This window comes from Struthio camelus, chromosome 1 (genome assembly GCF_040807025.1).
Source record: "Struthio camelus isolate bStrCam1 chromosome 1, bStrCam1.hap1, whole genome shotgun sequence".
Taxonomy (NCBI): domain Eukaryota; kingdom Metazoa; phylum Chordata; class Aves; order Struthioniformes; family Struthionidae; genus Struthio; species Struthio camelus.
In genome coordinates this window covers 125,335,594-125,405,880 of record NC_090942.1, presented here as the reverse complement: position 1 = coordinate 125,405,880, position 70,287 = coordinate 125,335,594, and the positions used below count along the sequence as shown (strand labels likewise).

The 70,287-nt window shown below is 44.6% G+C and overlaps 2 protein-coding genes and 1 long non-coding RNA gene across 7 annotated transcripts; 1 reads left to right on the top strand and 2 right to left on the bottom strand.

Moving 5' to 3' along the window:
• Positions 1-22,015: 22,015 nt before the first annotated feature.
• CRYAA (crystallin alpha A) lies at positions 22,016-44,862 on the bottom strand. 2 transcript variants are annotated; one of them, XM_068915384.1, is made up of 4 exons: positions 44,761-44,862; positions 36,608-36,688; positions 24,154-24,276; positions 22,016-23,065 (listed from the first exon to the last, which is right to left on the bottom strand). In XM_068915384.1, exons 2-4 carry the CDS (start codon positions 36,611-36,613, stop codon positions 22,856-22,858), a joined length of 339 nt encoding a protein of 112 aa, XP_068771485.1. In that variant the 5' UTR covers positions 36,614-36,688; positions 44,761-44,862; the 3' UTR covers positions 22,016-22,855. The 2 variants fall into 2 exon arrangements, with proteins under 2 accessions (XP_068771485.1, XP_009677829.1); XM_009679534.2 differs by lacking the exons at positions 36,608-36,688; positions 44,761-44,862 and adding an exon at positions 24,917-25,171.
• Positions 44,863-49,978: 5,116 nt separating this feature from the next.
• LOC138061757 (uncharacterized) lies at positions 49,979-54,302 on the bottom strand. 3 transcript variants are annotated; one of them, XR_011135667.1, is made up of 3 exons: positions 54,117-54,302; positions 50,938-52,683; positions 49,979-50,835 (listed from the first exon to the last, which is right to left on the bottom strand). It is a non-coding gene; the product is annotated as an uncharacterized lncRNA (long non-coding RNA). The 3 variants fall into 3 exon arrangements; XR_011135666.1 differs by lacking the exon at positions 54,117-54,302 and adding an exon at positions 53,720-53,804; XR_011135668.1 differs by lacking the exon at positions 54,117-54,302 and adding an exon at positions 53,040-53,148.
• Positions 53,172-69,084, top strand: U2AF1 (U2 small nuclear RNA auxiliary factor 1). 2 transcript variants are annotated; one of them, XM_068915345.1, is made up of 8 exons: positions 53,172-53,390; positions 56,518-56,605; positions 60,076-60,142; positions 63,481-63,530; positions 64,159-64,257; positions 65,433-65,566; positions 65,898-65,990; positions 68,395-69,084. In XM_068915345.1, the coding sequence occupies exons 1-8, from the start codon at positions 53,347-53,349 to the stop codon at positions 68,531-68,533; spliced, it is 714 nt and encodes a 237-aa protein (XP_068771446.1). In that variant the 5' UTR covers positions 53,172-53,346; the 3' UTR covers positions 68,534-69,084. The 2 variants fall into 2 exon arrangements, with proteins under 2 accessions (XP_068771446.1, XP_068771454.1); XM_068915353.1 differs by lacking the exon at positions 60,076-60,142 and adding an exon at positions 59,193-59,259 and having other exon boundaries at positions 53,233-53,390.
• The last annotated feature ends 1,203 nt before the right edge of the window (positions 69,085-70,287 follow it).

Here is a 70,287-nt window from a genome sequence, read left to right as displayed (position 1 = left end):
ATTCTGTTCAGGTTTTGCTGAGATGGGAGCTGCTCAAAATTTGGTATTTCTTTTCTCCCTCTTGGGCTCCTGCTAACAAACTGTAACTTCACCTTAAGAAAAAAAATAGAAACCTTGGAAATTTTTAGTCAAATAATGATGAAAACCTGTTGTTTAGATTGCAAAGACAAACACTCTGAAGTTAAGCAGGATGAAGGCTGCCTGCACAGCCTCCTTGTATGTACACATTATGATACAGGCTTACTTGTATGAGTACCTACAGTTTTTCCCACAGTACTTCACATCATTAAATGTTTAGGATACACACTCAAAGGCCTGAAGTATGCAATCACTCAGGCAAACATAGATCTGGCATTTCTCACTTTTAGCATTACTGATGTTATCATCTTTCTCTTAACATCATCTTTGTTCATATCCCTAGAGTTAAGTAGAAGAAAACACTTCTTTACTGTGAGGGTGGCTAAACACTGAAATAGATTACCCAAAGAGGCTGTGGAGTCCCTGTCCTCGGAGATATTCAAAACCGAACTTGACATGCTCCTGGGAAACTTGCTCTAGCTGACGCTGCTTGACCAGGAGGGTTGGACCAGTAGCTCTCCAGAGGTGCCTTCCAACCTCAAGTATTCTGTGGATTGCCTGGTTTCATGCCTCTATTTGCATCACAAATAGCAAATTCCTATCTTTTGTTTATTAAAGTAGAAAGCTAGACTTGTCTTCTAAGCAAACTGGGGGGTAAGGAGCCTCTTCACTGATACCAGTCACTATACAGAAGAGCTGCAGACAGACAGTCTTTGTGCTATCCAGTGAGCCTTATGGCAATTTGACTATAGGATTGGAATGATACTTATGCATTTTTTCAGTCACCCTAATTTTCTTGCTTCAATAATTAGCCAAATGATGTTAGTACTTCTTCCCCTCCAACTAATCTTCACCTTTGTGCAGTAAGCATGCTAATGTGCTACATGGTATTTGCATGTTTTTCCATCTAATTTGGCAGCATCACAGCTTAAAGCAGGTGCAATGCTAATAAGGCAACTTGAGCAATCAGCCCAGGTAGAGATTTGTGGGTTGTATAAGAATTTGTTTGGAGTGTCTTTCCACTTCAGTGCTCAGTGCTAATTTTAGTTGGGAGTGGGGGCAGGAAGAGAAGCTCAGCAGATAAACAGAAACCTTGGTCTTGCTAGAGTGGCCATGGAACTATCAGGAAATTATTTTTCTGATAGCCTTTGAACACAGCGTACCTGCACACCAGCTTGGCCTGAACATCCTCTTCAAGGCCCTGCTCTCGAGCGGAGGCAATCTCAGGGGAATGGAGGTTGTGCAGGTCCTCGCCGCCTCCTGCCTTCGGTACTGAGCAGAGCACACAGATAAATATGCTGGTGAGCAGGAAAAGCTACCACTGGGAGTTTTGTCATCTGCAATCCTGCTCCTGGCAGGGGGCTCAACCTTGCAACATGCTGACTGCCCTCAGCCTCCACTGCATTACATTGCAAGGCGAGCTTCTGCAAGTTTGAAGGATAATGTTTTTAGACTCCCGGTGCCTTTTGGATGAGTCCATTTAGCTGTGGCAATTCCTTGGCAGTGGTAGTGGTACACCCTGCGGCTCCTTCAACTTTCATGGGTAACTTGGGCACAGCACTATTCCTCAGCTTGTCCAAGTCTGAGAACACTTGGTCCCTCCTTGTCCCCCTCCTTCTCTTTCCTTCCCCACTGAATTATTCAGCCTTGCAGACATGTGACAGGGAGGCCCTGTGCTCTGTGTGTAGATGCGGAGGTTTCTTCCAGTAAAGGGGAGCACACTGCTCTCACAGGCAAAGTGCCCCGGGTTCGTGACCTGTTGTGATGTGCTGCTCAATCCATTAGTAACACCATCCTTTGGGCATGCAGTGATGTCAGAGCTGTCTAGATAAATTAAAACCTGTTCAATCTTTCCTGTCACATCAGCTTCTGCTTTGCCTTGCCAGCTTTTCTTGCTTAGTTCCTGTTAGAGCTGGAGCATTTCAACAAACAGACACGTTGCAGAACTTTCCGCTAAGCAAGGCTTTAGATTGCTCTAGGCAGAAGCTGAGTTTCTCAGGTTGCAGAGATTGATCTTCCCCCTCACATCTAATATTATTATTATTATTATTGATATTATTTTATTTTTCCATTTATGTTGGGCTTTACAGTGAGAAAGCATTTGTGGACAAATCATATCTACTTTGTTCTTTGCCACCACAGTCTTTACAGACCAAGGACTCTGGACTTTATGAGGGAGGGATTGGACTGAGGACATGTAGATGAATTTTAAAGGTGGTCTTGTCATGTGGACCTGCATATTCCTAAATGTTGATGATGGTGGTGGCTTCTTATCCAGCCCTGTGATACCCAAATGACCTCTATCTTTTAACAATGATTAGGTGAATCAAAACTCCAGACTTTGATCCTACTCTGCACTACAGCATTTGCAGTCTACTGGTGCCGTATACCAGCCATTGGCACAGAAAATCTGAGAAATCAGTTGCTTCCTGGCACCCAGTAAGGAAATAGTGCTCATATGAAAACCCTTTTGCACACCAGAACATCTTCCCATATTGTACAGAGGTCTGGAGAAGGGAGACACTTTCACTCATGTCTCCCTGTTCTCTTTTGGGTTCCTTTTGGACCAGAGCAATTAGATGAAACCAGCCAGAAAGATGATTTCTAGCATGATAGCAAGCAATACTAACTACCTATTTTATGGAAAACTCCTTCCCCTCCTGCCATCTCTCCAGGTGTGCTGGAGGTGGGCTCTGAATCAGCAGGGGTGCAGAATGGAAGGGTCCCGATCCTTGGCACTGTGCTGCGCTCAGGGAAGTGCTAATTCATCTGCAAGGCACGGCACTCAAGTCATTGTGTCTTGCACTGCAAGCTCTGCAGACACTCAGACTGCTCCTAGCACTATTCCAAGATTAAATCTTATTTGACTTAAGTTTCCTTCCACTGCAAACATTTCCTTGAATTAATAGTTTCTCAACAATAGGTAATCAAAATGCTTGCCTGTATTTTATTTTTAAATAAATCAGGTGAGGGTCAAAAGCAGATAGAAAACAGACTAATTGACAAAAGAGGTTACTTTTTTTTTTAACTTTCAAAGATGGAAAAGTAATTAATTTTTGGTCTGGTGATGTTTTAATTCTTCATGGGGATCCTTATAAAGACTTCAAGCAGGCCCATTTAAAAGCATGAATGGAAAGAAGGCCACAGCACAGTTCGCTACGATGGCTCCCTAGGGAGGATGAGAGAGGATGAGATGTGTCGGCTAGTTGAAGTAAAGCAGGAACCCTTATTTATTTCATATACTTTTTTTTAAACGAGTAAGAGGATCCTGTGTAGAAGCACAATTAAAAGGAATCTTTTCAGTGAGCCAAAACCTGAGGATCTTATCCTTTTACCTCTATTCAGGCAAAACTTCTTCCCTGGTTTCCTTTAAAGGTTTGCCTTAGCAAAGGGCAGAGAGAAGTAATAGAAGAGTCTTGGGATTTGGGTCTATGTCCAGCATACATAATAAATTCCTCACTACTGCAAACCCTACAGAGGTGTGCAGTACATGCCTCACAGCAGAGCATGAGTCAGACTCGGGTTTATGCCGGGAGCCTGGGGCTGGCTTTTGTCACAGACTTTGTGGCTTTGAGCCACCAGCTTAGTTCAGCTGCACCTCCTTTTTCCAACGATAAATGTATTTAAGTTCACAGTATTTCACTTGGGAAGCCCTAAACACATATATTTTGCCTAGTTTGATTTCACTGAGGAGTAAGGAGCCTGAATATTTTGTTGCATCTGAACACAGGTGTTTTTAAATTGAAAATAAGCTTTCCTGTTGCTTCAGCCACACGTGTCAACCTTTCAATGGGAAAGTGAGAGTACAATAAGCCAGGGGTTGCCTCAGTTCTGGGAAGGCTGTTTCACCATAACTTCTGCCTTTCTTTGAAGAAAAGACAAAAAGACAAGCCCTGCTGTTTGTGTAGTTAAACACATCAACCTTGACTGAGCTAACCTTGCCCATGACCTTGAACCACAGGAATCTCTGGCCTCTCCCATGTGATATTTGTGTGCATAAACACCTAGATTAAGTGACTCGTGTCAAACATAAAATGACAGAGATGTGGTTTGCTTAGCATTCACCCATGGCCAAATATTATAGCCTTTTTCAAGCAAGAAGTATGCGGTATTAAATGCGTGTCCCCACAGGGCTGTGCTGGCAGATCTGAGTAACACTACGGCTGGATAATTTGAACTAGAGACAGCTCCTTGCAGGGGTCCCTACCCCAAGATAGAGGCACCTTTTCTTGGGATGAGATGCATTTCACCCTCTGCTCAGTCAGCGAGGGAGTCTAGCTCTGGTGGTCACAGTGCTAGGCTACTCACACTGAGGACACGGGCCCATTTTGGACAGGTGGCTCAAGAAGCATTAGCTGCTGTCAGTGTTTGATTGCTGGTGACATGAGTTGGGTTGGTACTTCTGAGCCAGGGTTAGTGCTGCTTTACTTCTCAAAAGAGCAGTTACGCTTTGATGAGTCGTCATAGCTTTGCGGTTGCCATGAGTTAGGGACATTTTTTAATGTGAACACAATGTTATCTCATTATATATGCTCTCAGGGCACCACAGCGGGAGGAAAGCAATGAGAATGTCTCTCCCTTTAGGGCAGGACAGTTTTCTAACTGGGACAAGAAAAGAATTGTCCTGGGCTAAAGCCAGGCAGATTCGATTGCTGGCCAAGGAAGTTATAGTCTTCTAAACTCTCTCCAAAATCCCATTGGCAAAGCTGAGTTACACTAGTGAGAAATAAACATCCTCATTTTAAGATGAACTGCAGTGACCAAAGCTGTACAAAACACAGGCAATGGGCACTGGGATCTGGCACACATCCTTTACGTTTTACTTTGTCTCAGTCAGTAACATTTACAAATCTTTTGCCTGGCTTGACCTAGAGTAATAATACTTTCCTAAGAACTTGGGATTTTTCTTAAACTTGGCTCAGACTCATGCGATTCTCATCTGTGGCTTACTTAACCTTTAGGACCCAACCCTTTGGTAAAGCAAAGCAAGTGCATGGTTTGCAACTAGACTTGGAACTATAGGAATCTGGCAGACCATAGCCCAAAATCAAGAAGAAAGCTGCAGCCGGTGCAGCAGAAGACTCACATCAAGACCTAAGGCTGCACTGTGGAAACATACTGACTAAAATCTTGCTTGTGACAAAGCCACAATGCAGATAAATGACCTGGACTGCTTTGAAAAATGAATATATTTTACCCCTTTAGACTATGACACAGGAATATGTCTTTTCCTATCAGTGTAAAGCATCCTACAGTTTATTTTAGCAGGCTGAATTGCTGCCAGAAAGGAAATGAGAATATTATCTCTGAACTAAACAAGTCCTCTCATAATGGCAATGTTCTAAAAGAGGTACCAATTCTAGGTTTGTGTCAATAATCCCTCATCTGCACATGCAGCCTCACTTCTTCAAAGCCAGTGGGATAATATCTCTATAGAGCAGCAATTCCTGCTTTAACAGAGATATAGATTTTTCCTATGTGTGTACAAACACAGTTAGACCCAGATTGCACCTGTGGTTTCCTCTAAACCAGTGTGTCTAACCCACATTTACCTTTCCTGTTCTTGAGTTGAATCTTTGTCACATTCTGATTGCACAACATTCAAAATACTGTGCTGTAGGGATGGCATCATTTCTCATTTCTTTGGTGGCTCCTCATTGTAAGTCATTTGACCCATGTCTGCCAAAGCCATTCAAGAGAATTAAGGCAATGTGTCTGGGGGTCTCACCCACGGCCATGGGAGGCAACTAAGTCCCAATGTTCCTCACCATGTCTACAAGTGAGCCAAAAGACTGCCTTCTTTTGGATCTTGGCAGTGTTTGGGTGAGTGAGCCCTAATTAAACAACCCTCTGGTTTTCTGAGGGTTGTTCCAGAACAAAAATTCGTCTCCCTTTAAGCCTATTTCCATGTGCAACTAAGATGTGTCAAAAGTCTTTGATCCAATGCATAACTTGCAACATGTGAACAGATAGGGTGATTAAGTGAAAACAGCATCTACAAAACTAGCCCCACTGCTTTGAGTTCGAGTTTAGTAAGATTTTCCAAAACCATCTTTGCGACTTGCCGTTATACAAGAAGGTTGCGTTGAACTGAGTACCTAAGTACTTTGGTTTGTCCAGGTTTGGTTTCTCTGGGCCATATTTCTCTATTTCTAGGGTGTATGTGTTAAAAAATAAAGATACATTGGGGAGGTAGTTGGAAACTTGGAGGTCGATCGTACCTCTGTATGGAGAATACTGCTTAAAATGTGACAACCGTGTTAGCAATGATAAAGGTGGGCGGCTGAATAGGGTGGGATTTTAACAGACCACTGAAACAGAAACTTCAGCTATAGAGTGCATACCGACCATGCATTATGCTGGCTTGTTTATCCCAGTGTGTAAAGATCCTAGCAATCTATCAAGAAGCCAAAAGCATCTGAAACCTTTGCAGGATGCCCTTCAACAAGACTTTGAAAGTGAGCATTCCTGGTCAAAGACATGACCAGGTTAAGTATAACCATTCTGGTTAAGTATACCAGAAGGGAGTAATTAACTCCGGTTCCCTGGTCATTGACTGCAAACCCAGGAGATACTTTGAGTTGTCCTTTGGTGGCAGGTTCCAGAGCTTACTCCAAGTGCATAAATGTTCTGGAAAAAACTCTCCATGGACAGAGGATCTCACTTATATGTTCAGCTGTATCAGCCTTATGTTCAGATCTGCTGTATGTTTCCTTGAAACTTACTGCGGTCAGTCTAATACAATTTCCCACAGTTCCTCCCCCCCACACCCTTGTGAACCTGGGGGTTTGTGTCCAGGTTGTCACTCAGAAAATGTTGAGCCAGCCTCAGATTAAAGAAGGTAGGTGCCTTTCCTACAAAAATTTGTACTTCAAATGTTCGAGGGGAAGGAGTAAAAGCTGAAAACTTGAGGTCAGACTCTCTGTAACAATGGGAATAATTACAAACAAAAGGAGTGCAAGATACTTCCATATCAGCATGAATTTTAATATACATTTGCAAACTTTGCATTGGCATAAATGACTATGTACATCAAAACGCAGCAGTGAATTTCTTGTACTTTATCATAAGCCTATATAACAAGTGAGCCAAAAACCAAAGGTTTGTGGAAGTTCACAGATCTTTCAGGCAAATGGAGGCCAAGTCTCAAAGCAAATCTAAGCGAATGCCTCTCACTTGGAAAGCACAAGGTAACCTTAGACTCTGATTAAAGCTAACAACTCAGTAGGGTTATAAGTCCAAAACCACCAGTTTGCTCTGACACCCTTTCAAGCCCAGAACCCTATGTCCAAACTCATTTCCAAATCCAGACTTGCTTCCCCATTGTAGGAACTAATGTTGTGAGAGGAATAAAAATGCAGAAAAGTTCAATGCAAGACCTGATAAGAGGGGAAGGGTGATTCATTTTAAAATAAAAAGTATTTCACTCACTCATACTGTTATATACACGTATTCCTGAGGCTTGAGTATCCACATAATCTGGTCAGGATTGCTTGTGATGACACAGTACTAGGGACACTAGCTGTCCAGTGACAATATCTGAGTTTGGATATGCTCTCTTACATTCTTCAGAAGTTGGCTGCGATGAGTTTCTCCATCCTGTCACACCTCTCTTTGAGTCATTAGACTGTCTGTTGTCTCCCAGAACAGGTGTCCTGAGACAGTGCATGTAGATGTGAGTTGGGGGTCTCGATGGTCCTTAATGCTGTGCTCACTCAAGAGGATCAGAAGAGAAACGAAGTTTGCTGCAGCCCAACCCATCAGCAGGTCTTCCAAACTCATTTCTTCCTGAGCACCAGGTGGGTGCTTTGGGTGAGATTCATCTGGTCAGATGAAGACGTCTAAAATGCAGATATCTTTTTCTGAGCTTGTCCTCTAGAATCCCTGTATAATCAATGGACATAGGGCACTCTGGGAACAGTACCTCTCTTTCTAATGTAAATGTCTAGGACAGGTCAGATGGAGCGTGCCCCTGGAGTGGCTATTTCTCTCCCCTGTCTACCCAGGGAGCCAAGGATAGTGAGCTCAGATTGAGATGTCTGCTCCGTAGACCTCTGATATTAGATGAACTGAATCCCATCCCTACATCGCAGAGAATAGCAAGCAGCATAGATGGAAAACGCTCAGGTAATGGGGCTCATGACCTTGCGTCAAGCACTTTCTTAACTGCTCATTGCACGTGCAGTTTGAGCTTGCCAATGCTTCTTACAAACTTCCTAAAAGCATGAGCAACCCAAGAGCAAGTTTCCCAGGATTCCTCCTCTGCAGATTTCTCCCTGCACTTTCAGCTAACAAGCGTCCTTCTCCTGCCAAACTGCTGGGATGCTGGCAAGGCCCTTGAGCTTGCCTGCCATCATCCTGTGGTGTAGCAGAGTTTGTGGCTTTTGATCTTTTGCCCTATCAATCTAAGTTGGCTCACGGTTGGTCAGGAAGTGCTTTGTGGTCTAGGGTGCACTGAGGCATGGGGAGCAAATGTTCTGTGAATCCTGCTGGGCCGTATAGAGCCTTTTATGTGGTCGCTTGTAACAACAGGAAATTGGATGGGGTGACCGAAGTGGTCACCTCCATGCAGATGTTTCGAAGTGCACCAGTAGGACAGGTCTCCAGCTTTGCAGCCTCCAGTCTATATGCTCTGTCAACAAGCAAATATCTTCTGATTTGCCTATGCTTTGATTCTTAAAGGACAAGTGCTGGAAATCTCATGTTACTGCTGACCTCCTCTAAGCATAGGGGAATATCATTGCCAAGTAAGAGCAAACTACACACATAGTAAATGTGCAGCTAGGGTCCAACAGAAGTACTGAGCACTAGCCAGTGTGTCAGTGGCAGCCAGTAAGTTTGCAGGCTCAGGAAGCACATTGCTTGGAAGCATTACAGAAGACCTTGATGACTCCATACAACCCTGGAGCATGTGTGTGCAATGGTTACCTCAGTAACAGGTGTTAAAAAGTCTCAGCCTGTTCAGGAATAGCTTTGCTGCCCTCCCTCTCCCCATAAAATTCTATTCTTGGCATGCTGACAATAACTAACTCCACTTGTCATGCATTGTGGGCACACAAAGTCCTCAAACAGGGCCATCCATTGGAAGGGAGAGTTATTTTCAGCAGCAGATCTTAGCTGAAAAAGGGAAGCACTGAAAAGAGGCCCTGGCATTTTGGAAAGCTTAGCTGAATTGTTTGTGCCTGCTGGTTCCCACAATCCTCCCGGCATGGTGGTATCACTGTATCCACACAAACTAGAGTAAAGTGATAGTTTGATTAATGTCAGCAGTTCAGCACTAGTGAAGGTGCACTCTTTGCTCTTTCTTCAGCTGAAAAATGATACAGCTTTGTCGCTTTCCAGCAGTCAGCAGGGACACATTCTGAGAACCGGCTACACCCTGCAACTCAGCGAAGGGAAAGAAAGGGAGGGGAAAAAAGCTGCTTGTTGTTTTGACAGAGATGTCTTGTATGGTTAATGGTCAATGACAAGCACAGCTTCATTCTGACAGGCATATCAAAATGGTCTTCTAGAAGATCACCAGATAAGTCTGTTCTTCCCAGAAAGGAAAAGATTCTTGGTTTCCAGTTGTAATCTGAACATATTTGCCCTAGATTAGAAGCTTTAAGAAACAATAAACACACTGTCTGCAAGGGTAATTTTTTTCTTGATTTAGTTACTTTTAACATGAGACCAGTTGCTGTTCACTCCCTTCTACTTCCAGGGCTCCCATACACCTCCATCCCATACACCTTCTGGACAGAAGGCAGCACATGTTGTCCAGACCGGTGTCTGGTCGGCATTGCTGTGCATCCAGCCTGACAGGCAGCCTCCCCTCACGGATATGACGTTAACCTTCGGGCACACGCAGGCAGCTGGAAACCGGGCAGATATATGGCTAATGCTAGCCTTGCCTCCTGGAGCTCTGAGCATTTTATGCATACGCACAAAGCTATCGTATCTGGGGAGAATCTGAGCACTTTACAGGCAACAGGGCAGCCAAGGCTGTGGATTTCCCCTAGAGATGCAACACTTGTTGCTGCAAATGTAGTGGAATGGAAATACATCATGTACACACATAGACACGTCCATGCTATCTTTATTACTTATTTGGCATTCAAAATGCACTTAGCATCGTACAACATACACATCAGTGTCTTCCATTATGCACACCAGATGTGTGCTTGGGAACGCACAGCTTACTTTGTTGCAACATAAAGGACTTCTGGTTCATTGCTTGATATCCTTCCTTCCCAGCTCAGAGAAAAATAATCTAGCAGTGCCATCATTTGGAAGGCACTGCTACCAAATTCATACTGGTGACGATGAAGGGTTCTCTCACCCCAGGAGTGCAGGAGTGCAACACCAGGAGCGCAACACCAGGAAACAATATCACAAGCAGAGCAGGCACGAGCTGATAGAAGGGTAGCTGGGAGCAAGCCACAGAATGGAGTTCGTGCAGAGGCAGAGTGAGGGCTGTGTCAATTTGGATGCAAGATGGTACTGTAACCTGTCTACAGGGACCTGCTATGGACTGGAGCCTGCACCCGAGGGACAACAATCGCTTCAGTCCGGCATCCAACACTGAGCAGACTGATGCTCAGGGCTGCATGAGCACACCCAGCCACCGAGCCCACTTCAACGCTTGTTGACATTGGTACTTCTCCCTCCTATTTTTGAGATAGTTCTCTGAAGTCATTAAATAATAATAGTAATAGTTGTTGGGTTTTTTTGTTGTTCACTAGGGCACACTGTTAAAAAGCTGATGTCCCCTCTGTCTCTGCAGGAGCCCCGACTAACATCAGCAGCAACCTCACCTACAAACCTGGGCCTTTTCCTTGAGGTTAAGTAGGGAGGGGTTTCCTCTTGCACACAACTTTGTCTTCTCCCTTGAGGCCTTTTCTTCACCTCCTCATGCTGGGAGTAGTTTGGGGGTTTCCCAGGGAGCCTCTGAATTGCTAGGTAGAGGGATTTTCCCAGAGAGCTTTTTTTCCCCACCACAACGTTTCAGAAGTCTTGGCCACCCCGTATGAGCACCAGCTATAAAGAGGGGAACAAAACCCACCCTTTCCTCAGGGAGCCAATCTACCAGGTCCCAAATACCGTGAAAGCCATCCTCCAGGCAAACTTTCACCAGTCCACCTGAGGTTGCAGTTTAATAAAAAGAGAGGTGTGGGCTGCTTGCCACTTTCATGAAGGAGGTCCCCACTGCACAGTGTGGGGGACCTGCCCCTGGCCCAGCTCGGTGCCCTGCTGGGCACTTCTGCACCCAGCCCTGCAGTGCTGCACATGAGGTGACAGAGAGTAATCCCGATAACAGCATTGCCTGGACCAGGGGTCCCAGCCTTGCTGCAACAACACTTCCACAAGGCAGAAAGCCTGTCCCCAGCCCAGCTGCATGTACCTCGCTTATGTGGGCACAGCAAACCCCAGCAAGCATCTCCAGGCTGGCGGTGGCTCTGGTGCTCTGTCGGCACTAATGAAGCCAATGAGGTTAAGCGCCCTGGGAAACCCCCACGTCTGGAAAGGAGAGAGCCAGGAAATCCTCAAGGCTGAGGGCTTCCTCGCCATGTCTGGGAAAACTCAGTGCAGCCACTCTTTTCTTAATATCCTCCTGAAGGCTGGTAACCAAACAGCTGTTCCTAATCTCTGATATACTCCCAATCACCGGGTGCCCTTGGCAAGCACTAACTCACATATTGGCCCTACAATAGAAAAGGCAGCTGCCAGCGGCCTCCTTTTTGCCCGTGTATTTGCTCACGTAACTCATCTTCTGCCTCTTCTTAAACCTTCTCACATTTAGACTTTGTTCTCTGCTGTCAAGGGGTTCAATAATTCCCCCTCTCCTGTTTGACTCCCCTGTGCCAGGGCTCATGTAGCCACCTGAGCTCTTGTAATCTCTGCACAGAGGCATCTGAGCAGAAATGCTTCATGCGTTTTTTTTTTTTTGTCCCCAGTGCTTCTGAGCTTAAAGCAATCCAGCATGTAAGAAGAGTTTTCTCCCCAGCACTTATATTTTCTTCATCTACAGGGCACTGTTTGTCAAAAGCTTTTATGCTTTATTTTCTTGCTAGTCTTATTATAAGAAGTAATGCCATTTAACTGTGCCATACTGATCTTTTTTCCCCTCCATATTCTCTGGACTTTCATCTTCCCTTTCCTCAAGATCTACCAGAGAAGAGAGCTGGAGATTAAACCAGATTTTTCCTTCTGTTGCACGATCTCCTAATTCTGCCTCTATTTACTAGCAGATATTTTCTGTTACTTGAGTGCTGACAATGTCTGTGAACCTGTGGAAGTATTACAGTGTAGGTATGGAGCAGGAATTTTTTGGTAGATCTATTCTGGCACATCTTACCGCTGCTGGTCTCCTAGTGCTCCATCCTGCCCTCTTAGCAGCAGCCAGCCTTGGAGGAGAGAGGTTACAGCCCCAGGATGGAGCTGGCAGAAGGGAAAATGCACCTCTGCCCCGTCCTCTCGCAGGCCAGCATCTCACTTTAGGCCTCCTGAGAGGCCAGTTCGTACTAAAACATTGGGTTTGGCACTGAACCAGCCAAGGCCCTGCCAGGTGGTTGCGTTTGCCAGCTCTGAGAGAGGGATGCCTTTGGTGAAAGGGTCGAGGCAAGCAAGGGAAGGGGGCAATGTCTAACCTGCCGTAACAACTGCGGTCAAGGCTTGCCTCTCAGAGCCCTCCATGACTTGCAGAATGGCTTCAGTGCCCAAAAGCTCGTCTCATTTTTCCATCTATGGAGCTAGTGTAACGAAAGATAATATCTCTGGCTGCAAACCTCTGACCTGGCTACGTCCTGAGACATTGCAGCTACAGCAATACCTGCTGGAGCTCTCGGCGCCTGGTTCTTTTCCAAGGTAAAGAAAGCACTTAACCTCAGATGCTTCAGAAACGTGAGTTTTCATGTGATTTATTGGGGGACTTCATTCAGCAGTGCAAACACGCGCTGAGCGGCTTCTCTGTCTCCTGAACGCTGCCAGGGTCACCTGGAGGTACACAGGGAGAACGTTTTCGGCTAGTAACTAATGACACCAAATTGACTCTCTCTTCATAGAGTATCTGTGCATACAAAACCCTTCCTGCAACAGCTGGCAATGAGGGCCTTGTGCAAATGAAACCACAGATCCTACGGAAACACTTTTTCCTTCCATTTATGCTCCTTGTCTTGCTCCAAAATTACTGGTAAAGTGTTGTCAGTCCGAGGCTGCTGTCTTGTTGTTTGTTTTTTTTTTAATTGCTTGGATTAATGAATGCATTTTCAGCTGCTTAGTTAACAGCTTAAATGTGCAAGTCACAGAGTCAGGCTACCTTCTGCAATTTGCTAGGCATGAATTTGAATGTGAAGCTTAAATTACTGTTAAACCCCTGTCACCAGTATACTCAGCATCAGCTCCAGAGAGGAAGGGCAGTTCGGTCCAGCTGCAAAATGATCACACGCTGATTTCTGCTGATTTCTTCTGCTGGAGAGCGTTTACAAGTATTTCAAATGCTAGGGTAATTCTGCATTTTATTGTGTCAAGGGGGGAACGAGATGAAAATGTACATAACCTCTGGGTTTGTTTTTTGTTTTGTTTTTTTTTTAAGTTTGTATTACTGAACCATAAAGGAGTTGATCTGTGCTTATTACTTTAGCTGGAGAAATTGTATCAAAATTATCTTTCTGCTCCCTAGTGGAAGAGATAGAGTGTGGGTGTGCTGCTTTTCCTAGGAAGGCAGAAATCAATGCTGTAGCTAAATTCATTGGTTCACCCATTTGTACCATTTCTTATTGGGGTTTTCAGTGTTAACCTGCATTCCAGTCTATGCCTCTCTTACTCTTTGCTCCCTTTCTTAGCAAGTTAAAGTAATAGGATGTTGCCTGTGCCTCATGGAGAAAAGCCAGTCAAGGATGCTTACAGGTCACCTCTGGGATGTACTGCTAGAGAAACTACTGCCCATCAAAAAATCTTAAATGACTGCTTTTCTTTACAAAATCTTTTCATTGACTCCACTGCATTACTCTGCTATTGACAATTAAATTCATTTTATTCCATTTTCTCTATGTTTAATCATGGCCCAAGATGTGAAAAGGTATTTGTTTTGCATTAAATTCAGGTGAGACTTTCAACTGCTATGCTGAAAATCAATGAGAAATCATTATGTTAAACCAAAATGCTATAGAGCTCAATGAACTTGTTGCGGTTCCTGGTTTCAGTCACAGAGGTAGACTAATATATTCTGGAGTCTTGAATCTCACAAGTGAAATAACGACATATCTAGACATTGCAAGAAAGCTATATATAGCTTTTCTTACTCTTATGGCCCACTGATGCACATGAACAAGTCAAGCATTCTACATTACTGTTTTGTGGACCGTTTGGAAGCTTTTCATAAATTATCAGAGAAGAAAGGTCGGGCTCTTAATGAATGCTTTGGAAAATCAGCATCTTCGAGAAGGATTTGACATGCTGTGTTTAGGGCGCGAGAGAGCTCAACGCACGCATCCTCTGAAATGCCCAAGGAGCCTCCCAACAACACTGACGGGGACAAGGCTTGGCATCCCAAACACTTCTCCTTAAGAGCAAATAAGCAGGAAATTACAATCCAAACCTTTCTTAGTCAGCACTGAAAACTATTAAGCAGGCTTCTTGAGAGGGCCTTGATAGCTCACCTCCAAGCTCTGCCGACAGACACCTGATGAGTTATCTTCATATAAACGTTTGCAGAGCCAAATGCTGCTCGGCTGTAGGCAGGTGGAGCCCCTGCAGACCTTGGCCGGGCCTCCCAAGCAGCTGCAGGCTCAGGCAGGGGACGAGTAAGGACCGAAAGCGGCCCCTTCGGCCAGAGCCCCCTGCATGGACATGGCTGTGTGCAGGGACAATGAAACCTCCCTTTTCTTGGCTGAGGAGGAAGCAGCAGTTTGGTGCGGATTTCCCCCGTCAGCTCCCCGCGCCGCTGGCTGGGTGGCAGGGTGACCTGCTCTCCCCATCCTCTAGGTGCTGGGTGTCACGCTGGCATGGCTTGGCATGGCATGGCACAGCATGGCATGGCTCAACTCGGCTCAGTTTGGCACAGCACGGCATGGTACAGCACTGCATGGCTCGGCTCAGCACAGCTCAGCACGGTCTGGTGCAGCTCGGCTTCGCTCAGCTCGGCTCGGCTCAGCTCAGCTCAGCCCAGCACAGCTCAGCACGGCAGGCCCATGCTGGGCCCAGCGTGCACATCGCGGGTCACAGTGCTTGGCGCAGCGGGGAGGAAAAGGGCTTTCAAAGGTGGGAGCGAGGCTTCGGCTTTAAGAGACTTTTCCAGTGAAAAAGCAGAGTTGTAATTAGCAATTTGGAGGGCAGACAGCAGTGCATTAAGTCCTGTGGTGAGGGGCTGACATCACTCTGAGTGGGTGGAAAAACGAGACAGCGCGGACAATGCTGCTCCTCAGCTTCCTTTTGAACACATTGTCAAAGAAGAAAAGGCAAAAGAAAAAACTGAAATAATTACTGCTGGGGGAAAAAAACCTCTCTGGAGGAACATACAGAAAAATAACAAGTGACCTTTCAGTTTGGTGTTTCCTTCAAAGCAGGGAAGGTCCATTAAATCCCAAAGACATGGGGCTGCTGCCACCTCTTGGCAAACCTCGGGCTCCTGGGCACAACGGCACCCGGAGCTGCGAAAGCGGCCCTGGGGTGAGGTGCTGGCACCCTTCTCTTCTCTGAGCTTGCCGAACAGCGGCCCTGCTCTCACAAGACAACAGGGAAAGGAAAGCATCAGTTCGGTGAGAAATGGCTGAGATACAAAGTCAGCGCAGTTTGTTGAAAGAGCACAGGAATGGTTTTGTTCTGCTTACCTGTATTTTGTTTGCCTCCAGGTCAAACTGGGGACAGACAGCCAAAAAAAAAAGCCACAAGTTCTCACGACCGATTTTGCAGATTTAGAACATAGCCGTTGGTTTGTTTCATTTGCCTTTTTCTTTTCGACAGGAGATATGTGAATATATAAAAGTCCTGTGAGCCATCATCTCTGAGCGTAGCTGGACTTAAGGCGTCAAGGAAATAAAATTGTACGTGTGCGTGTATTATTTCAGCTATGTACATTTTTGTGTATACTGGAATACGTGTGTGTTTGGACAGCTATAACTTTGCTTCAGTGATGTCCTTAAAGACAGATCGGAGACTCATGTATGCTGCATGCCATTTCCCTTGATAGAAGGCTAATGAAAAGATTGGCCGACTATAAAACGTTCACACCGCAAACAAAGCATGGAAATGCCCTTTGCCACCAGGGACCCAGCTGCCCGTCGGGTGGGCCCTTCCCCCAGGACGTGCCAGCCTGCCCCCATGCTATGGCACGTGTCCTACGCACGAGCCCCTCCAGAGGTCACACACTGCACCCAGACCGCACAGGGTCTCCCCAGCTCTGCACTATTGCGTGGACCTAGTGATCATCCTAAAATAGCACCAGTGAGACATGGCAGCGCTCTCTGGGAGTAATGAGTACTTAAGGGCAGAGTTGCTGTGCCGGTACTCAAGGACTCGCCGAACAGTTGCTGTCTGCACCACAGGGGCAGCTATTTCTCTCTCCCAGCCCCAGAAAAGCCCATTGCCACGTACTGGTCTGTAGCCCTTTGGCCTCCTGCTCACTGCCACTGCGGTTTGGCTAGATCAGCTCTTTGCACTGCTGGGATGTGAGAGCTGGGAATGAGCACAGCAGGGAGCGCTGCCGGCTGGTGTCAGTCTCTCAGAGAGCTCCTGTGCTAAAAGCCCCCATCGTCTGCTGTGTCTGCCTGGCCAAGTAAGTGAATCTCATGTAGCTATGTGCTCCGCAGTACATTAGAGGTGGCCAAGTCACTGCCAGGTCCCCTTCAGGTGTGACAGTTGTCAGCAGACGGTGGCACTTGGCTGTTCCCACAGCCCGGAGCTGGTGGGTTGTGCATCCTGCCCACCTTGTCCTCTCGGCAGTATAGTGCTCTGGGGCATGCCAGAGGCCTCTGTCACCCACCTGCTTTACAGGGCTCCCCCTGACACAGCAGCTGTGTAAGACCCTGGTGGCAGTGCTTGCTGACACCCCTGTCCCCACACCAGTCTGGACAGATGTGGGCTTTGAAAGGCCAAACCAGGCCGAACAACATAAACAGCCACAGGGCAATGTGCAGCACCAGCCCGGGGTTTCTCGGGCTGGGCTAGGCATCCCAACACCATGCCCATCTACTGGCACCTCTTTGAGATGCAGCAGTGCCTCTACATCATGGTGAATCAACACTTCCCTAGAAGAAAGACCATTTTCTGAAGAGTTTAGGATGCTTCAGGCTGGTGGTAGGCCTCTGCAGTACAGCCAGAGGGTAGCCTTCGAGGTGGAGCTGCCTGGACTGATCTCTCGAGCTTTGGTCAAGTTACATCATGCTATTATCTTGCCTCAACCTCTCCAGGCGAAGTTTCATTTTTACCCCACTTACGCTACTCTCTAAGATAAGCCACAAACAGTTGTGTGATGGCCCAGCCTCACATTTTTCCACTACAGTGTCGGTTAATTGCAAGCCAGCTGCCAGGTCACTTGGCCTGAGCTATGATAGGATTGCCTCCCTGCTCTAGCTGGGCTGTGTGTGGCTATGTACAGACTAACACTGAATTTCCACTGGGAAAAGACTCAGAGCTAGAGCAGGAGCTGGGAATGCAGAGACTCGGGAGCTATCCCCTCTTCTCATGGGGGCTGGTAATTTTCCAAACCAGTCCTGACAAGAGATGGCCTGGAGGGGACAAAGTCAGGGGTCGGGGGCAGAGCTCACATCATCGCCGTCTCTCTGACTCTGTCTGCCGAATCTATGTGATTGCTGTAGCAATAAAATGGGACAGGTATGCGAGGTGTCACTGTATTACACACTTCTGAGAGGCTACCAGGCTTTTCGGCTGTTTCTGGAGCCCTTTGCTGCTGCCAGTGAAGGTAACAACTGCTTCTTTAAGCTCAAAAAGTAGAGATCTGTGCTGCAGGGATCAAATCTTGATGACAGTGCCGAGGAGATGAGGTTGATGATGATTTCATGTACCAGAGTTTGCTTTCTCTTTAAGGAAAAAGGAGGAAAAAAAATCGGATTATTCCCTACTGATCTTCAGGCAACGTTATCTAATTTGCAACTCAATCAGAAATCAAGACCTGCCAGAGTTACAGTTTTTCATGCAACTCTCATTGCATCCATTCGTCGTCTAGCCTTGCGCCCTAATTTTCAAGCTCCCTGTGGGAGAGCAGGGACCCTGGGGGTGAAGGAAGGCTTTCCAGCCACTGCGTTTAGTCTGCCAGAGCGCAGGAAAGGCTGCCACCCTGTGGGAGATGCGGCCTCGCCAGCAAGCTGCTCGCCTTTTCCTGGGCTGTCCTTCTGCCAGGAGCAGCAGGACAAAAGTCCAAACTGCCAGGGTACGTACGCAGACAGCTGTGCAAATTCTGCTCACCATCTCCCAGGAAGGATATGGAGGAGGTAAAAGGGTCATTACCTGCGTAATCAGGGCCACTGCAAATGCAAATGGACGTTCAGGAGCACTTTGTGCAGCCAGTCCCCAGCCTGGCTCCTAGGAAGGAGGAAGCAGCGTCTGCAACAGCAGGGGAGCAGATGCAGAAGCCAAGGGGTTGCCCTAATCCCCCCTGCCAAAAGGGGAGGTGAGGGGAGAGCCCTGAGGTCCTGTGTGCTGGGTGCTCAACGAGAACTTCCCAGCTGGTGGGCTGCAGGTCAGGCCCTGCCTATGCATTGCTCCCACATGGCCCACCAGCTTTTTCCCAGAGAAAATGGGATCTTGGCTGAGGCAACATACCTGGCCCAAGTAGTTTTATGCATGAAGGGCCAGGCATAGCACCAGGAGCTGCCTCTGGTCCCAGCATTGCTACCACCACTGCCACTACGTCATCGAGACCTGCAGGAAAAGGAGAAATTGCCTGGATGGGGATGTACCCTCTACCAGGTTGGATGCCTGGACCCTGTGTCCCCCTCAGGACCCTTGGGTTAACGCTTTAGCGATTTCCCTGGAAAGGAAGCCAAAGCCATGTCTGCTTTAGTTAAGATTCTGAGTGGAAACAGTTAGCAGGTGTTAAAAATGCAGTGCAATAAGAATAAGAAGCTACCCTGAGTTACCAGGGGTACCCTGAGTTCCCCTTTTTAAAAGAGCTTTAACACCAATGAAGGGAAGCAATAATCTTCACAGCATCAAGTGCACAGAACAGGAGGCAGGAATATCCCATAGTGGCATGACTAGAAGAGAGACCTCATGTCTGAAGCATTGGCTTGAGATTTAGGAAAAGAGAGAGCATTTCTTTGCTCTGCCGCAGTTTGCCGTGTGTGACCCCGGGCATATTAATAAACCTGTTTGCCCTGCAGCTCCCCATTTATAAATAATGGGTGGGGATGGGGATGACAGACAGCTGATGAAAAACTCTGCCTCCATGTAGCTGAGGTTGAATTACATTTGTTTGAGTGAAAAATCTGAAACATTTTGAGTGATTCACTGTCACTAGTAAGCATGGGGACATTACTTTTAACACTCAAGCACCGGAGAACCTGGGCTGACCTCACAAGGAAAGGGGGTCGTGGCTAAGCGTGGGAGGAAGCAGTGGGCAGGAGCAAGGCGTTTGCCACCCCACACTGCGATGTGGCCTTGCTGCTCTTGCATATGTCCCAGCCTGGACCAAGGACAGGGACGGAGACAGCCTGGCAGCCTTCGGCAATGCTTCCTCCTGCCCTGCAGCTGGGCCTAACAAAACACCACCTCTACCAGCTGCCTGTCCGGTCCTCAGAGAGAGGCTTGGAGCAGCCGGTGATGTTTTTATTTAGCTAATGGATTGCAAAGGGCTTTAGAATAAGCCATTATCAGAGCAGTGAAACGGTTCAAGGCTGGTTTCTCCACGGTTTGCCTCAAGAGCGAGTGCCTGCGTGGGTCTGCTATAGGACCCACTTGCACTGCAGCACGGGAGTCACTGCTCCCCCTTCCGCAAGGCTGCAGGTTTGACCCAAACCTCCAGTCACTTCTTGTCTTTGAGACTTGGACCTTCTGCCTGCCAGACAGAAAAATGGGCTCAAGCAGTTCAGATGTCATTTCACAGGACATTGCACACTGCTCAGACACCTGCAGGTAACGTGTTCACACAAACGCTATTTCTGCAGCGCCTCAAGCTTAAAATGTGTTTCCCTCTTTTTACATTATTGAGAGATTTGAGTGGGGGCTTACTCCTTGGAAGTTTTTTTCTCTTGGCTTTGCTGCGCTCATGTGTGGAAGGAGATATCTGTCAGTGCACAGAGGGGAGGCCCTGGGGCACTGACACGGGAACGCCTCAGAGGGGGAAAGGCTGGAGGCCACAAGCGCTTTATGGCCAGGCAAAGCAGAAAGAAGCAGCCTTTGTTACAATGACCTTTCCCTGCCTGCGCAGCTCCCAGCACTGTAGTAACGGCTCCCTCCTGGCGCAAAATTGTTCTTTTCCCAAACACACTCATTCATGTGTTTCCCCTGGAGATGCAAATTCAAGAGATGGTACATTTTTGGTAGAAAGCTTTAGAATTGCCTAGTAATTAATCATAGTGAAAATAGGTTTAAAATAGTATTAGAAGTGATGGAGATTCCTTGCTTTCTAATTACCAGACAATAGTATCTCTGCTCACACACGTACTCCTTTCTCATTTACCCCTGCTCCTGCAGCTCTTCCTTCCTGTTTTCACTTTGCCCCTTCTCCTTTACTTCCCCTCCCTCCATCCCTCCCCGTCCCAGTGGGCCATCTGTAGCGGGCTCTGGACATTGCACAGTCCTGGTTGCCTGGCCAACATTGGTGCAGGAGTGGCACCTACCCCAAAAGCACTCTGAATCAGGCCTCAAGCACCCCAGGCATGAGGTGTGCTGCCAAGCACGAAGCCATTAGTCCTATAATGCTCCTTTGGTCTCAGGGGAAGTTCAGGCACCAGATGGGGCTGAGCTCTGGGGTAAGCTCACTGTCCACCCCGGTAAGAGCTGATGTTCTTTCTCCCGAGTCTCAGCCCTCCTTGGGTTTTGGCCTGGATATGACTGAAGAAAGCAACATTTTAAATAGGGCCAGAACGTGTGTGTTTATGGCTCATATTAATATTTAAACATAGTCAACATGTCATGACAAAGGTGGGGGAAAAAGAGAGAATGGTTGCTCTTTTTCACAAGTAATCAGCAGCAAAGGGGCGGAGGGTGGTGGGCCGGTCTTCCTGGCAGAGCAAACACTTTCTACAGATGTACCCTACTTCCTCCAAGGGTGTGGAAGTGTCCTCTTTCCAGGTGTGCTTGTTTTGTGGTTACTCTGCCTTATTTTGTAGGCATGACCCAGCAGTGCTGAGGAAACGTTAGCTGAGATGAACTGTCTGGGCTCCAGCTTGTGTCTGTGCCTGTGGAAGCAGTGACTTCCCTCGCTTAGGAGCCAGGTGATTCTGCTCTGTCCCTCTGAAGCTCCACCTCATGCTGCAGATCTCAAATGCAAAAATCTCCACCAGGAAGAAAAGCACTGTGTCCATGCTGATTTTATCTATGGGGTTATCAAGACACTGATTCTGTGCTTTCCCAGAATATTCCTGATCACCATCTGTTCGAAAAGCCATGTGAGTCAAATATGAGTGCTGAAACCTTAAGTATTGAGCATACACATATATGCAGGCTTGAAAGCCATGGATTTCATGCACTGCAGCTATAGGAAGAGTTATAACCTATGCTCTACCATCAAACAGCTTTAATCATTCACTTGGAACGAAATCCTTCACACTGTATTATAGAAATGAGGTCTGCATTGCCATCTTTACTGACGCGATGAAAGTAAAAAATGGCAGAGGCTGGGTTGTTGATTTTTTTTGTTTGCATGAGGAAGAGCAGGAACATAAAGGAAATGGCATATCGTCATTGCAAAATGTACTTCCAGTGGTAGAAAGTGCATGCTAACCTTTCAACTTTGGAAACCTTGGAAAGGAATAAATAAAACCCAAGAAAGCCAATTGCATGTTTCCTATACCTCTTTATTGACTGCCGCTGACTGAGTTCTCAAATTGAGTGCCAGATACCAGTAGAACAGATGGAGCTACATTAGAATTACAGCAAGAGTAAGAAAGATGGTGTGTTATGCACAAGCTGGGGAAGGCTTGGTAGGGATTTGAAGCCTCTGCACAGTGATGAGCCCCCCTCTCTCCCTGAAGGGCCTGCTGAGACATTGGAAAGACATGCTTGTCCTTGCATCAGTTGTCCCGAAGGGAAATGACAAGGTAATGGTGTGAACAGATACACTCAAACACTTCGCTGAAAAAAAAAGATATGTTGCAACCCCTGAACATAACACGTTGTTATTTGTCCTGTGGTTGTAAGGAACTCGTGGTACATTCATTGCACATACACAGTATCTCAGGTGGGGGACTTGCTTTGGCTGTGTTGTTTTTTTACAGTAATCAGTTTAACTCTAACTGTGTGGGATAGAGTAAGTCTGCAAGGCTTTTCCCCTGCTCAAACCTCACATCAAGAATTGGTGCATCGGGAGTCAGTATTACTTTTGCACCGCCTCCTATGTGATGGTGGCTATGGACTACAGCACCAGACGAAGACCCTTTCAGCAAGTATGTCAGTGTGGCAGCACACGTGATCCATGCCATCCCGACAGCACAGCTTGCAGGTTTAAGCTTCAAAGTCCACCAGCTGATCACCCAGCCCCTCATTCCGTTCAAGAAAAGAAAAACTGAACCAGAAAAGAAAATAAACCCCTCTAGATATTCACTGATATCTACACAACGGCTCTGGGAATGAGGCCTGCAGATCATGACAGCCTGCATATTTCAGCAACAGGTTCAGCCTAAGAGGAAGGCGCAGAGGTGGGCTTCTCCTCCCGGGACACAGGGATGGGTCTCTCACTGTGGCTTGGGTCCATGTTGGCTTGGACCTTGGGGCCAGAGAAGGTCAGCATGCCGTCGCTGGACAGGGAGCAGGTGATGGCAGACTGGTCCACGTTGGAGGGCAGGCGGTACCGGCGGTGGAATTCACGGGAGATGTAGCCGTGGTCATCCTGAGAGGTGAGGGCGGAAACAGAAGGTAATTTGGTCAGATACCCCCATGGCATCATTTCATGCCTGCCCATCCGCTTGTCCTAACTCGCAGGATCAGTAGCATGGAGCCCCGTATTTACAGTGGCTTATCATGAGATTTTACTGCAGATATCATCAGGCAAATATTTGCATTTTACTCTATTTTACAGTTTAGCAGGGCCAGATCCTGTCTTGAGTGGTGTCCCCTGTGACACCCCTGAAGCCAAGAGAGATGAACAGACCGGCAGGATAGAATTTTGGCCTCATTATACTGCACGGTCTGATTCACACGGTCCCTGCCACAGCCTCCAATTTGAAAGGATGTCTGAAGACAAAGTTTGAAATTCAGAGAAGTGATAAGCAGTGCGTGTGTTTGTGTGTATTTCCTTAATAGGCAGCAACACTGTGTCGGCCAAAGGATACAATCTCGGCCTCCTTTTTTTTCAGCTAAAAGAATGAGAAATACTTTTTATTTTTTAATTCAGCCTCTGTAGTAACAGCCACAGAAAAAATAGCTATATTAAAAAACATATATACTGTTTTGGAGCTAGAGTTTCATTTGGTCAAAAAGTGTATGAAAAGAATTAAACCCCTGCTGGCATAATTCACTTTTCAACCCCCACAAATATTTCCATGACATATGTGTTAAAGTTTCCAAGCCCGAGGCACTTGGCTGTTTTTATTTTGTTTTGTTTGGTTTTGCTTTTCTCTTCCAGATCAGCATGTGAAAACTCTTGTTTTCACTAATGATCTGGCTTATGAAAACTCAGCCATGCTTTGGCAGTGCCAGATAATGCTCTTTTCCAGTCAGACGTTATTAGTGAACAATACAGATCGTCCTCTGACAGTTACGGAAGATGAAGATTTAAAATAAACAAGAGAACTGGGTTAGCTCATTATTGTCAGATATCAGGTTTGGGCTCTATCAGGACTGAGCACACCAGTAATGACAATCAGTGATGACAATTCCTTCCTCTGATTTTTTTTTCCTTCCCGGAGGAACATCAGAATGACAGAAAATAGAGCTTGATTCCCCAGTTGCTTCACCTTCATTGTTATTTCCACTTACCTGTCTTTCATTGTGCTTGCCATGGATTTCCACAAAGTCATCAATAATCTTCACACTTAGGTCTTCAGGAGAGAAGTGTTTTACATCCAGCATGATTGTAAATTTTTCCCGGTCAGATCTCACCTGAAATGAGCATTGTTAAAAAATATGACCCAAGTTTTAAAAGTGGAGGCAGTGGCAGCGTTGTGTCAGCTTAAAAGACAAGGAGCTGTAGTTTCACAGTGTTATGATTTTCCCTTCTGCGACTACAGACCAAGTCGATTCACAGCCCACTGGCATCAGCAGGAGTCTTCCTTCACATCACAGTGGGCGAGGCCCCAGAGATCCTGGGAAGCCATGGTAAGCATCTACACCCTTCCTATCGCTCTGGGATACACATCACTTCTTGTTGCTACTCTTTTGTGGTGTATCAGTTCGACTGCACTTAGTAATCTGTCATTAAAGGTATACTGCGTATTTGCACTCAGCAGCGAAAGGAGATCAAAAGTCTTAAGTCTTTTAAGTCATAGGCAACTCTTAGGAGCCGAATCATTTTCCGTTTCTTGATGGGAAGCCTTCTCCTGAGCTAAGATTTCCTTCTGTGTCCAGAAGGGTCAGGCAGGCTGAGTTTTTGGCAGCAGGCTGGCAGTCTTCCTCACCCATTCGCATCAGAGTGCTAGGTTACAGGGTCTGATTGCACTCTGGAAAGTAGCAGGGGGAGAGAAGAGGATGGAAATGTAAGGAAGGAAAGTAAGGAAAAGAAGAGGAAATCGAGAACCCTTACCTCTGAAATGCCTGACTCCAGCACGCTGCGGAAGAGAGACTGCCTGTAGTAAGGGCTGATAGTGGAAGAGAACAAAGGCAGAAGATCATACTCGAGAAGACCCTCTCCGAAAAACTGGTCGAACAAACGGCTTGGAATCAGGGGTCCCAGAGCACGTTTGAACCAGGGGTGCTGGATGGTAATGTCCATGATTGCTGCTGCTGTGTTTTCAACGGGAGAGAGCGAGGGCAGTGCAACCACTCGGAAGACAGTGATGCCTTTGCTGGACCGCACAGCGTAGCCCAGAAAAGCTGCCTCTATATATACCAGTCTCACAGAATGGAGGCATTAGTGGGATTTCTCTGGAAAGACATGATCTCATGATAAAGGCAACACGGTCAGCAGAAATGCGGAGATTGACCTGGAAATGACAGTCTGGTTGGAGTCCACGTGGGATCTTCTGGACGGGCACTGCCAGGCAGCAGGCTGTGATACAAGGGGCAGGTACCTCTGCCCAGAGGCACCGGCACATCCTCTAAAGAAACAGGTTAAATGAGACACTTCCAGTGAGCTTTCCAAAGATGTTTGGGAAGGCCTGTTTCATGGGTCTCTGTAATCAGCCTGTGGGTTTTTGTTTGAATTTGCTTCTGTCTTTCACTGCTTGAAACAGAGACATGAAGTCCTTTTGAAATAAATGAAATAATAGATTCTTTCTTCTTTCAAGAGAAGAAAAAAGGGTTTGATTCAGGTTGAAAAGGGGGACACTTTTTTGTCATATGCTATAAAGTATCTCTGACACTTAAGAGGGGACAGATATTTTTGTAGCAGGGATCCTGGCAGAGGGGGGAGGGCAAAAATACTAATGCATGATGCAGAGCGTGAACACAGATTTCACAGACTGTAAACTTCTCACAAATGGATACTTTGCCAAAAGAAGGGAAAACGAGCTTCTTTGCCCCCCTCCCCATAATGACAGTTTCAAAGGAGCACTGGAGAGTGTCTTTGTTCTGCTTTAGGAAGGTTGGGGCAGATTCTTTTATCTCCCTCATGTCAGGACACAGATCCCGCTCGCATGCGTTTCTGGTTATGGTTGTTTTGCGTTTCTGTTTCATTTAAAGCTGCCTTTAAGTGGCCGCACCCTATCCTGAATTGGATGAGGAAGGGGCACGCACACACCCTGCTGCCAGAGCAGCACTCTCTGCTAGAGAGCTGAGGTGACAGCTTGGAGAAAGGGCAGCACAGTACCCTCTCTCCCCAGCAAGACTCAGCACAAGTCTGTAGCAACAGCCTAACTCCCATTTCCATTGGAGTCAGTTATTGAAATACTAAATCCTGTTGGTGTTCTGGACAGCAGAGAGAGAAATTAGGAGTCTTTGTCAGTCTCAGCACCTTTTACAGTCACCAGCGTGCAAGAAAGAGAGAGGAAAGGGCACCTCCAAAAGGCATTTCTGACCTGAGGGGCTGAATCAACTTCTCATGGCACCAAGGACTGGAGATCCTGGCCCTAGCCCTTCATGTAAAGGCTGAGGAGAAACGGGATCAATGCAGGTCAGAGAAGCTAAATTCAGCAAAGGACTGAGGCAAAAAAATGATCAGCTGAGCATTCTCTGGCATTTAGGTACCATGCAGTTTTGGGAAGTCCTTGGCCTTGATTCTGAGATATGAACCCTCTCCACACAGTGCACAGAGGCAGGTGCTGAAAAGTAGGAACCAGAATTTCTCATTAAAGGAGGTTTCTTTAACTGAAAGCAGGAAGTTGACTAGAAAAACACCAGTGAGGCAGCGCAAAATGCTATGATAGACAGAGTTTAGGTTCAACATCACCCACTTTCAGCAACAAAAGGCTCTACGGTCTAGTCTTGACTTTCAGGCACAAATGCCTTTCTGAAATCAAGTGCTCAACCTAAACCAATCCCTCCTCAAAAAACACAGAGAAAAAGGGCACAACAGATAGACTTACTCCCCAGTAGACCAGGGCATCCAGTCTCATTGTCCCAAATTAGTTATTTTGTTTGAAAATAGAGAGTGGAGATAAATAAGAGTCATAAAGTGCTTCCAAGATTTTTATTCAAGAGGTCTGTGATGTTAGAGCCTTAGCCCCAGGACAGAAAAACTCTCTTCAGTCTTCCAGTACCAGAGACCTGATAGCCTGTGTTTACTCACATGGTAACAGTGAGCTGGTATCTGCAAAGTGAAAGGGGAGATTTAGGAATAGGTTCAAATCCCAAGCTGCTCAGTGGAGCATATTAAGTAAATGATTTATTTTGCTGGTAGAGGAGCAGGTGGGAACCATGATGTAATACAGAAAGTGAAATAGATTTGGGATCACAGGAGTAACAGCACTCATGTATGGACACAGGCTATGCATCACATGTTGACAAAATTCCTGCAGCGCTTTAGGAACATCTCCTCTGTTTCTCAAATCAAAGACTAGAAAGAGCCAAAGGAGAGGTATGCCAGCAGCACAAGGAGCAATGCGCACAATGGCAGGCTATTTTCTGGGTATCACTGAGTTCTTAGGAAACTGACAAATCTTTATCTCACTTCAACTCTGACCTCCAACAAGTTACCTGTGAAGGAACAAGGGTGGATTAGTGGGGCAGGGATGAAGAAAGGAGCCCACACAGGCTGTACCTCTCTCAATAACATTCATCGTAGCACACTGGTACTCTCAGTTAGGCATCAGGAAAGCAGCTGCTCACCTAAACAAAATTATTTATCTCAGAGGGAATCTCAGTGAAATCCAGTGTCCACCCATGGCCTGAAGTTTGCTCCAGGATCAGAGCACATGTGTGCATCGTTCAACAGGACGATGGGAGTGGGCTGTTGGGAGGAAAATGATAAATACAAGCTTCACCTAAATTTCATCTAAAATGCAGCATCTTACCTCACATTCAAATATTTGAAAAGCAGCAACTAATTTTACATTTTTATGTCTTCACTTTCTCCTGTACCCATATTTTCACGGATCTCTCTAGTGTTAATTATATCCATTTTGTCTTTGACGGACATTTTTGTCTTCCATGGGCAAAATATTTCACTGATGTGGTAAATGTCATTTACATAAGTTTCTCTGAAATCTACAGACTTCACATGCTCTGCATGTCTCTGGGCAACATACAGTCTGCTGAGATTCATTCCATCAAACTTCCAGACATCTATAAGTTAAGTGTCCAGTCAAAATGAATTGTCTAGGCTCCCTGGCCAGTCAGTGGAGAGAGACAGATGCCTCCAGATGGCTCACAGTATAACATGGGTGTCTAAGAAAGGTGTAATAAGATGTCTTCCAGCAATGCCTACATCTCAACTGAATAGTGAGAGAGCCTACACAGCTGCCTTACAAGAGATACCTAATTCTGGACAAGCAAAGCAGGTGAGATGAATCCCATTGGGCGTGATTTGTGCTTCCCCTTAGAGGAAACGTACCTCTGGGACTACCAAGGAGGAAATAGCAGGAATGAACTCCATTGACCCTAGATTAAATAAAGAATTTGGTATGAGTGGTGAAAGCAATCATTTTGCACTAGTTCAGGTGACCAGAACTCTCACAGGATGCAGAACATGTGTGTATCATTATCACTTACTGAGCAAAATCAACAAGATTTGTTGGTGCTCCTATAAAGAAACAACCGATGGGTATAGTCACAAGTATATCCAGAAGTAATGCATCGAAAGCAGGTTTTCCCAAAGCCTCAACGGAAGTTTGGAATGTAAGCCCTACCCAAAAGGTCTCCCAGCAGGATCTGACTCCTAGTTCACCTTTAAAAGAATCCATCCCTAAACTAACGTGCGTATTTGCCACCACATGAGATTCCTCTCACTTAGTAAAGGCCAGCATGTTGCCCAGGACAAGCTGCAGAAATCCTAGATTAGGCTATTGAGTAAAGCAGGCATCAGTAATTAAGCATAATACTTTCTTGTCTTCAGCTTTCATTAGTTTGTCCGCGTGATGGACCTGCTCACCTGCAGAATTTTAGGTGAGCCGAGCACTGGTTCCCACCTCCATCCAAAGTGCTGTGGAACAGTGAAAGGTCAGGTGTAACTGTAGAAGGTTTGTATGTGATTCTCAAATGTTATTACAGTTTAGATTACTGTTTCTCAACAGGTTTGTTGCAGGAGAACTAAGAAAGGTAATTTCTCTGCTCTAATCTGTATGCCCTTTCAAGTCAAGTGCTTTTATAGAAAACGGGAATGAGTTACAATGCTTTTCCTTTCAAAAAGAGTTGTCAACTTGAAAAGGTAATACAATGCTCATTTAGATGGCCCTGTACATTTACATATAAGCTATAATATAGGGGACTGACTGATGTCTGTTGATATTTAATGCTGAAATTGCTGGAACATGTTAATTAATGTGAGTTTTTCCTTTGGAGAAACATCTCTTTGAGATATAAGAAGGGATTCAGAACAGCCAAACAGAGTAAGGGCTGGTAATATATCTCATTTTGTTGCAAGTTTTCTTCCTAACAGTCTTGCTGTGGTGGAAAACACAAGGAAGTGTCTTTGAGTGAGCTGGTAAGCAAGAGAAAACTATACGCTTTTTTTTTAATCTTACATAGACACAGTTCTGGAAAGGATATAAGAAAACAATAGAAGTCAGTATGCAAGCAGGCAGGCAAAGAGGGCAGACTCACTACAGGAGCCAGCGGTATCAGTTTGGGCTCTTTGCTGAGATGCCAAGTGCTTAGTAAAAACTTTTGCTAGAAATGAACATACAGTGTTTATTTCTCTCCCCTTAAGGGATGAGTCCTGCCCTATTTTTGTCCTCTCCTTTGAAGACATGACTCCTTTCCTTTTCTTTGAACATGCACATGCCATCCAGGGCAGTACTTAAGGTCAGAAGCTTCAAGCCGTTCAATCACATCTGTGATGCAAGAAGGAATAACTGATTATGACTGTAGCTATACTCATTTATGTGAGGGAGCAACTAGAATACATGGAGCTCCGCGTAGGGGTGGATGAAGAGCAAGTCGAGAGCCTATGGGTAAGGATTAAAGGGCAGGCTAACATGGGTGACACGGTGGTGGGGATTTACGACAGGCCACCTGATCAGGAAGAGGAAGTCGATGAGGCCTTCTACAGACAGCTGGAAGTAGCCTCACAGTCACAGGCCCTGGTTCTCATGGGGGACTTCAACCACCCTGACATCTGCTGGGAAGACAGCACAGCTAGACACAAACAGTCAAAGAGGTTTCTGCAGAGCATTGATGATAATTTCTTGACCCAGGTGGTGGAGACACCAACGAGGAGAGGTGCTCTGCTAGACCTTGTACTAACAAACAAAGAAGGTCTAGTTGGAGATGGGAAGGTTGGGGGCAGCCTTGGTTGCAGTGACCATGAGAGGGTGGAGTTCAGGATCCTGCAAGCAGGAAGCAGGACAATAAGTAAGATCACCACCCTGGACTTCGGGAGAGCTAACTTTGGCCTCTTCAGGGACCTGCTTCGAGGAATCTCATGGGGTAGGGCCCTCGAAGGAAGAGGGGTCCAAGAAAGCTGGTTAACATTCAAGCATCGCTTCCTCCAGGCTCAAGAGTGGTGCATCCCTCTGAGTAAGAAGTCCAGCAAAGCGGGCAGGAGACCTGCATGGATGAGGAAGGAACTCCTGGCCAAACTCCAACAGAAGAAGGAAGTCCACAGAATGTGGCAAAGGGGACAGGCCACTTGGAAGGAATACAGGGACATTGTCAGAGTATGCAGGAATGCAACAAGGAAGGCTAAGGCCCATCTGGAATGAAATCTGGCAAGGGATGTCAAGGACAACAAGAAGGGGTTCTTCAAATACATCAAGACCAAAAGGAAGACTAGGGAAAATGTGGGTCCGCTGCTGAATGGGGTGGGTTGCCTTGGTAACGAAGGATACAGAGAAGGCAGAGCTGCTGAATGCCACCTTTGCTTCAGTCTTCACTGCTAAGGCCAGTCCTGAGGAATTCCAGACCCTGGGGACAAGAGAGGAAGGCTGGAGAAAGGAAGACTCTCCCTTGGTCAAGGAGGATCAGGTTAGAGATTGTTTGTCCAAATATGACATCCACAAATCCATGGGCCCCAATGGGATGCACTCACGAGTGCTGAGGGAGCTGGCGGATGTTATTGCTAGGCCACTCTCCACCATCTTGGAAAGGTCCTGGCGATCAGGAGAGGTGCCTGGGGACTGGAAGAAAGCCAATGTCACGCCAGTCCAAAAAGGGCAAGGAGGAGGAGCCAGGACACTACAGGCCTGTCAGCCTCCCCTCCATCCCTGGAAAGGTGATGGAACAGCTCCTCCTGGAGATCCTCACCAAGCATGTGGAGGACAAGAAGGTGATCAGGAGTGGTCGGCACGGATTCACCAAAGGGAAATCATGCTTGACCAATCTGATAGCCTTCTCTGATGGAATGACTGGCTGGGGAGAGGAGGGCAGAGCAGTGGATGTTGTCTCCCTGGACTTCAGCAAGGCTTTCGACACTGTCTCCCATCACATCCTCATAGGCAAGCTCAGGAAGTGTGGGTTGGATGAGTGGACGGTGAGGTGGATTGAGAACTGGCTGGATGGCCGAGCTCCGAGGGTTGTGGTCAGTGGTGCAGAGTCAAGATGGAGGCCTGTAGCTAGCGGTGTCCCCCAGGGGTCAATACTGGGTCCAGTCTTGTTCAACGTATTCATCAATGACCTGGATGAAGGGACAGAGTGCACCCTCAGCAAGTTTGCTGATGATATTAAACTGGGAGGAGTGGCTGACACACCAAAGGGCTGTACTGCAATCCAGAGGGACCTGGACAGGCTGGAGAGATGAGCGGAGAGGAACCTCCTGAAGTTCAACATAGGCAAGTGCAGGGACCTGCACCTAGGGAGGAATAACCCCCTGCACCAGGACAGGCTGGGGGTGGACGTGCTGGAAAGCAGCTCTGTGGAGAAGGACCTGGGAGTCCTGGTGGACAACAAGTTGCCCATGAGCCAGCCATGTGCCTTTGTGGCCAAGAAGGCCAATGGGATCCTGGCGTGCGTGAGGCAGAGTGTTGCCAGCAGGTGGAGGGAGGTGATCCTCCCCCTCTACTCAGCCCTGGTGAGGCCTCACCTGGAGTACTGCGTCCATTTCTGAACTTCCCAGTACAAGAGAGACATGGTACTCCTGGAGAGAGTCCAGCGAAGGGCTGCTACGGTGATTAGGGGAGTGGAGCATCTCTCCTATGAGGAAAGGCTGAGGGAGCTGGGCCTGTTCAGCTTGGTAGAGAGAAGGCTCAAGGGGGATCTCATCCATGCGTACAAGTATCTGAAGGGAAAGCGTCGAGAGGGTGAGGCCAGTCTCTTCTCCGTGGTGCCCAGTGAGAGGACAAGAGGCAATGGGCAGAAACTGAACCACAGGAAGTTCCATGTGAACCTGAGCAAAAAACTTCTTTCCTGTGAGGGTGACAGAGCATTGGCGCAGGTTGCCCAGAGAGCTTGTGGAGTCTCCTTCCCTGGAGAGATTCAAAACCTGCCTGGACACGATCCTGGGAAATATGCTCTAGAGGACCCTGCCTGAGGAGGGGGGTTGGACTAGATGATCTCCAGAGGTCCCTTCCAACCTCAACCGTTTTGTGATTCTGTAATTTACCCCTGCACTCAACCCCCAATAAATATCAAGGAAAGCGGTCAGGTAAAGATTTCTGCTGAGTTTTGAATGACGATAATATCCAGCAAATGTTTAGAATTGATTGGAGGAAGTGAAGCCATATTATCAGAGTAATTCACACAACATGCTTAACTGAACGAGGATGGTTGGGGCTGCAGGGTTAACGCAACGGGAGACCAAATATGAGAGGAAGCAAATGTTATGTTCTTTTTTTGTTAGATGAATCTTGTTAAAAGCAAAAGGAATATTTGAAAACCCCTCTTCGAGAATAGTTCATAGCAAGAAAGAAGCCAGTGAGTGGAGGGGTTGCTTCATGCTGAGCACCTTTGAAAATTAGGCCATGTATTAAGATAGTTAAGCATAGATCTAGGAGCATAACTTTAAGCAAGTGTAGTTTTGAAAATCTCGGCTTGCTTTTCTTTTAAAGAGAGATCACCAGGTCCCTATAGAATTCTACAACTGTCCATACCTTCCTAATGCGTGGTTGTTCCTACAGCCATCAGGCACCCAGCTGGGAGCAAGTGAGCAACTCCCCTGCATCCTGAATCCTGACAGCTGGTCAACCTCAGCTTTTAGTGAGCCCACGAGGTTGTTGCTGGAGGATCTTGCCTTTGAGAGAAAATGAATGCTCTCTCTTTGAAGTGTCCTCTCACTCTGTGGACCTGGAGGAACTGCAAGTGAGTTAGAGGGTGACTGAGATTGCTGGGGTCCCCCGGCAAGCGTGGACTGCCAGCATCAGTCCATGGCATTGCTTTCCTGGGCAACTGGAGGGAGTGTTGTCATTAACAAGCATGGGGCAAAGCCTGTCCCTAGTGTATGTCATCATAGCTCTTCCTTCCCTTCTCTCTGCAGCTTTTTCTTGACGAACTGTCAGCTCTTGTACCGCAAGTTTTGTCTCAAGTGGTCCCTTGTCTTATTCACAACAGCTTTTATCCCATAGGGACTGTGGTTGCGAAGCTGCTGAACTTTGGAGCCAGGAAGAGAGTGAATGCAGAGGGGACAATGGTGGAGGTGACACTTCCACTTCTCTACCTAAAAATAAATCATTGCCCCACTGCTTTTAAGACCCAAACCTCGTTTATTGCTGGCCTTTGGGAATCTTTTTGCACTACTACATATCCTTCCTTCCCATTTTAAAGGGATGAAGCTTTTTTTTTTTTTTACTTAGCTTATACCAATTTGCAGTCAGATTTATTATTCAGCTGTATACTGGAAAAGTTAAATGTCCACTCTCTTCATACAGAGACAGATATTTATTTTATCTAAAGAATTCATATAATACCAACAGTCTGCCTTGGTGCAGCCAAAGAGGCTTAAAAAATTACTAGCAATCCCTTTTTTCCACCTCAGAGCCCACATCCTAAACACTGAACAAATCCCATCAGTGTTTGGGGCACATAACATCATTGTCATCAAATCAATGGTGAATTTACGTGCTGTTAATCCTTGGCGTTTATTCAAACAAGCTCAGCAAGTTTTAGCAGCACAATGCATTTTATGTTTTCATCAATGGATTTACATAGTGAATGAGAGATGCTCTCTGCTTCGCAGTCTGCAGCAGTACATGAGAGAGAGGGAGATACGAAGAAAATCTGTAGCACAAAGAGCAGGAGAACTGGAACAGAAGCAGGTCTGGAAACTTACAGCTGCTAAGTAATGGCACTTCTCCCCATCTGTAGATATCAAAGCACTTTAAAAAGGAGGTAAGTGTGATAATGGTGATGGGGAACAATAAGTAAAATGACTTCTCAAGGATCACACAGAAAGAGAGGTACAGTTTGAGCCCTCTTCCTCCCCTAGTCTTCTCTATGAACAAAATCACCTCTCTTGCAACTTCACAGAGCTTGCTGCTGAGTGTTCCTCTGCCTTGCAACCAAATCTTATCTACATGAGCACTCCACGGCCCCTGTCTCTGCAGTATAAAATATGCCTTTTGCTTTGGAAATTACACCCGTTCTTTTCAGACCGGAGCTTTTGGCAGTGCAGGATTGTATTGTGGCATGATGTTTACTAACCTGAAGCAAATAATTAAGCTACATGATATAACCATTCAAGAAATTAAAATATTGACTTTTTCTTAACAGCAAAGGAGAAATGAAGTCCATGGCTTTTTGGCATGAATCTCAACCTTAAAAAAAAAAAAAATTAAAAATAGTAAGACATACCTTCATAGAGAGCCCATTTAAAAAACAAACAAACAAACAAACCCTTTACTACAGGGTTCTCTGATTTTTTTTTAATGGATTTTTTTTTCTTTCAGTGGTCTTGACAGTTTACGTGCAAGTTATTTCTGCATGATCAACATGAGCGCTCCCGCGCTGAGCAGATTTTCCTACGGAGCCTACAGCAGAGTGTTCCTACAGATCTCTTCCAAAGGGCCAGCATCCAGCTTCTGCACTGTGACCTGGAGGGAAGCTATGGCGTACCGGGAGGAGCTGGGGTATGGTAGAGAGTATCCATGCACTGCCATGGGTATTCAGTTGACAAAGAAGCAATGTGGAAGGCCTGTGATGCAGATGGGACTAGGTGTAGTGTCTGGGATGGGAGGGAAAAGAGATTGCAGGAGGGGCTAGCCAGGAAGGAAAGTGCATTTATCTGCTGGTACAAGGAAAGAGGAAAATGAAAAGGTGATGCTGATGTCATGGGAGAAGAGGGGCAGAAGAAAAGAATTAGAGATGGGGCTGAATGAGTCTGCAATGGCCTGGAGAAGCACTGTAAGAAGACTGGAAGGCATGGTGCCACAGAAGGAGGGTGGTCTGAGCAAAAGCAACCATGCAGAAGGCATTCTGCAAACATTGCAGCCACTTAGTAATTTTGCAGTGAACCACCCAGTCCTTGTTTGAGTCAGCTTCTCACTGCATGAGCAGGGCTTGGTGGGAAAACACTAGACACTAAGGTAAGGACAGATGTTATTGCATGAACTGTTAAATCACCCAGAAAAGCTCAACAAATTGGCTAGTCACAGGTGATGCTGCAGCTAACTCCTCAAGAAAAAGCCTAAGAAGTATAAACTCTATCGTGCCCACGTATAAACTGGCAGTGGGAATTGAGCTGTTTTTTTTGATGCTAGAGTGATAATGGAGATTGGTGAACAGGGCAGGAAGGAAATATTGCATATAAAAGGGATGCTAATGAAAGAGGGTTTTGGCAGGCAAATTACACTACTGATTCAGGTTAGAGAGGCACAGAGAGGCAAAAACATACATGATTCTCCACCAGCTATTGAGTGTACACAGCCTATCTGTATAATGAGGTTATTTAAAGTCAAATTACATAACAGACTGCAATCTCACACCCCCTGCACAACACAACCAGTATCCGAATTCTACTGCAAGGAAACACATCCTTTAACAGGGGACTGTTAAATTATTCACTGGGGTGAATAATTACTTTGAACCTGTACCAGATCCAGAAGGAGCTGAACGGTGCCACAGGACCTGCAAACCTCCCTACATTGAGGAGAAATAAAAGAGAAATGCAGCTTTCAGCTGGCTTAGTTTCTACATCCCTCTGACCAGAAGGAACTCACTGCGTCCATCTAACTGAAGGCATAAAAACTAGCTCTCAATGGATAACAATCCCCAGTTCCTTATGTCTGGAAGCCAAACGAGTCTGTTACAGTGGCACCTGTCTGGTAACTTGGAGAATTTATTTTTACAGTAGCTTGGTGATGGGAACCTTAAAAAACATCACTTGGCAGAGAAAGACCCTAATAAACCATTTGCCTAAGCTGCTGCAAAATCCTCTTGCTGGGTTTGTGTGCACTCATGTGAGGATGAGCATTAGTATAAGGGCGGTGGAGGTTAGCAGCAAAAAGATTAGCATGATAGGCTGGCGTACAAAACGCTGAGACTGCCTCTGCATGCGTCACTGTGTGCGCGCGTTAAAAACGCAAAGGCTCACTCTCAGCAGTTCTCAGTTGTTATGCACTGTGAGTTTACGGCTGCTTTGCATCACCGGAGGAGGGAAAGCAGTTGGCATGAGCCAGCAATCCCCTTGATGTTCCTTATTATCTTGCAAGGTAAATAAAGCGCGCAGGCCAATGACTGGAGCACACTCCTGGGGAGAAGACTGCAGACTAAGGGATAATCAAGCTGAGGAGCATCACATTTCCCAAACTCTTACCCTCATAGAACAGCGTCACACTCAGGAACAGCAGGTAGGGACAGACTTCAGCCAGCTGACGCAACACCAATGACCAGAGCTCTGCAGTGCGTAAATAAGGTTATCATTAAGACCTGCAGCATTTCCAGTCTAAAACAACTGCTCTTTTCCTTTGCTTTTTTTCCCGGATGCTTTACGCATTTGGTCAGAAGGTCATAGTTGGGGAAACCAAACATGGTGAAGGAAAACAAACAGGAAAAAAAGCCACTGCAGCTGTTGAGTAAAAGAAAGAAAGGAACTTTGCCTTTTATAACAGGGAGGAGCAGTCCAGAGGAGAGGAGTTGCAACTCTGGGTGTAAAAATAGGCGGGTATTTAGAGCAACGATTTTGAAAGGCCCCAAACCTGAAGTCATAGCATGCAAACACACAAGACCTTGCATATTTTTCACTTATAAGAGTGACACAATGACCTGTAGGTCACAGAGGAGCTTTTCAGTGATCCAGTGGCGATGCTCTCAGTCATAAAGGTTCATGTAATGTACTTTATGAGTAGCTGTGGCTATAGGAGAACTGTTCTGGAGGCTTCTGATGGCATTTTATCAGGTCAGCAAATAAAAATTTGCACTAAATAATCTTGCCCAACTTCTTAGTATTCTTTCTCCAACTACAGCATCACAAGAATGCTCTGAACTGCAGTCTTGTGCCACCTGAGAAGTGACTCTCCTCCAGTGCTATGTACTGTTTTGCCAGCAACTGAATGCATCCAACCTTCCTTTCTCACGCCAAAGTCTTGTGCAGCTCTGCCCCTGTGTCTCTGACTGTCATTCACTGGGATATCTCTGTGTATTTCTGCACTGAGTGATTAAAATCTTGTGCCAACACTGTTCACTCTTCTCTGGGCCTGTGTTGCACTATGGTCCCATTCCAAGGTACCTAAAAAGATGTTACTTCAAAGGAGCTGCTTGCTGCCTTCACAACACCCTGATAGCAATCAGGCCATCCTATGAAGGGCATAAAGACTGGGCTGCTTTCATGGCCCTGTTGTGGCTATCCTCTCTTTTACTGCCCCAGCCTGTGCTGGAAGCCTGCTCCTGCCCTGGGATGCCCTGAGGGCAAGAGGCAAGACAGAAAGAAGGCAGAGTAACTTCTTCCCTTGTGGTAACAAAATGTGTTCTGATCTTGTGGTCTTTGTCAGCTTTATCCTCTCTAGGAGGGTGCATGCTTCCTTGAGGGGATGGTCTTACCTGCAAGGAGACAGTCAGGGATTAGTACTAGTCATGCTGGAAAGGAGAAAAGGCGTGATCACATTGGCTATAGTACTGGGTCTGCTTACTGTTCAGTGTGCTCCTTACAGAAGAGGAGTAAAGAAAGCGGTCCACAGAGAGGGAAGGAGGCACTTCATAAGGGAAGAGACATTTCCAAGGGCCCCACGACCCAGCCTGGCACCCAGCACTCTTCCCTCTGCTCATCCAAACCTGTGCTTGCTAAAACTAGCCCTCATGCCAGTCCCTGGGCACTCTGCTCCTCCTCTTACCCTACCTATTTCTAGAACTTGGGGTTTTATGTTTTTCTGAAGACAACAGTTTCATTTATACCTGCAAGAGAACACAACTGTGAATGGACCAGCTGATGTGCAGTGCTGTAGCTATTCCACTTCATTTCAACCCCTTGTTCTGATTCAGAGGGCTGGCTTATCTCAACTTGCATGGATCCAGTTTGTTTGAAGAAGTGAACAATCAGCAAAGAGAATGCCTGCCTTAATCAACAGCATGAAAAGAGACTGGCATGTATCTCTGAGAAAACGAGGACAGCCTTACTGGGTTAACTTATGGGCTAGCTTACTGGGCTAACTGGGGCTTCCCTTTGGGATTCCCAGAGCCTGAGCATTTCAGGCCATGTAAGTAAAATTGCAGCCTTTCTAATGATATGTAGTAAATGTCTTTATACAAAACAGAAGAAACATTGCCCTGAAAAAACTGACTTTCTGTGAATGTTATTGCAAGGATTTTGACACGGCTGCTCCATGGTTTACATAGCACAGTTGGCAAGTGCTTTCTTATCTCCATAAACTGTCGTGCAGGCAATTTTTCCAATATGTTCACAGCATATCAGAAGCAATGTGCAGTCTTTGGTTGAAATCACAATATGCTCTACATCCATTTAGCATCTCTTCCCATAGGACATCACACTGTAGGGTTGGCTTTTCCTTTACAAAGCACTCAGGTAAAACATGCTCTAGAGTCTGAAAAATGTATCCAGCTCTGGAGGGAGATCAGTGGGATCTTTGTAACAGTTTTCAGTCACACAGATTTCTTTGAACCTCTGAAAAGCACCAGTACCCAAACTGCCCACCAGATGACCTGTCAGAAGTCTCATCCTTCCCATCAACTTGCTCTGTCAACATTATTCTCTATATAATAAGGACACAGGTGCTCATTTTCAAATGAGCTCAGCTTTCATTTTCACCTTTAAATCAAAGCCTGATTTCCAAAGTACTCATCTTCCAGCTGATTCTGGCCCACAGATAACTAGATTTTCCTAAGCAATCCCAAGACAGTATGCCACATTCTTTTAATACCTGGCACAAGTAGGCAAAGAAAGGGAAGCTGAATTATCAGCTATATGAAAGGAGGTGCAAAGGAAAGAGCTAAGATTTCATAGGTGCTGTTGCCCTGTTTCACCCCTTTTTAGCTTATTACCTTTCACCTCTTTTCGGCTTACTGCCTTCAAGACAGTGTAGTCTTTAGAGGTTAGGACTGGTTTAGGCTTCCCCTAAAGCTGCATGCTTGTTTATCAAGCTGAGTGCCTTTCCCTGGGCCAAACAGCCAAAGCTGAACCCTTGCAAGTGCGAAGAGAAGCTCAACTCCAGAGCAAAATTATATAAATGGCCCTCAGATTTGGACTGAATTTGTCAAGTTTAGGCCCTATAGTGTGTAAAGGCCGGAGCTGAAGCGTGTAGCTTGAGTCCTTCTCAGCTCTCTAAGTGTGACTGCACTCATGGCCTGGAAGGTTCATGTTCTCCTGTGTGTTACAGAGCTTTTGCAATGAGTCCTCCACCAGCCCAGAACTGTCACACACATCTCACGCTACATCTGGCATTATGCCTTTGCAAAAGGGGGCAGATGGGAGGGGGCCTTATTGCCAGCTCTCCGTTGTTGCATGGACCTCTATAGGCTACAGGCAAACAGTGTGCTTTAGGGCAACGTCCCAGACACCGCACGTTGGAAGAGGGACTGGCACACAACTGGCCCCCTAATGACAGCCACATTTGCAAGCCTGTTCCCCCTCCACTCACTGATAGCTGGTACAGATGGCAATCTATGCTCAACTCGTCACAGAAAGGACGGGCTAGAGATAGCCTTAGGATAAGGAATCACCAGGAAAGACGGACTGAACAGAAATCTCTCTTTCTATTTCCTGGCCTTTCACTGGATTGTATGAGTACTCAGGACCAGACCCACAAAATCTAGCCCACCAAAGAAGAATGACAACTGTATGAAGTAACCTTGTTAATGCAGCTATTTATCAGAATGTATAAATCAACAGCAGCTTTTAATGAGCCAGCATCAGTACACCTGCTCAAAAACCAAGCAATGCTAACAGGACTTTTGTGCAGCTGTGACTTTAAAACACTTCTGGTCTAGAAACACAGTACAGCAAAATTCCCATGACATTCCAGTGAAGACAACTGCTTAGGAAAGCAGTTTATACGGGGAAAAAAACAAGTATGTTCTTTTGTAGACACTGGCATACTGATTAAAGTGCCATGTATCTTGCCTTAGGGTGCTCATTGTATCTGCTGATTTGTTGAGAGAGAGAAACAAAAGACAGAGAGTGCATGAGTGAAAAAGTGCACAGAAAATAGCTTGGATAGGTATCTGCTGCTGTTCAGCCACCCCAAAGAATAAATGTGGTCTGTTTTAATCTCTGTTTTTCACAAAGGTACACCAGTACTCCCTCTTCACCTCATGGGGTGACTCCCTCAACATCCATTTCAAGGTGACAAACACCCTGTGTTTCCACGTCGCAAATGACACTTTCTCCCTAAGAATCTTGTTGCACTGCTCTTTCAAAAACAGTAGCAAGAAAGTGTCATTTTTGGGCCAGTGATTCAGCCATTTTCAAATAAATGGGGCCACATGTCCCACGTCTGTTCAGATTAGTGTCAGCCACTTTCAAACTCCGGATGATAACCTCTTCCCTAGAGATGTGTCAGGTCCATGGGAGGATCTCACATATAGCCAATGATTCAGGTAGAGACTGGAAGCGACTTGATGCAGGCTCCCCGCAATCTGAGTGAATCTTTAAGTATGAGAAGTAATTTTATCTTGTTTTGTTGAGGAGAGTATAGGAGCACATTTCTGGCCTTTTTCTGTGGTAGATGAGACCTAGAGAACCATTGGGGCCTGGAAAATCATCTCACTGGGACTGAAACACCATCACTGCAAAGTTTCCTACACACTGTAATGTGCTCACAGCCCATCCTTGCACAGTCTCTCCGGGATGAAGTGGTAGGATTTCTGCAGACTCAGAGCTGGAGTGGAGCGCTGAGCTGACAGCTGAGGCGAGAGACCTCCCAGGTCCCTTTGCAGCTGCCAGCCCACTGCCGGCAGCTGCCCAGACTCCTCCGCTGAATCCACAGGGAGGCTTTTAGCAGTTCAGATAGAACAAGAGACTGAAATCAGAAGCTTACATCTGAACTTAATGAGTGCCAAGGGCTACAGATAGGCTGTTCCAGGTGACGAGAGATGCAACCGTAAAAACCCTTTCACCAGCATCAGTGAAGGGACAAGAAAGCCTCTTTCATTTAGGGTCAGCTAAGTGCCTTAATAGCCTCCTGTCAGGTTCTCAGCCCCTGAGCTATGTTGTGGCTACAGCTACCCTGTTCTAGCAGGCCTCCGTTTCTCCTTTCAAGCTACTGTCACCTTCCAGCTCTCTCACTATCTGACACCAAGGCAGCAGAAACCAGTGTTCTTGCTGTGGTTATTTTACACAGATTTTAATCTTTGAGGAAAATAATTGTCTGATAGTACTCCACCAGTCAGCACTGCTGCACGTATATTCCTGTGGGAATGCTCAGCTCTCAAAGCTAACTCTGAAACTGAGCTCCTGGGAAACTCCCTTTATCCTTTGCTAATCCAGAAAAGGAAGGTGCTTTCCTGGACCCTGGCTGCAGTACACACAAAGGGCATTTCTACAGCCATCCAGAGTGCTGCGTAGGTTTCCTGCAGCAGATCTAGACCTTTAGTGCAACTTACTGAGCTAGGGTTACTCTAGCTAGAGCACAGGCTAAAACTAGCGCTGTAAATACAATTGGCCACGGCCACAAAAAATGGGCACTGAAAAAAAAGTTAAAAAGGGCTCTGCCGGGTCATTTTTTAAGGATGTTGTGAACAGTAATATTTCTCGCTAACCTCCAGGAAGTGCTTTAAGATAACAAATAACTTAGCATTAACAACACTGACCTTTTTCTTTAAGCCTGCTCAGTTCCTTGGTCAGGTGGCAGCAAAGTCTGTTATTGTCTTGCAGTTACTGCCCTGAAATTAAGCACTAAAACAACAATGAAAAGAATTCGTACAAGGCAACCCAGCTGTTCAGCTGCGTCAAAGACAGTAGCTTTGATGCTTGTGCTTTCACAGCACTGACTAAACAAATTGATTAGATCTGCATCAGCCATTTTGCAAGTCATAATTGAAGACAATATTTTTACAGGATTAGAGCTTCTTGCTTTGAAAATGAACAGTTTGACGTTGGGTAAAATTTTCCAAGGCACCTGTGTAATAAAGAGCATGTGTCAGCACATCTGTGGTAGCTTGTCCAGCCCTCTGAAGGGCAAGACTAACAAACAGTGGAGAAATGGCAGGTTGAGCTTGGCTTTCATGTCATGATACCCCTCAAGAGTCTGGTTGCCTGTAGGTTCGTACTGCAGTTGCTTCTGCATAGTAAATCGCCTTCTCTGTCTTTTGCTTCTCTGAAACAGGCTACAAATACATTCCCACATCCAGGCTTGTCTGCCATTCACACTGTATACACACATGTTCACATCAGACAGGGACAGCCTGGCCAAGGTTGGTCCCAGCCTCTTGTTAACTGTGGGGGAACTATTTGTGTGAAGGCAGGATGAACACACCACAGTGCACATACCTTGACAGTGATGCTGGGTAGCGCAGAGGGAACCCTGGAAGCTAAGCTATGGGAGCAGAGAGCAGGTGGAAACCATCCTCCCATGGTAAAACTGCCATGACCAGCTCTGGGCCCCTTAGGAAGAGAAAGGAGTTGCAAGCAGGCTCCACTGCAGCCCACTTGCTTCAGGAAAGGCTGCCTGCTCCTGTAGGTCTCTGCAGGGAGCTGAGAAAACAGAGATCACACGCTACAGCTTCTTTAGGTCAAGCACACAGCACAAGGCAAGGAGCTTCTGTTTTCCCCTCGTAAGCTCCTAATGTGTCACACCCCCATCTGCTCTCAGAGCTCCTTGCAACCATGCCGTTCCTCTTTCTACACCAGGAGTTTCCCTGGAGACCCTTGACACAACTCGAGCTGAGGTCACTTTCCTAAGTGCCCTCGTGCTGATATAGGGTCAAGCAGCCTTTCCTAAGCCATCCCTCCTTCTCCCAAAGTGGAACCTACATTCAAGACTCTTCATAGGCATCTTCTGTCCCCCAAAGGATCTAACCTGTGGTCTCCAGACCTCCCAGCAGGCTCTCCCAGATCACCTGATGAGCACACAGCTTCTGTTTACTCAAGTGGAGACACAACAGCCCTTGGCACCTCGTTTCACACATCACCAGAGAGCCAGAAGAGTAAGCTTCTCCACATGCTGCGTGCTGCCATGGTCTCTCTCCTGCTTCCTCATCTCCTGCAGATGGCGTCCCAATGCAGGTCAAAGGCAGCAGTGCCCATGTTGCAACTGCATGGGGCATAGACCGTGCTGCAGAAGAGGGTGAGGTAGACGTCAGAGTGAATTTCACGCTTAACATGTGAAATCCAGCCAGCCTGGGTCTGCTAGCATGGCTCATGACACCTCTCTGTGAACACAGAGTCAGGAGCAGTGAAGTGATCCCCAAGTCCACCCTGGCCAAGCTGACTGCAGAACCAGAATCAGGATCACTGCTGTGCTGTGGTGCTGTGCCCAAGATGCTTCAGCTCACATGAGGGGAGGACGGACAAATTCATCCGGGTGCACGGCCTTATTAAAGGGGCTCTTCTGCTTCTGCAACGGAGCAGCTACACAGCACTCCTAGGGATTGCTGCCACCACCATACAGGCCATACAGGCACGCTCCATTGTTCCCTCATGGCTCATCCCGAGCACCTCACATAGTTAGCAGGGTTGTCCTGGGAAATACTGCCCTAAATTATGTCCAGCTCACCTTCTGCTAGTGATTTTTAGTGCTGTATTGTGTGAGCCCTTTAACTATTAGCCACCGGAGGGAGCTACAGCAAAGCAAATGAAGGCTCAAGTGTGATTCTGCATCTGTCTTGTGGAGCAGCAGCTTTTAACCTGTCATCCACAGGCCCTTTGGATTCAAGGGTCTATTTTCTGTGAAAAGCAACTAAGAACAGCATGTCTACTGTCAGGAGGTGTACATTACTGCGCATATCTATCTATGGGTCCAATGATCCAAAAAAGCTATACAGTACCAATTTAGTACGTCTGTCACACTGATAACGGGAACAATCTCTTCACCCATGCTTCTTAACCACTTCTGATTCAGGAGAATTCCCACTGGATTTGGGAGTGACTGACCAAGGGAAGCAGAAGGAAGCTTAACGTAGGTGTATTGTGCCTCTCCTTTCTGCAGACTGTTACGACTGGGCTCTTTTTCTAAATAAAATATCTTTTGTAAAGGTATTTCAGGATAAATCTGGCAGGCTGATTTTTTTGTGAACGTGGAGATGTGAGCAGAATTCAACCTGCAGACAGTAAATGGAATATCTGCAAGGTTTTTTTGCCCCATCTACAACAGCTTGCTCTGATATTCCTGCTCTACTTCACTCGCAAAAATACCTGCTCTTTTTAGGCCTAATATTTGCTGATAAAAAAGCTCTACTGTGAGAGTACAGTCCCATGACAGGTTTGAGCCAAATAACTTTGCTACTACAGAAAGGAAGAAGTTTTACACTCCATCTTCCTCCTACTACCCCTTTATCCCTGCCCCAGCTCCCTCCTCCTGCCTTGCTCCCATCTGCGCAGCGCAGCCTCATTTCTCCTCGCAAAAATGTGATCGCAAGGTAAAATGACTCATTCACCCAGCCATTTTAACAAGTTCAATCCGCATGCCACACCATCAGATGAGAATGAGACGTGGAACAAGATAAGCACTGGGAGGGGTGCAAGGAGACCTGCCCTGTACACCACGAGTGAGCTTTTTGTTAAGTTCACGCTGTATCAGGAAACCATAATCAAATGAAGCCAGTTGGAGCCAGAAGGAACACAAACAAAATGATGCAATAAGTAGTAGACCTGAAAGCTCCTTTCCAGAGAACAGAGTGTATGCAAAAAGCTTGCACAGCCTCAAAGGGAGACTGGAGAAGTGCTTGCGGCAGACATCTAATAAGGGGTACTAAACTGACAAAGCACAAGACACTCAGGCCATCGCTGAGCTGCAAAAGGTGGGAGGCTGTGACTGTACAGGGAGGAACAAGGGGAACCGTGTATGCAGGCCCTGCTCTTACTCTCTTGTGCAGATACGCTTTTTCTTTCACCTGACAAATACACTCACTAGTGAGCTTCTGTCAGCTGCCAGAAGCCAGGTCATCCTCCTCCAGACAGGAAGGGGATTCTCAGCCTTTTCAGCATGGATTGATTCCTCAGGATAAAAATGCAGCCACAGAAGAGCCTGCATGAACCTGCACTCCACCACAACGCTGTTAAGTAAGTAGCAGGGAGGACATACAGATGTTTCATTGTTTCTGCTGGGACCTCAGTGCATGCAGTCACACACGCAGGACAGTCCTTCACAGGGAGCCAGAGGCTGCCTTTGAATGCATATGAATCAGTTCTTGTAGCCTTATCAGCGAGTTCCTGCTTCACATCTCATGTCTGAACTCAGGGGAGGGGTTCAAACAGTTCCAGCAGAGGCTGGCACAGACAAATGCAGAGATCAGCTCCCCACCGCAGAACAGAGGAGTGTGATTGATCGGGCTCTCTCCACATCTGCCAAGGCTCCCACTAACATCTGCTTCACTGCCTAGCTGTCCTCTCAATCTTTACTGCCACAAATGCTTGGAGGCAGCAGGTGATACCCAGAGAAGTTCTCAAATAGTATCTTGGAAAAGATATTCCAAGATACTCCAAGAGTACCTGAGCTCACTCAGAGGGGTCCAAAGGGATCAGCTTCTCCCACAAAATGCTCCATTCAAACACTGCCCGGGACAGCACAAAGAGGGATTTATCTCAAAGAGCCAGCTGGATTTGCTCATCCGACTGACTTTCATCACTTTCCAGCCAATCCTTCTGGCCTTCTGGACAAGGTGGAGTCTCTGTGCGGAAAGACAGGAGCAAGGTGGATCTCCCCTCAGGAACAGGCGCTGGGGCAGCACTTCACAGGGCTGGAAAAAGAGGAGTGAGACAGGAGAGCCAGAACTGCACCCAGCAGCAGGCACTGCAAGTGTAAGAAAAAAGTTTTATGGCTATTGGGTTTTTTTCCTTATTTTTCCAGAGAAGAGCAGACATGCTTTCTCCCCACTGTTACAGCACAGTGATGCAGCTGAGTTGCCCACATTTGGGCAAAGTGCAAAGGTCAGCACAGCTGGAGGGCAAGGGATTAGCCTCACCTTGGGAAAATGGCCTTTCTGGTGCTCCCCTGACAGGTCAGTACTGCCACTATCTGCATTGATTTCTCCTCAGGGTCAGGCTGGACATGACCTGAACAAACCTTGAAGCCCTGCCTAGAAAGGGGGCTGGGGGGAACTACGGAAAAAGAAAATACACAGAAATCAAGTGACTCTGGGGGCTGATAAATGGAACAAAGGGAATGGCCAAAAATGGAAAAGCAGGGAACTGAGGGGAAGGAAATGGCACAGAATGCCCCCAACAGCACCCAACGCTCCCTGAAGGCACCCAAGGAGTGAACAGACACTGCCCAGCGTGAAAGAAGCAGAGAGAGAGAAACAGATCCCATGGTTACTGGGCTCCAGCTTCTTCTCCTAGGTGCTGTGGACAGCTTGCTTGGCTTTGGTAGGGAAAGTATAAATGATGGGGCACATAAAATGCAGCCTCAGAAAGCGGTTCTGGAGGAGCCAGATGTAGGACTGCAGCCTTGGGCACTGGATGCACTTGTCTCCCTCTTGGCATAGAGGGGGCATGATTGAGGAGATCCCACAAACGCATCAGTACTCGCTGCTCCCTGGACCAGGTCCCATCGTCTGTCCCCGGGGCAGTGGGGCCAGGTCTAAGCTCCTCACCAGGGCTCCTCACCTTCACTAGGTGGTAAGAGGTCCTGCCATTTTGCGTGTCAGTGAGGAGATGGAGCAAATGCACCATGAGAGTGCAAAGATGCCTGCGCAGCGTAGTTTGGAATTGGACAGGCTGGATGTGAAACCTCCCTGCCAGCGAGCCTGGGCTTGGTGAACTCTCCCCGTGTCTGAACTGCCATGCCAGGCCTCTATCTAAATTCTTTTCCTGACTCTGAACATCTCCCGCCCATCCTGTACATCTTGCTTGCTCTTGCTAGTTTGCCCTTCGGCAAATAGCCTGATTTCTGTCTCCTCTGTAAAAGGAGGAGGATGGTATTTTTCTTTACTTTGTAAGCTCCTTCGGGCAGGGAGAGAGGGCCTTTTATGTAAAGGAGTCAGCATAATGAAGGCCTTGATTCCAGCTGGGGCTTCCAGGACCAAAGCGCTAAACACAACATCAAATAATGCGTTGAACTTAAGTCGGCATCCTTCAGCTTTATTAATTTTCCCCTTCCTAATAGCAACAGTCAAATGAATCAGCAGTGTTCCTAATCAGAGGTAGTCTCTCAAAAACTCCCCAAGGGAAAGCTTCCATAAGACACCCTAATCCCTCATCCACACTTTGGAGTCTCTGCATAGTTACCTCTCCAATGCTGCTTCTCTCCTCAGCACTTCCTCTCCTCTTCCTTGCTATTCAACCCTCCACTGATTGTTTTCTGAAATCCCTCGCTCACATCTGACTCGTTTAATCTATCTGAACCCACAGCATCAAAGCAGTGTCCTAGCACTACTGGCGGTGCCCCGTGCTGAACTGTGAGTGATCTGGAAAACACAGAGAGGGGCCCGTTCCCTATACGCTAAACGGCACTGTTGTCCATTCCTGTATGCATCATTCCTGGTACATGAAACAAAGCCACAATCGGTTTGCACCAGACACTCTTCCTCCTCTGGATCCATATGGAGAATATGGCTACAAAGATTTAACCCCTCTCTGTGCTGTTCAGTGTTACATTTACTCAGGGAGCTATAATTAAGGATCTTTGATAAGACCTGCTTACATAACTACGGTGATTAGTGAGGAGGTATAGACATGGAAGTAGATTAGACGCAATTACTAGCTACAGTTTTGTTCTAGTGTACACAAGATGACTTCTCTGATCAGTTCTTTGATGCTACATCTTAAAATGATTTTCTCTCCTTACTGTTGTTGTGCCTTGTTCTAAGACGTATCAAGCAGAGAGGCGGTCAAATTGTTCAAAGCACTTACTGGCTGTGGGTTACTAATTATCCCTGCACACACAAGTGTTGGCGGAATCCCTTTAACCTGAGAAACCAAGTCCTGCGCGCTGGCCTGGAACTCCATGCATCTCTTTAATTAACTTAAGGAGTTCTGGACATGGACAAGAAGGAGTTACATTCCAGTGAATGGATTAAGCATTGTAGGTACTGTGCTTTGGAAAGTGTTTCTGTGTTTGTTTTAATCTTTTTCTACATTCAAGCATTGCCGTCTTTCATTTCACAACCATTTTTATTTCCCCTTTTCTCCTTGCTCTGTTTCTCTCTTAAAACTGGCTGTTTATCTAAACCCTTATTTGTCTTTCTCACTTCTTTCTCTCTCCTGTTTGGCAAATCAGGAAACCAAACCTGAGCAGCACTATTTTCTCCTCAACATATATTAGTTGGTAGCCAGTGATGACTGACACTGGGCCTAAGAAGTCAGAGGAACACTTAAGGGATGTATGTGGCAGCATTTAAACCAATAGAAATCAAAATAAGTTGGGTCAAGGCAGTAACCTGAAATGAGTCACTGGCTCAAACAGTCCTGTGCAGGCAGAGGGCATGTATAAAGCTAGGGAACCATCCAAGCTGTTCCCTGTCCTCAGTCTTGCAAATATCCTGGCTTAGATTTTGGAAAAATAAAAGATGCAAAAACAGAGAGATGCATGGACTTCTGCCTTTGACCCCTACCTCTGGAGACCCCTTTCCTTCACATCTTTCCTTTACTTTTTTGGCTCATGGTTTCCCTCCCATTTTCATAGTTGTGCTGTCAACATTACCTTTAACGGTTCTTCTTCCCTCTCCCCCTCTTCGGATGCTCTCTAGTTTCTGTCCTTCTCAGCTTGTGCCTGTATGCAACATGAAGTCACTTTAGGAAGCTGAGACCAGAACAAGTTAGTATGTTCTTAGTGATGCAGTTGCTAAAAAGGAGCCTTTTATCTTCATTGTGATATGTGCATATAATGTTGTCTCCAGTGTTAGCAGGCTCTGCCTAAACCGCTGCCCTTCAGTTAGACAGGTGCACTGCAGCAGATCTTTCTTCCAGTAATGGTTCTGCTAGACTGACACAAGGCCAAAATATCCTACTTCTAAATCAGCTGCAATACTGATAACATCTCTAATGTAGATAAAATGCTGGCTCTTTTGACACTGGATTAATTACAAACTTGTTGACATCTCACAAGCTCACACACAAAAAGACATTTTGTCTCAGCTCTTGATTCATTCTTAGATACCTAGGGAGGGAAGATGTGAACAGTCTGGCTGCAATTACAACACCCTGGAGTACTGTGCAGGCACAGCACCCTCCTGCTCTGATGTGTGCTCATGCTGGGCCTGCTGCTGGCACACTGAGCCCAGGAGGAAAATAAAGGTGCAGAAAGAGTTGGAAGTTTATAAAGTTCTGGTGGGGACATACACTACTGTCCCCAGTGCAAGGGGCACCCCTGGTACAGAGGACTGCTAAGAAAATGAAGGTGCAAACACGAGTTGTTTTGTTTTGTTTTCTAATAGCATCCTCAGATCAAGTTCCCTGGCTGTGAAACGCTGACATTGCTAGCAGATTTCAAGACAAGAACTCACAGGGTATCTAAGTTAAAGACATGCTTTGGAAAACATTTTTTTGCTCTCAGAAGCCCACCATGCTACACAAGTTACGGAAAAGGTAAATCTAAAGTGAAGGAGGTTTTTACAAGGTAAGGAGTAAGACCTTAGAGAATTGCAAGCAGTGAAAACAGATTTTAATTTTGCAACAAGAAACATATAATTCAACAAACTTTAGCCGGAGTCTTTAACAAATACATAAAAGCTAAAATCAATACAATTTTGTTCTGCTTAATACGTAAAAACAATTACTCTGTGAACACAGTCACATTACAGGCTGCTTTTAGTGATTAAGCAAAATCTCCAGGAACTTCTACTTTGTTACAGCTCCTTGTACGCTCACTGTAGTTGTAGTTCACTACCTTGACTAGTCAGGCTAGGTTAAGGCTCACAGCATGTTCCTAACAGGTGGCTGACCTGATCTAACAGCATGCTGCTATTTAAAAGGGGTTGTCACACTCCTTCATCACCATTTTCCCAACCCATATATGCAGTAGTCATGATCTTCCCTTGTGCTAGCACTGGCACTCAAGTAACTACTCAGTGAGTCAGTTCAGTTCAACAAACCAGCAGGAATTTATTCTTTTATTAGCGGGGTTTGGTTTCTACTGGTTTAGCGAGTTTATACCGCAGTGGTAAGTCTAGGTAGGAGGCAGACAAACAGTGAGCAACTGAGGCAAAGAAAGTACACTCTGTAACAGATGAATCTTATTGGGCGTGCACACAGTAATGCAAAGCTAAGCAGTGATATGTAGTCTCTGTTATCAAGATCTCATCAGATTTCACCAGTGATTTCTGCTTGCCAGCACCTCAGTCCTAATTGCAAATTTGTAGGGCAGTCAGAGAGGAGTATGCCTGGAGGTGCCTGGAGGATGGCACCAGGAAGTTAGTCTGTGTGTACATGGCAGAAGTTCTGGCAGAAATCTTTCGTCATCTCAGTAACGAGCAGCGGAAAACAGATCAGCTTCACATCTGAAAACGTAAGTACAAAAAGAACATAGTAGGACACGCAACAGTTGAGGAGGAATGAACATCTATTCTAAGATATGAGCAGATCCAAAGACTCCTACTCACCAAGTCTTCAATCACAATGGAGTTCCAGGAAGACTGTTCTTGTCGCATGCTGGGTCACAGTGTCTTTCGATCAGCCAACACTGAGCAATTCCAGGGGCTGTTATCAGAGTCACAGAAATCAGACGAATTTTTACCTGTCAGGGACCTGACATCTCTAGAAACAAGGTGTCCAGAACTGAGACCAGGAAACCAGGTGGCTCCAGCTCAGCACTTCTTTATGACTACTGTATTTTGTGCCTTGAGTTCTTTCAAGGAAAAAAGCACGAGAGACACGTAAATGATAATTCACACCATGAGCCTGCTGTGCTTCTTTATTTAAAGAGGAAGTATAACTAAGCAAAGGCTTGGAGATAATGCATTTTCATAAACTCAGGTTATTTTGACATCCTAGCATTCACCTCTGATTTCTTGCAAAGTTTATTTTCTTTTGTTTTCTTGAGGACCACTAGCTTTATTGATGCACACAGTCACATTTCCCCGTTTATGTTCAGCTGTCAAATGTAAAGCAAGCAACTAAACTCCCTTCACTGAGCATACCTATTGTCAAGGGACTCAAATGTTACTAAAATTGCTGTTGCATTTTTAAAATTGATGCATTTTAAACATCTTTTGTAAACAGCCAGAAATACAAATGTCCAACTCACTTTCTCAGAACTGGACTTGACGTTAAATTTCAAACGTATTGTGTCAGGGAACAACGTAGCAAGCACCTGTCCTGTGAATTAACCCAAGGGGGCAACCCACGTCTGTGAAATAAGGCATACTTGTAAATGTTCTGGAGAATTCCAAAATATCTGAAAGCTGAATTTTAATTGTAATACAGAGTGCTCAGTCTTCATCTTCTGTATTGCAACTACTTTTCCTTTAACACAGCCCCATTTACGAGGCTTCACAAAAACTACTTTTAATATTGCTATGACTTTCAGAGGAAACTGTTAAAGCAGAAATGCTAGCCATTATGTTGCACATCTACCAAAAGTAACAACAGCATAACTGCACTGTGGCATAAAAGGAATTGGAGGGTAAGGGGTTAAAAAGAGGACGCTCTGCTTCCCTACAGTGATTTTCAGACCATAGCTCCACCTTTGTTGCAAAAGCTGATTAGGTTGTGTCAAATCACAACTATCCAGATAGGTTATTCCATTTCTAAAAGGTCAGTTCCTTTGGTTCAAATTTGCAGCTTTTGGCCTGTAATTCCATGAAGCTCTCCAAAATAATTAGAGGGAATTTCGTCCAACTGCTAACCCTCCACTCTGCTTTTAATTAAAAATTGTTGGGTGTTTTTCTTCGCCGCTCATCCACCTCATATTTAAAACTCCTTCAGTACCACTGCAAATATCTGGCCCTTCCTCTTCTTTGAACAGTAACTTTATTCCAGCACTGCAAGTTGTGATAACAAAGGTCTAACTCCGAGTCCTTGTCAGTGTCCTTCGAACCGATGACTAATCGCAGAAAGACTCTTTTGCTTCTAAGCAGCATCCACATCGTCTCTGCAGCCACAGGAACTTCTGTTAATGCTGTGACTCAGTAAGCCCTTCTTTCGTGTCCCCCTTCAACGACTTTTTCCATGAACTACCACCTTTTTAGGTGTCATATCCTTAGCTACGTGCTTCAAAATCCGTAAGACGCTTCCCCATTTCCTTGAGACACTGAGTCAGCCGTGTTCCTTTCTCCTCTCGGCTTAACTCTGCCAACGGGCAGGCACCTTCACAAGCTGGGGGACAACGCTCCCACGGCCACGCCACGCTGTAGAGTAAGAGGAGGGCATAATTAAGAAATTGAGGCACATATCCAGACACAGGGGCAGAGTATACTCCAATTTTTCTTCCGTCTGAACAAAGGGGGAGTAAGAGCTGCGTTCGGGTTGATGCCGCACTCCTGACTAGATAAGACGGCAGCCAGCGGGAGGGCAAGGCAGGCTCCAGGCCACCGACAGAGCGGTCTCCATTTTGTCACAAACCGCTCAATCCCCAGCGGGCAGTTGGCTCTGCCTCGCACACTCAGGAAGCGCGACCTCCCGGAGCCCTGCCACGAGCGGCCCGGCTCTTGCCTCCGCCCGGCACAGAGCCGGCCTCTCACCCCGACGGCCGCCGGGCACTGACCCAGCAGGCCACCCGCCAGCCCGCCTCGGGGCCCGGCGCGGCCCGCCGGCGCCCACTGCGCACGCGCGGCAACGGCACCGCGTGGCGCCAACCGGACCTCTGCGCGCCTGCCGCGCGGCGGGAGGGGAAGGCAAAGGGGGAGGGGGGAGCCGCGGCGCTCCGCCAATGAGCGGCGGGAGGCAGCGGGCGCATGCGCAGACGGCCGCGCCGCTCCCCCGCCTGCAGGCGCCCGGGAGAAGCGCTTCCGGCGCGGAGGTTGTGACGTGCGCGATCGGCGCCGGGCTGTCCGGCGGGCGGGCGGTGGGAGATGGCGGAGTATCTGGCCTCCATCTTCGGAACAGAGAAGGACAAGTGAGTGGCCCCATCCCCTTTCCCCGCGCCGCTCCCGCGGCTCGGGCGCCCCGGGGAGCTCGAGGGAGGCCGTTAGGGGGGACCGACGTGCGGGTTCCGCGGAGCGCGGGGACGCGCAGCGCCCGCCTAGGCGGCCTGTTCCTCCCGCTGCGGTCACCCTCCCCCTCCCCCCCCCCCACTCCGCCGCCGCCCCGGGGAGCCGTCCGTTTCTTCGCTTCCCTCCCCCCTGGCGCCGCCGGGAGCGGGGGCGCGCCCAGCCGCCGCCGCGGGGAAGAGGAAGCGCGGCGGGCGCGCGGGCGCGCACTCCCCCTCCTCCCCCTCCCGCCGACCTGTGGCGCGGCGGCAGCCGCGCTCCCCTCCCCCCTCCTTCCGCGGGCCGGAGCGCGCGTGCGCCAGCGGCGGGAGGAGGCGCGCGCCGCTCGCCGCGTGGGGCCTGCGCGCGCTCGCGCCGCGCGGCCCGCCCCGCCCCGCCCATGCGCTTCCCCCCTCCCTCCCCCCCGCCGCCCTTCCTCTCCGCCGGGCCGGGCCGGGCCGCGCCCCCCCCCCCCCCCCACTCCCCATCCCCCGGCGGCTGCGCCTCGCTCGCGGCCGGGGCCGCCCAGCTCCCCGCCACCGCCGCCCGCTGAAGAGGCCCTTTTCTTCCCCTTTGTCTGTGTCTCACCCCCCCCCCCCCCACCGCAGCAGCCCGAGAGCTTCCGCTGTGCTGCAAGGGCGGCGAGGTGTTACTTCTCCTCCCTCCCCTGGGCGCGGAGGGTTTTCCCTGGCTGCTGTATCTCGATCCTCAGGCTCCTGCCCGCAGCTTTCGTCCGGGAGCGCTGCTGGTTTCTCTCGGTGTCGGACGCTTGCTTACGAAACCGTCCTTTATGAAACTTTGGTCACCGTCGGCTTGGCCAGACCAACGTGTTTCTCTGCTTTTTAAAAAACGGAAGGGGCGTCGATGTGCTGCCAAGCTTAGTCTGCTTTTGTCAAGCTCTGGCCGCGAGGCTTCACTGGCCTTTATAGTTCATAGTACTGCATGGCAGCCCCCGTCTGTGCCTCTGTCAAAAAAGCAGTATAGGCAGCCTTTCTTCAGCTGTGCTAATAAGCCATCCTTTCTGGCAAACTACATTGCAGTCCTAAGAGGATCTGTATATGTCAATACATTAGGCATAAAATTCTTCTACTGGTTTTATTTTCTATCTGGAAAGTGAGCAGAACTTTCCAGGAAGTGTTGAAATTTGAGGCCTCATCAGAAATTTTATAGTTGTTTAATTTAAAGTTTCCAGTCAGAGTTCAGAGAGGACAGTAAGTATATTGTAATGCAAAGTATATGCTTTCAAAAATGTGATGACAAGTAAGCATGTTACGATTTTTACAATAAAGCATCTTGCTAGAGATAGATATGCTTTAATACCTTCTCTCTTTCAAGTGCTGATGTTGGTTACACAGAATTTTGGAAAAAAAACAGTATAAATTTTGAGCAAGGGAAGGATCTTTCTTCCAGGGGAACTCTTGTATTTCATTAACTTATGTATATACCACAGTAGTTTTCTTACCCTTCACAATTTTGCGTTCACTTTTCCGAAACAAAGTGGGAAAAAGAAAGCTTTTTGTTGTTGTCTTTCATCGTTCCATGTGAATTACACTAATATATTTTGGAGTTTTACTGGCATTCGTAAACCACAATAATTTTGAAGGTGGCATTAGATGATAGCTGATTCAAGAAAATCCGTAGTTAACTATGTTTAAGAAATAAAACACTTTCTTTTGAAATAATTTACTCTGCTCATGGAAATGGCTTAATTCAATTATTAATTGATTTTGGTCATATGTATTCTCTATATCAATATCTCTCGCTGCAAATCCTGAAATGTGTTTAAAAACAAAATCTGTATCAGCTTGGCTGTTGTTGAATAGCTAAAAACATTGTGCAACTTATGTTTTTTTTAGATGGGAAATGCAATTTTACATTAAAGCAGCATGGCCTTTTTAGTAGTCAAGCACGGAGGTTTATAACAATGCCATCTAGGGCTTTCCTTGGGTTGGATATTATCTGCTTGAAATTCTTTTCTTTTGTCTGAGATAGGTCTGCATTCAGCCCAACATAACTGTAGAGGCTCGTCAGAAAATGTAATTCCACAAGATACTAATTGGAGCAGCAACAACAACTTAAAGTTCCAGAGGGTCTGTTTCCACATACAATGGTGTTCCTTGTCCTTTCACTTTTGCCACTGTAGCTTTGCGTGGGGCAGAATTGTAGTGTAAACACTGAAACATTTCATTTAAAAGTAACACTATTTTTGTCTTACCTGAATCATTTCAACTATTGTGCTGGCAGCAGTCTTGTAAATACAGTAAAAGGGCTGAGCAGTTAGCATACTGGCACAGTGGCAGAAATGAGCAGGAGGGCCTTTAGGCAGAAGTCACCTATATGGAAGTACTTGTCGTAGGGGGTTCTGGTTAGAAGCTTGGTCGAGGAATAGTGAGGTGAGAGAAAGGATATTTGAATTACTTCTCCACTGGCTGTTGAGGGAGCCTGAGGTCACATCTGACTTAGATGTTACAAAAATCATCTTAAAGCATAAAGAGGGGGCTATGATTTGCTCATCCTGCTAAAGGCTTAAGAGTTCTTAGGGTATAACTTTAACAGGTGGGTTTTTTAAAACATTAGATAGGTGTAACTGCATCGGCTTTAAAGCGCATTATGTTGTCTAGACTAGGGGTTATATGAAATAAGACACATCTGTATAGTTCATAGTGTTAACTTTTCAGACTGCTTTTCACATTATTTCCCATCTCATCACCCAGTGGAACTGATTGCTATGAAGCAAGATACGAAGACAAGATGGGAGAAGTGGAAGGGTAAAATAGTATCAGCCTAGCATCTGTGTTGGTGATGGTGATGTGAATATACTTTGGGTTTGAGTAGCTGCTGAAATTCAGCAGATGACATAAACTGTAAATTAGGGGTAAAGAGAAATGCATATGAACAGGTTTCTTTTAATGCTTTCCCATACTGTCTTCATTTTTTTTCTATTTTTATTTTTCCATATCAAGGTAAAGGCATTTAGGGAATGTGTTTTATATTATTTGCATATTAATGTGATTCTATCCCAGTGTATAATTATCTGGGGTTTTTTACTTGCAGAGTCAACTGTTCATTTTATTTCAAAATCGGAGCTTGTCGTCATGGAGACAGATGTTCTCGGTTGCACAACAAACCAACATTTAGCCAGGTTTGTTTTCCTTTTTTTTCTTATTCTTGTGAAAGTAGATTCTTGCCTCTTTAAAAAAAAAAAAAAAAAAAAAAAAGATCCTCAGATACAAGTGAATAATTAGAGCTCCAAATTAACTAGTTAATTTACACTTTCGGCCCCAGTTTATATGGGTTTTTGCTTTTTTGGGGGTATTCCATTTACTTCTCCCAGCATTTCTAATTATCTCCTGTCACCCTTAATGGCTGCAGGAAGCGATGCTGTTGTAAGCTTGCCTGTAGTAGAGACCAACCAGTGCTAACTTTCAGGTGAGTGTGCCTTCTCAGTGATGTTAGGCACTTAAACCGTCCCAGACTTTTTTTAATCACAAACAATGGCAGCATGTTCCACCTATCTCAAAGGTGCGAGCTTAAATCTTTTGTTCATATAAACGAAGAAAATAATAAACAAAAGCAACTTTTCTGTCATTGTCTTTGCTCTCTGACCCAGGCTTTTACGTTTTGAGAGTAACTTACACACTTCCTTTGAATGTGAAAGAATTGTTTCTTGAAAACAACTTGCCTGGTAGCTGAGGGTATATCAGCTGACTTTATTTCATCTTTGGCTAGATTAATATTATCAGAGACATAGAGCTTGACTGCACGTCCGCTTAGAAAAAAAAAGAGGTGCAGTGGTTGATAACTTTTTTTTTAATTATCATTATTATGAGCTCTATAGTTTTCAGAAAACTTCTTTTACATTCCTGGAGAACTGTATGCTTTATCTTTTTCTATCACTGCTGATTGTCAAGGTATGCAGGTAAATAGATTTCTTTGAGAGTATTGTATGTGATTATCAGTGTCTGTGAAAGTTGTTGCATTGTCAGCAGTTTTACTACAAAGGTAAAACTTATGCAGCAGTGGAGTCCTGTGCAAGTTTACTTTTAACTGACTTAGAGCAGAACTGACTGGTGTTCTGGAACAGTGGACTGGTGTCCATTTGGGGAGAATTAGGGAAGGCAAGTACTATGCACATGACAGGGGAGTAGAGTGGTAGGGCTGATAAAATTAAGCCTCCTCATGAGTGTGTGAGTGGGCAGGAGGAGTTCGAGGGGCAGGGAGTGAGTGAGTATTTGGGTTGTTGATCTAGAGGGCCCATTGCAGGTACAAAAACAGTTTTCTGAGAACTCTAAATCTGTTTTATTTACAAAAAAAGTATGCAATAGCAGTTTCCTTTGTCAATGCAATCTTTAGTTTTGCTTTAGAAACTGCAGTCACAAATGCCAACTGCAGTGGGTCTGCAGGGCATGCCCAAGCCATCTAGTGATGTCTGGGATCCTTGGGGCACTGCGCTTGGCAGGCTTGCTGGATTGTAATGTTTCTAGCAAACCTGACAGTTGTATAGAATTAATTATAGAAATTTTCATTTGTATGCAGATTGGTAATCAGCTGTGATAGAAAATAGAAGAACAGATATCTTAGTAATGGGAAGTTATTGCCGCAATATTTTTTTCTTATGTTACTATTGCTGGTGCAGCTATTTTATTGAAGTGCTATGTTAGGAAAGGTCATGCAATCCGGAGTTATCAAATTACTACCAATCAGCAGAAACACTGTAACTGTATGCATGTTTCTGGCTCTCTCCAATTGTAGACTAAAACATGTTGTTTTAAACCTGGGCCACAGAACGCAATAGCTTTCCTTAGTACGACCACACCCGTAATAAAACAAGTATGTGATGCAAATGTGATATTACAGGTTCTTTACGTGTTAAGTGGGCAGCATATGTAGATATGATATTGCTGGTCCTCTGACTTCAAGCTCTGAATTCTTACTGTGACTAATAATAATGTGTAAGTTAAACTTACTTGTTTGGGGATTGCAGTTCATACAAACTAACATTGAGCTTGTATTTAAGTAATCAAATCTCAATTTTTGAGCTGCTTACAGTGATATGGACGTTTGGAATTTTTTGTAATATTAGTTTACTAACTTAAACATGGTTTGTTTTTTCAGACAACTTGATTTTAAGAAGAACGGTACAAATGTAAGGTTTCAAGTCTGCCTGGGCTAATTCTTCAAGTAAAAAGCAGAAGGGCTAAAAGGATATTGTCCTTATTTGAAGGATCGGAAACATGTGAACCTATGATGCTATTATATTATTTAAACAGAAATTCCACCAAGAAATGTCTGATGCACAAAATGAGATGTAGCCAATGCCGAAAAACCTTATTGCCCGGTGTAACTTTTTAGACTCTGTGGCACTATGTATTCTATGCTGTGCAAATAACTTTTTTTTTTCTAGATTTAGAAATAAATCTGATCTTAAGATAAAACTAGGCATGCGTGTCATATCAAGTAGTTTGATTTTTCAGGGTACTTGCCTCACAATTCCCATTTTGAGGTTAGCTGATGGGACAAATGCAGCTCTTTCTTGGTGGTTAATTTAAAACTGTTTTCATAATATGATGGTCTGGAAGCAATTTTGGAAGATATTCTGCAAATACAAAAGGAAATCTTAAGAATAAAATATTACCTATAGCTGTTTGCAAACAAGTTGTCTCTTTGCAATTGTCTATTATATGCACAGCAGCCAGTAGAATTCCCCTTTTTATTTTTTTTCCCCGCAGACCATCTTGATTCAAAACATCTATCGTAACCCCCAAAACAGTGCACAGACGGCTGACGGCTCACACTGTAAGTCCCACAGTTGGAGAAATTTTTTTAAAGAATGGTGTTAAAGAGCCCACTCCTAATTATGAGAAAATAATGTTGGCTTCTGAGCTGCTGACATAAAGCTGTTGCAAACAGGACAAGTGACGGAACTCTTCTTGCGCATATATCAAGAACTTGTGAAATGTATGCAATTCGGAATGCAGAAAGTGACTTGATAAATTGGACCTGTTTCTCTTTTCCAGTACAACCTCAAACTCAATTGCTTAGTGATAACTGCATTCTTTTTAAACAGCTGAACTGCAGCCATTTCTCAAATTCTTGATTTAACCAAAAAAATAGGTGTATTTGTGATGTACGGTAAGTTTCCCAAAACTGTGGATTTTCTTTCATCTTAACCCTTCTAGGAAAATGGAGATTTCATGTTATGCTGTGATTATTGTATTACTTTTTTTTTTTTTTTTTCCTTTCCTGGGGTTTTGCTACTACGAAACCATTCAACAAAGTCAAATTCAAACAAATTATTACGCTTATAATTTGAATACCACATTTGGGTGTCATCTAATACATTTCTACCTGAAATCACGTGAAACCCCTTCATAGCAACATTGGTGAATAAAATGACTTTAAAAAATACAATAATGGAGTATCATGAGATCTCTATTACTTTACAGTGTTAGGTTGATCAGAAAGGTCACCAGATAAGTGAAAGTTCTCCTTCTTGGGAGAGAATAACCACCTCTTTTTCAGCACAGACTCGGCTAAAGCGACCCTAAAGGAAACCGGTTTCTTGTTAAAATTATTTTCCATAATATAAAGTTGTTGCGTTTTGTATTTCAGACCATTGCCCTCTTGAACATTTACCGTAACCCTCAAAACTCTTCCCAGTCTGCTGACGGTTTGCGCTGTAAGTTCATACAAGTTCCTTCACTGGTTCCCTGGGCTTGATTGTCAGAGCTCAGTGTCGACTTAAGCTGGTCTACCATTTTAGTTTAACAGATCAAACTGACCACGTTTCATTAAATGTCGGAAAAAAAAAAACCCAAAACCTTTTTGTCGCACTCACTTTCCTCCCTAATCCCACAAATTTGAGGGGGATCTGGATACCACCTATTAAACCAAAAAGGGTTGAAATTATACTTCCCCTGTAAAGCAGTCTTGATGTGCTGCTTGCTTCCCTTCTTTTTCCCTGCCAGTTGCCTGCATCCTAAGGATGCTTTTCTGTATGTTTTATGCTATCTATTAGGTTTCACTGTCTAAAGAGCAGAACAATGACAAACTGACTTCATCCAGAACAAATTTCCTGCTCTATAAATGTTAAGAGAACTTGAATTTGAAAATTTTTAGACTTCATGCAGAAATATGTCCTAATTTCAAGCAGCCTCCATTGAGAGTTTACATTGAAAGGATACACTTTGACTGACAAATGCTTCCCTTTTGGCAGCTGTCCTTTTGGATAGGTGCATGTTTAAAATTCCTTCCATGCTTTGAAAATTTAAATTCCAGAACCATGTTGCATATTTATATAGGAAAAAGATATATTTATGTACATTTGAGGAGGGAAAGCCATTTGGGTGTGATCATGAACTAATTTAATGACTCCTCATGAGGTAGGAATGGGCAAAAGAAAACACGCCTACTCTAAGACTGGCAGAAGTTAAATGACCAAGATTGTTGCTCTGTGATTTGTCATTGTGATTGAATCATCAATGTTAGAATAAAATACAAAAGACTTTAGGACCAAAAAGGATCGATGTTATTTTCTAACTAATATTTCTTGTTGAAGTGAACATTGACTGTGTGGTAATAAGCTTTGTTTGGCTATTCCTTTTTTTGACTATTGGACTATAGACTAGTTCAGATTAGTTACCAGCATTTAATTAGACGTGCTTTGTGAAATCAGCAACTAACTTAAAAGTCAATGCTGTTTTTGGTTGTGTTTTTTTTTTTTTAAATAATGATGCCCCAATTAAGTAGCTTGAGTTTTTGTGTCATACAATCAAGCTAGATACATAATGAATTTTGTAATTTTGTCTAGATGTTTAAGCAGTTTTATTGATCTGTAGGCCTTTTTGTTACAGATACTTAGTCATTCATGCTGTCTTGGTACATCAAAAATGTGCGGTTGGATATTTCCAATACATCCCTAAATTCTGAATGCGCTGGTAACTAATTTGCACAGAGTTACAGCAGTTTGGTCTGTGAAGCTGTTTAGATTGTATAGCTGCAAGAGTCTTTATTTAAACAGATTCTCTAGTATTCTAAATACTGGTATTAAACTTTAGTTTGTCTTGACAAGTGGATAATTACTTAACAGAGCCTAACTGTACCTGATGTGGTAGAGTTGGAACTCTGTAATCAGTAGGTTTGCTGAAACTCCCTGCTCCCTTGTTTTTTCGATTTTTGTCCCTACTTAAGTACTGCATGTATTTTAAATGGATAACTTGGGTAGCTATTTAATGCTTTTATTGTTGTTGCTTAACTGTCTTCCTTTTTCTTGCCGTCGTAGAGGATTAACCTTAGTTTTGAACAGTAATAGTTTTCCTGACTATTTTAATTAGTAGTTGGGCTTCTCAAGGTTCAGATACCAGTAGCCCTGGAACACGAATGTTTGTAAAGCCTGTGCATATGTATGCTTCCCACTTTAGAAGGACATTCAAGCAGTCATTAACTAATTGTTGTTTATCATCTCTTAGTTTGACAGTGAAATCTCCTTGCAAGTTTTTAGCACCTCTCCATTTGGTAAAAGTGAATTATTCCCCGTGTTTCTCATGGAACCCTATCTGATACCTTTTTAAACAAACAAACAAAAAAATCCTTAGATATTAGTAAGCTATCGTTACTGGTGTTGGCACAACCTTGGGAATGTAGTTAAGTTTTAAACTCTCTAGAAATACTGGTTTAATGTTTGGTATTTCCTGAATTTGCTATATAAGCACGGGGAAACGGTGGGGAAGAAGAAAGCTTCTAAAAGCAAACGCGTTTTAAATCCAGAAACATTGTCAGCCTAACCTATATAACAAATGCCCTTTAGCCACCTTCAGGAGGTGAGCAGGGTGGAAGAAAAATAGTTAAAGTTCCCGAGAGTGTGGTTGGTTAATATGAGAGCCTTTGAACAAAAATGTAAAATTCTTCCAAATGGTACAGTTTTTACTGTTAGCTAGGAATGACTGAGCCCAAAGCATCTGTTTTTTTCACAGCAGCCTGAAGTGAATTAAATTAGCTTTGTCAGCCCAGTTTCTTGTCTTTCACGTTCTGGTAACTAAAGCAGTAGTATTTGTATTTTAAAGGCTAGAATACTTTTCTAGCATAAAACGCAGGGTTCATTTTTAAACTGCTCCGCTTGATCTTAATAAAACCACTTAACTGCTGAAGAGCTAATACATTAAGCTTGAATGTATACAGCTTAATGTACGTTAAAACGCAGTAGAATGGAAGAAATAAATGAAACTCAGTTTTATATTCTCAGTGCTTTGAAAACTCAGCCAAACTTATGTTGTTTTTTATAGCAGCAGGCAAGCAGCGCTTATTTATGGAGTCCAGCTTGGAGCATGAACATAATCTAACACAAATATATGGCTGGCTTCTCTTGCACTAAAAGCTCATATGCAGGACTATAGAAAAATAAAGTGATATTCAAAATTAAATAAGAAAAATGCTCTCTATTGTAAAGCATTATGATATCCTTCTTTGAGGGCACCAAAAAAACTGTGTCATTTTAATAACTATTCCGAACAAATTATATAAAAACTGACTTATGTTACATTATGAACTCTCAAATTCTAGTCTATATGTGCTGGAGAGGTGGACATCTTAACGGCATTCTGCCTTGAGGAAGAGAAACACTAAATTGTAATTATGCTTTAAAGTATGCAGACCTGACAAAGCACTTGCCTTCTGTTTAGGTAAAATCATTGGTAGATAGAGGGTGGGACTGTACATTAGATTTAAATAATATTTCAAAGTAATTGCTTTCCCCTTCCTCCCTTTAAATTTGTAGCGTATTAGTTTGGCTCTGATTAAAGCTTGTCTTGGTTTGACCATGTCAGTATAATGTTTTGAGATATTACTTTGGAGACTAAAGCTGCTCACAGATACTTACTTTTAATATTCCTATTAGTTAGCTACATGCTATATGGTGTCTTATGCTCCAGGTGGCCTCTCTAGATTATATTTTATAGTAAGATCAGAATCTCTTCATCACTAATTATAGATTCTAATCAGTATGACTTTTGATTCTTACAGGTGCTGTGAGTGATGTTGAGATGCAGGAGCATTATGATGAATTTTTTGAGGTATGTAGAAGAGTTAATGTTTGAAATGCATTGAAATGTTCTGGGAATTGTGGAAGCAAATTAGTTGGATGGATTCACTGCATATCACAGTTAGATGGATTCAGAGAAGTGCACTTGTTTCCTCGGGTGTTCGTGTAAAACTTCGCGCTTTGAGTGCTAAGTATTTCCTAGTGTAACCCTTGGGTAGTTTGACTTTAACTTTACTGTTCATGGTAGACTCTGGTTTATTTAAAAATCAGCAACTTGAGCTATGTAGCGTTTTCATTTCATAGTCCTCTTCTCTCCTGTAAACTCAAAATACACTTTTTTCGTTCTTTGCGTAGAAATGAATATAAAGAAAGTTGTAGCAGCAGAGCTTATTTAGTGTTTTCTGTGCATCTTATGTATTTCTTAAATACTGCATGCTTAATGTTTATATAGCTATTTGTTGTATCCTGTCGGCACTGTACAAGCTCTTGCCTTTTGGATGGACACAGTACTACTCCAGCCAAGTACTAGTCTTAAAACCAGAAATGTAAAAAAGTGTTTTAAGGAAGGCCTACTTTTGTATTCAGTAATAGTTAAATGCATTGCATCTGTTTTTTTAACTAATGTGCCCTAAATTTTTAATTGGTTACTTTATGTTTAGGAGGTCTTCACAGAAATGGAAGAAAAATACGGTGAAGTTGAGGAGATGAATGTTTGTGATAACCTTGGAGATCATCTAGTTGGAAATGTATACGTAAAGGTAGGATACAAAAAATAAATTTGCAGTATATCATGAATAGAGATGTTATTTATTGATTATAATTAAGAAGCTACTGTGGTCTTGTTCTTTTGGGGAAGGTAACTCTTAAGGATTTAAACTTCTCTCCAACTTCATAATATAAACTAGAAAGACTGAAAATCTGAATGGAATGTGAAGAACTTTATTGATGGGAAGCTTTCTTAATATTCAGAATCTGTGCCATTTTATGAAGGTTATACAGTTTCATTGCGTACTTTCATTGCGGCAGTCACCGTTGAACTGTTGAGTTTACCAAGATTACTTTTTGATATTTCTTCCAATCACGCTACCTTTTGAGCATTTAATTGCTAAGCAAAAGTTTATTTTCAACAGGTTAGAAAATAAATGCACTTTCTACATTTTCAGTTTAAAAAAAAGTCTTGTAAGTTATCTCTGACAGTATCTCTGGGTGGTATAAGCTGCAAAACTGGAGCAGTTAGCTTTAGCTCTTAACAATCATTGGTATCAGTTTTGAATAATCAATACCGAGCTGTAACTTAAGGAAATTGCATTATGTGTATATTTTTATTGTACGTTCCTTTAACTGGAAAGAACTACCTTGAAGCCTAAAATTCTTAGCTGTATAAGCCATAATAATCAAGAATAAAAGCTGACTCTGAGAATCTGCAAATGGTAAGCTTCACAAAGGACTCTTGAATCCTCTTGGGTTTAACCTTTCTTTTAAAACTGGTTTAAATGTTCATAAATCATATATGCTCTGCGCAAATGAGAGCTTCAGTTCTGATTCAGGAGGTCTCATTAATGCCTGAAAAAGTTGCATTACATTTGGAGCATTAGTATTCTAGAAAGTACTCTAAGCATTTCTCCTTCTTTAAAGTTGTATTAAGAAAATATAATGTTCTCATATCTTCTAGTACAAGGTGCAAAACTTAAGACAGACCAAATATAACATATTTCAGAAAAATATCAGTGTTGTGGTTAACTCTTAATCTCAGTTAATGAAAAGTTAACGTCTTTACCCTTGATTTCATGGATTTTCCCAAGAACTCTGAAGTAGCTTCTAGTTCGGTGACTAGCCCGAAGCCATGAGTATCACACAATTGATTTTGTAAAAATATTTGTTCTACCTCTGTTGCTTCTCTATAACATGAGAAAAATGTTCATTTTACTTGTAGTTTCGCCGTGAAGAAGATGCAGAAAAGGCTGTGATTGACCTGAACAATCGCTGGTTTAATGGACAGCCCATTCATGCTGAGCTCTCACCTGTGACTGACTTCAGAGAGGCCTGTTGCCGTCAATATGAAATGGGGTAAAATGTTACTTCCTGTTTTTCTGTGATAAAAGGCTTGCGCAGAAAAGGTGATTGTTTGGGTGTGGCTTTTATATGATCTTCTGGGTAGGAAAAAAGCACTTCAGTTAACAGTAATATTGAGGACCTGCAGTCAACCTCTTGAATTTTGCCATCTTTCTAGGGCTTTGACGTACTCTGAGTCATTTCCCATAAATGATGCTTACATTTCATTGTTTTTAATGTTAGAGTTGACTAACTTTTAGGTCGCTAGAAGACCATTAGGGCTTAGGGCATACAGATACAGTGTAGAGCAAAGAATTTTAACTGTATCTCTCAAATTCTGTTTCAGGGAGTGTACACGAGGAGGTTTCTGCAACTTTATGCATTTGAAGCCCATTTCTCGGGAGTTAAGACGTGAGTTGTATGGGCGTCGTCGTAAAAAGTGAGTTTGCTTTTGAATGCAATTAACACAGATAAATTAAGGATCAGTAGCTGAATATTCTGTGGGCAAAACTCGAAAAACTCCTGTGTCTCCCTTTTTCCAGTGGAGTTCTGATAGCTGTGCAAATGAAAGGCATCAAGTGAGGTTTGCAAGTGGCCAATTTAATTGTTTTATAAAGACCATCTTTTTGTTCTAAAGTAGTGCTCCTCCTAAGAGGCGCTAGGGATGCTGAAGGCTGATGTGCGTGTAAGAGAAGACTGTGTACAACAAAAAGAATATCCGCTGAGACTTACTAAGTACATAGGAGCTACCTCTGGTTCAGATCTCCTAATTACGAGGTGTTACAGGCTGAGAGATTATTCAGAAGTCTTGCTTCATGCTTTTCTCTGCTTGTCCTCTTCTGTGCATATTTGCTGCTGGTCTCTGTTAGAAGCAGGATACTTGGCTTTTGGGGCATTTTGTCAGAATCAGGTTGGTCACTTTCAGCATTAAGTACAATCAGATGTATCTGTAGCTATATTCGGGAAGGAACCTGAGTTATTTTTACTATTTCCTTTAGTTAGTTTCAACAGTTAGTGGCTAATTCTTCTACTTCCTTGTTACTGGTAACAGGAGATCACTGTCTTGAGCACTTCTTATTAACGGTAGTCTCACAAAATAACATTCCTTGATAGGAATGCTTGATAGGGCAAAGGGATAACAATTTCACTTAATGGCAAAAAAGGTTGTGATAATTACACATTATTATTTGTATTAAATTATATATATACTACACTATATATTTATCAAGATACTTTGCCTAAAAGCTACTGCTGTTACTGTGACACCTGTTTCGTGTATGGTTTGTTCTGAGCTGAATTGAGTCTCCTTGTTTTTAGGAAACTTGTGATATTTAAGATAGGCAGATAAACTTGTTGAACTTTATATGTAGTGCAGCTCTGTAGAGGTCCCTCTCCCTCTTTCAAACATGGAAGGAGCATAGGACTATGAAAATGTTTCTCCTGTAAGTGTCTCTAGTTGGCCAACTATTTCCCTTTTCACAAATACTTATTTTTAGTGCTGTGAATATTTTGCTGTGTTTTAGGATCTGCAAGGATGAATTTAACTGTGGAAAATGCAGATTGCATTGCTTAGGCACAAGTATTTGACTGAATACTTTCCTAAAATATCCCAGTTAATATTAATTGGATCTTAAATGTAACCTTGTCAGATATTTGATTCCTTTTTTGAAAAGAGGAAACATGCTCTTGTCTTTGCCTTTTGGTTACTCTTATGAATCCTGATCTTTCCAGCTCAGTAAAGCCCTAGGGCGTTACTTCTTCTTGCAAGACATATCAACCTTGAAATATGATTGTTTTACCTGTAGCCCAATTTCAGTCAGTGGTAAAACAAATAGTTGAGTCCTTCCTCCAGTTTTCTTTATTGGCCCTATTTAAATTCTTTATGAAGCTAAAGTTGTCATATGCTAGCAGTAAGGCTTGATGTGAAAAAAAAATAAAATCAGTCCTTGAGTCAGTGGGGCTTATGAGTAGAGTATATAATTTAGAGTGACCTGAAAATAGTTATACACAAAATGGATATGCAAGTTTCAGTTACAAAAAGGGAAGGTGCACCAAAACTTCTAAATAGTGGGCGAATTTAATAATTCTGGACAGTTCGGTGGCACATGGGTTGTGTGTCTCTGTGTCATAGTGAAATTTGCCTTACCCCTCCCCCGCCCCCGACCCCTTCCCCCCAGGAACATCTCAATGCAAACCTAGACTTTGAGAAGTTCAGGCAAACACAGATGCTAAGTTCCGCTGTATTTCTACAGCTATTTAAAATTGTACTAAGCTATAAATCTTTAGTAGCTGTGTTAGCAATACATTCTGGATGGTTTTGAGCTTTGTGCCTGATGTTAAAAGTCATGGTCCCCAGAGGCAAGGAGGATTGCTTGCAAATGCTGATGCCTTTCAGAAGTGAAAAAGTCAATAGAGAACTTATAACTGCTAGTTCATGCAGCCGATTTCATAGGAGTGGACTTGCAAACAGCTGTAGGCTGTTTGCAGTGTGCGTATAGTTAAGACTACAAAAGCAGGTATTCCCTTTTCTTGTGGCTTCAATTAGAAGCTGTGTAACAGTGCACTTAGTTCCTCTACATGCCTTAAGTTTTGTACATTCTTTTATAAAAGAATGCCTGGCAGTGAACAATTGAGTCTTTTCACAGTATGTGTTGACTCCTCAGTATTAAATTTGTTCGGTATGTAAATACATGATTTTGCAGCCTGAGTGCCAGTTTATAAATACTTTAAATCCCACATCATCTTCCCTCTTCCCCGTTACTTATATCCTTGAATATTCCACCGCGTAGTTTGTAAGTTACTGAATGTGCTGAAACAATAAAATGTTCCAACTTTCTTTAAAGGCATAGATCCAGGTCGAGGTCCCGTGAACGTCGGTCTAGATCCAGAGATCGTGGTCGTGGAGGTGGTGGTGGTGGAGGAGGAGGACGTGAACGTGATAGGAGGCGGTCAAGAGACCGTGAAAGATCTGGTCGATTCTGAGCCATGCCATTTTTACTGTATGTCTGCTAGAAAGTGTTGTAGTTTGACCAAACAAGTTCATAATGAGATTTTTTTTAAAGATGGGCTTCTGAATAAAAATTTGTAGTGATACAGTATACTTTGTGTAACTTGTTTCTTGTGGGGGGAGTCTTTTTAATTGTCATTCCTCTATCTTGACAAATACCTGGATTAACTATGCCTGAGGGAAAGGTGGTAAATGTATTGGAGGAGCTCCAGTTTTTTTTATTCGGGTATGATTTGAACTGTTGATGAAAATGTGTGTGTATATAATATAAAATATTATATACATAGTAAAAATAATATACTGCTTGAGAAACAGTTACTCACATAAGTTTCCCTTTTCTGCTATGCTGTCTGCTTATTTAGGTTAGTTTAGGCACATTTAAAAGGAAGGCTATGCGAAGTGCATTTATTTACCAAGTAGAAATGCTTAGTTACAAAAATGTATGTTTGTTTGTTACCAGAAGTCTGTGCTCTGTCTATCAATGTGACTGTGGCATTTACAATAAATCCAATTCCATGGTGTAAAATCTAAAGCCTATTTTCTAAGCACTCTGGAGTAGTTGAGTTGCTACTCTTGGCTGTGCCAGAGTTCCTAGTTCAATTTCTTATGATTCCTGATTAAATCCCTTGTCTTTGGCTAGAAGGAAATTACCTAGTGCAGCATGAAGATTAATAATCTTATTGCAATGATTCATAATAGGCAGATGAGTTGTTCCAAAACTCATGCTCCGTGCAGCAGGATATATTTACATAGGATGTATTGAAGGAAGTACGAGGTCCTAAAGTACAGGGACCAAATTTGTTAACAGATTTTTTTCACTCTGTGTTCTCTTGGCTGTCCTTTAATGGAAAGCTTTTCATTAGTGTTCAGTATCATACTGAATTGGACACTAGTGGAAAACAAGTCTTCAAGTCTTTACAGCTTTACCCGCTTGCAGGAGGTCTGAAGTGGGATAAAAGCTAATGGACGGATGGGAGTCTCTTCACAAAGAAGACATTTTTCTCCTTCTGTCCGTTTTAACTGATTGGAACAAGAAGTATTAGTAGGTTGTGCGTCTCTTAAAGAGTTAAAGCTCTAATTGAAACGTTGCTGAAACAACTTGAGACAATTTATACAATAGCTGACTTACAGTTTAAATTCACTCGTATCTACTTCTATCCAACTTGCTTATGAGATAACATGGAAGTTTTGGTTAATGGTCATATTTCTGCAAGATACAACTTTACATACATGAAGATTCCTAATACAATATAGCTTTCCAGTGTAGGAGAGAACTTGCTAGCGCTCTTTTAGTTCTCAGAGTTGGATAACTTGCTAAATGATAGATCTGTTCCTTGATTATTTAAAAGGAAGTGCAAAGGATATGGGAGCATTACATAGCCAGATTAACAAACCAGCTTCTCCCTCCCTCCAAAATAAGCATAAAACCAGTTTACTCACTGGGACTTGGAATTGGGAAACAAAATACTGAAAAGTGCGACTTCTTAAAACTAATCTGTCTTACCTCTTTAAACTTTTGCGCCAATTCAGATTGAATTTCTTATGTTTGTACTAGATGGTTTTGTCAACCTGATTATGAAACTTCTTTTGCCATTAACCTTTTTAAAGAAATGTTTCTCTACACAAAGATGGCTTCACTGTTTGTTGTGTTGCAAGTAAATAAATCAAATTATGCTTTCTTTTGCACTTGAAGAAATTGAACAGTGCCTAGAATAGATGGCTAAAGTGA

What these genes read in the sequence shown, in the direction of transcription:
- CRYAA (XM_009679534.2), bottom strand. Translation starts at nt 25,105, where the DNA reads ATGGACATTACCATCCAGCACCCCTGGTTCAAACGTGCTCTGGGACCC. An exon ending in TGGAGTCAGGCATTTCAGAG is followed by an intron (nt 24,277 to 24,916) that starts GTAAGGGTTCTC and finishes TGCTCATTTCAG; the next exon opens with GTGAGATCTGACCGGGAAAA. An exon ending in GCAAGCACAATGAAAGACAG is followed by an intron (nt 23,066 to 24,153) that starts GTAAGTGGAAAT and finishes CTCACCTCTCAG; the next exon opens with GATGACCACGGCTACATCTC.
- U2AF1 (XM_068915345.1), top strand. Translation starts at nt 53,347, where the DNA reads ATGGCGGAGTATCTGGCCTCCATCTTCGGAACAGAGAAGGACAA. An exon ending in TTGGAAATGTATACGTAAAG is followed by an intron (nt 64,258 to 65,432) that starts GTAGGATACAAA and finishes TTTTACTTGTAG; the next exon opens with TTTCGCCGTGAAGAAGATGC. An exon ending in TATGGGCGTCGTCGTAAAAA is followed by an intron (nt 65,991 to 68,394) that starts GTGAGTTTGCTT and finishes CTTTCTTTAAAG; the next exon opens with GCATAGATCCAGGTCGAGGT.